At 47.6% G+C, this 71,223-nt stretch overlaps 1 protein-coding gene and 1 pseudogene across 1 annotated transcript; one reads left to right on the forward strand and one right to left on the reverse strand.

Annotated features, from left to right (window-relative positions):
- The first annotated feature begins 5,766 nt into the window (after positions 1-5,766).
- On the forward strand, positions 5,767-32,965 carry C9H17orf67 (chromosome 9 C17orf67 homolog). The gene is made up of 4 exons (XM_004669978.2): positions 5,767-5,824; positions 7,624-7,724; positions 27,085-27,212; positions 32,504-32,965. The coding sequence occupies exons 1-3, from the start codon at positions 5,767-5,769 to the stop codon at positions 27,199-27,201; spliced, it is 276 nt and encodes a 91-aa protein (XP_004670035.2). The 3' UTR covers positions 27,202-27,212; positions 32,504-32,965.
- A 6,270-nt stretch (positions 32,966-39,235) lies between these two features.
- LOC123463677 lies at positions 39,236-39,435 on the reverse strand (annotated as a pseudogene).
- Positions 39,436-71,223: the final 31,788 nt, after the last annotated feature.

The following is a 71,223-nucleotide window of genomic DNA, read 5'->3' on the forward strand; positions in this document are numbered from 1 at the left end:
CCTCTCTTTCCTGTTTGGATTGGATGGCAGGCTGGCTCTGGCCATCTAGAGCCGTTGCTGACCTTGGCTGTCCTCACCTGCTGGGCAGACACAAATTGAGGCCAAGATCCAGGACCCAGAGGAGAAATTAAAGTCCATTTGTGGAAGCATGAAGCAGGCCGGAAAGGGCCCCGTCCAAGGCCAAAACATCTTACCATTGTATTGCTGCTCCAAACAGGAAGGGTGCGGGTGTGCACAGCGCTGAGGGCGAGTAAAGGGAAACCAGGGACCAGGGAACTGGTGGTGCCCATCAAGTCACTTTAGGAGAGGGTCACAGCCGGGCATGGTGGCGCATGCCTTTAATCTCGGAGGTAGGAGGATCACTGTGAGTTTGCGGCCACCTGAGACTGAATAGTGAATTCTAGATCAATCTAGGCTCCAGTGAGACCCTACTGTGAACACTCTCCCTCCCCACAAAAAAGAGGGTCACGGTTTCTTTTCTAAGAAAGATGTATGTTTAGTTTCAATATCTACAGTTCTGTATCTTTTTTTTTTTTTTTGACGTAGGGACTCAGTCTAGTCCAGATTGACGTGGAGCTCACTCTGTAGCCCCGGGAGGCTGGCCTCCATCTCACAGTGATCCTTCTACATCTGCCTCCGGAGTGCTGGAATTAGAGATGTGAGCCACCATCCCTGCCTTCCATGCTATTATTTAGATCCATTTGCACATTGATCCTAGAGCTAGCTCACTGATTCAGCTAGACTAGCTAGCTGGCAAGAGGTAGGGACACTTCTGTCATTGCCACTGCAGCACTGGGATTACTGGTGGGTGCTGGGGTCTGACCTTAGATCCTCATGCTTATGAAGCAGGCTCTTTACCCACTGAGCCACCTCTCCCAAGTCCTTTTTTATTCTTTTATTTTAAAAATATTTTATTTTATTTTTTTAAATTGGAGACAGAGATGGGGGAGAGGGAGAGAAAGAAGTGGTTAGAGAGAGAATGGGTGCACCAGGGCCTCCAGCATCTGCAAACAAACTCCAGACGCATGCGCCACCTTGTGCATCTGGCTTACGTGGGTGCTGGGGAATTGAACCTGGGTCCTTAGGCTTCACAGGCAAGTACCTTAGCCACTAAGCCATCTCTTCAGCCCCAGTTTTATTTATTTATTTATTTTTAAAGATAAGTTCTCATGTTGTCCAGGATGACCTGGAACTTGCTATGTAGCCAACAATGACTTTGAACTGCTGATCCTTCTGTTCCCTAGTAGTGGGATGGCAGGTTTGGCCCACTATATCTGGCTTGTTTTATGGGCTTCCTATCAGGTTTCTGATAATGGGGTGAAACACACAGAAGGGTAACTTCACATGGAGAAGAGGAGGACAATGACAATGGTAGTTACAGTTCCTCCCTCCCTCCTCATTCTCCCTTTCACAAAATTTATTTATTTGTTTGTTTTACCGACAACATCCATACATATAGGCAATATATCATGGTCATACTATCCTTCCACCACCCTTTCTTTTTCCTGTCTCCCATTTACCCTCCATTGCATCCCTTCTTTTAAAATATATTTTATTTTTATTTATTTATTTGACACAAAGAAAGAGGGAAAGACACAGAAAGAGAGAGAATGGGCATGCCAGGGCCTCCAGCCACTGCAAACAAACTCCATACGCATGTGCTACCTTGTGCAGCTGGCTTACGTGGGTCCTGGGGAATTGATCCTGGGTCCTTTGGCTTTGTAGGCAAGCACTTTAATTGCTAAGCCATCCCTCCAGCCCTGGATCCCTTTTGTATCTCTTTTGTTTTTAAAAATATTTTATTTATTTATTTACTTGAGAGAAAGAGGTAAGGAAAGAGAGAAAAAAAAAATTGTGTGTGGGCCTGTAGCCCTGAAAATGAACTCCAGATGCATGCTCCACCTTGTGCATCTGGCTTACACAGGTACTGGGGAATCAAACCTGGGTTCTTAGGCTTTGCAGGCAAGTGCATTAATTGCTAAGCCATCTCTTCAGCCCATCTCTTCTATTTTGATGTCATCGTTTTTTCCTCCTATTATGCAGGTCTTGTTTAAGTAGCATCAGCCACTGTGAAGTCATGAATATCAAGGCCACTTTGTGTTTGGAGGACAGCATTGTAAGTGGTCTGCCCCTTCCTTTGGCTCTTTCATCCTTTCCACCACCTCTTCCACAATAAATGTCCCTGAGCCTTGGAGGGTGTGATAGAGGTGTCTCAGTACTGAACACTCCACTGTCACTTCCTCTCAGCACTTTTGTGAGTTTTGAGTCTTCCCATGGGTCGCGGCCATCTGGAAAGATGAGCTTCTCTAACCAAAAGTGAGAGTAGCATTAATATATGGGCACAAAATCTAAGTCATATAGTTAATATATGCCCTCTAAATATCAGTATTTAGAGAGCACTTTGGTGGGCTAAAATTTGTTTTGTGTTCATTCTGGAGACAAGGTCTCCACCTGGCCTTAACCTCGTGGCCTCCACCCCCACCCTCCAGGGCTGGGCGTACCTGTAGGCGTGCGCCAGCACACCTGGCTGAAACCGAAGCTGAGGTGACTCCACCGCCCGCAATTGCAGCCGGTACACCGCGCCGCCTCCGCAGTAGACGCTCATTTGCATTGAGTGCATACTGTGGCAGGAAGTATCCTATTAATAACCTAACTCCACACGGGGCCTGTCCGGTCGGGCAGGTTGGCTGAACTAGGTTGGGCTAATATCGCAACCACATGGTGTAGTCCAGTGTGTGTCGTGTGTGTCCGCTGTCATCCCATTGTCCGCAGCAAACCGCTTCCTTGGTCCAGTCCCCCAGCTTCCTAAGCAGGTTGCATAACTGTCTGTGGGAGGTATGAAAAATCTGGCAAGAGTAAAAGGTTTCCAAATGCACAAGGACCAAAAATGAACTCAAAGTCAAATGTGTTTGAATGTGACATGTTTCTGGCGGTGCCCGTTCATGGTGTACTGCCCGGCCGCACTGCACCTCGGTGTAGCTCCGTCATGACTTCACAGAAGTCACCAAAGAATTCTTTGTCCATTGCAAAAGTATAGAGTTTTCGGCCTGGTTGGAAAGATGATAAAAAGAGACAAAAGCATCCTGGCGTGGTTGGTGGTGCACGCTTTCAGTCCCGGCACTCTGAGGAGGATCACTGTGAGTTCAAGACCAGCCTGGACTACATAGTTCAAGGTAAGCCTGGGCTAGAGTGAGACCCTGCCTCAGAAACAAACACCCCTCCCAAGATACCCCTCAAGAGATTGCCATCGTGTGTGCCTCCGTGCCTGCTGGTGGCATTCTTCTTCTGCCCTTCAATGCCAGGTTGGCGAAGCCCTTCAGGTCACTGGGTTGTAGCTCTGTAATAGAACATTTATTTGCCCAGCATGCTTAAGGCCCTGTGTGCCATCCCTACTGTTGGAAAAAAAAGAAAAAAGATCTCAAGTAGTACACAAAGTAAAGCATTACGCAGGAGACTTAGGCACTGGGAGCTCCATCTTTTTTCACACCCAGTGATTTCTTGGGACCCCTGGTAACTTCTTGAGTAGGTAACCTTGGTGGCCTTGCATTCCTTTCTCCTGACCTGGTTGTCCCTGGTTCTGCTCTCTACTCTGCCACCTTGTGGATATATTGGGAATCACATCCTCTACTGTGAGCCAGACTCTTGATAATCCTGTGGCTGCTCTCCCTGGGAAGAGGGAAAGGGAAAAATTACCCCTACCTGCACAATACTGAACCTGCCAACATTTAGACTCGGATGACGGAGGAGGGCAAAAGGACATCAAAGTATAAGGGGAACTAGTTGGAAAGAAGAGAAGGTCGAGAGCATTTCAGGTTCATATCAGTTACATAATATTAGCCTAATCTCCAGTAACTACAGACCGGGCTTTGCTGTCTTTTGAGTCTGAAAAGTGAGTACAGGAACATCAGCTTGTTTTTCTAAATGAAGAATTTTCTACCAATAAATGCCACATTCTTCTCTTCTTAGACATATTTTATAATTACAGCTAATAAGTTGTTCTTTGTGTGTGTGTGTGAATGGACATGCACGTGCCACAGTGTGTGTGTAAATTAGAGGACAACCTTAGAGTGTTGGTTCTTGCCTTCCACCTTATTTAAAACATGTTCTCTCTCTTTCTTAAAAATATTTTATTTGACATAGTGAATTCCAGGTCAGCCTGAGCTAGAGTGAGACCCTACCTAAGAAAACAAACAAACAAATTTATTTGAGAGAGGGAAAGAGGTGGAGAGAGAAAGAGAGAGAGAGAGAGGGAGGGAGGGAGGGAGGGAGGGAGAGAATGGGTCGTCAGGGCTTTCAGCCACTGCAAATGAACTCCAGATGCATGTGCCACCTTGTTCATCTGGTTTACATGGGTCCTGGGGAATCGAACCAGGGGCCTTTGGTTTTGCAGGCAAGTGCCTTAACAACTAAGCCATATCTCTAGCCCTTTTCTCTTTTAAAAATGTTTTTATTGAGTCGTGATGGTGCATGCCTTTAATCCCAGCACCGGGGAAGCTGAGGTAGGCCTGAGACTACATAGTGAATTTCATGTCAGCCAGGGCCACAGTGAAACTTTACCTTGAAAAAAAAAATCATTTACATCATGAGCTAGAGAGCCAAAAAAGAGAGAACAAGAAAGTGGTCAGGGGCCCACAGTTTCGTTCAAGGTTATGTCCCCAGTGATATTAGGACCTCTTACATCTAAAAGGTTAGAACCACCCTTCAATACCGCCATTCTGGGAATCAATTGGGGAGCAGTCAACATCTAAATTATAGACCAGAAGAGCACATTAAAAATTTATTTGTTGGGCTGGGGAGATAGATTAGAGGTTAAGGTGCTTGCCTGTAAAGCCAAAGGACCCAGGTTCGCATTCCCTAGGACCCACGTAAGCCAGATGTACAAGGTGGTGCATGCATCTGGAGTTCATTTGCTGAAGGTCCTGGTGTGCCCATTCTCTCTTTATCTGCCCCCCCAAACAATTTTTTTACAAAATTATTTAATTATTTATTCTTTGCAGAAAAGAAAACAAGAGTTGAGAGAGGCTAAGAGACTTATCTAAAGTTACAGTGCTATAGAGAGGTAAAGGCAAGATTTGAATTCTGTCGTCTTTCTGGTTTCAGTCAGCTGAAAAATCTTTTTTTTTTCCCCCTTCTCTTCTCATGCCTCTTCCTTGGTTCCCTGCATACTTCTAAAATTATTGTGTGCGTGAGAAATTAGATTAGTGAATGGGTTTTAGAAAAATGTCCTAAAACCAGGCGTGGTGGTGCATACCTTTAATCCCAGCATTTGGGAGGAGGATTACTGTGAGTTTGAGGCTAGCCTGGGGCTAATGAGTGAGAATTCCAGGTCAGCTTGGTTATACTTCGAAAAAAACAAGACAAAAAAAAAAAAAAAGAAAAATGTTATAAAATACCTAAATGTAAGAGGTAATTAATATTCAGTGGAGCAGGAACAACACTAAAGTTGCAGAGAAATGGTCAGAAGGGACTAGAGAACTGGTCTGTTTACACGACATGAATATCACACATAGCTTTCTCAAAACCAAGCTCAGGAAGTCCTATTCAGAGGGATCATTTCCTGCCTCAGGATGAAAACTCACAGGAATTCAGAGGGAAAGATTTTAATGGTCATTAGTACAAGCTCAGCGTCAGATACACTTAGCATCATGCTGTGAGCGCTGGGACTCCAAGCCTGCACAGCGCTGGCCTGGCCGGGCTCCCTTCAAAAGGAGGCTGGCTGGGCCGGGACAGTTCAGTTGGTGGTGGGTGGGCAGAGGGGAGCCAGGCATGATGGAGAAGCTGCTGGGACTGCTCCTAGCTCTCACCTTGCTGGCTTTCTCCTCAGGTAGGCCCTCCACTCCCCAAACAGCCCATTTCCACACTAACATGAGACTCTGCAATAATAGTGCATTTGGTACTTAAATATTTTTTTCATTTCAGATAATATATAGTGTCTTTTATCTAGATATTTTAATGTCTTCTCCTCTTCTTTTCTGTAAGAGCAAGCTTCATTTCTGTCGTGAGGCAGAAGTTAGTGCTTTTAAAAAAGATATTTTAAATGTGTTTGGATGCTAACTCTTAAGAATGTTGATAACCCTTCAATTATACCTTCTTTTAGAGGCCATGTGAGGTCACCAAAATTTGATATGCGTTTATTATGTTAATGCTGTGTAACATTTGCAGGGATTGTCCAAATAATGTAATTTTGTTATCATAATGTCTTCTCTGGGAGGAATGAGCCGTTGATCAAATTTAATAGAATATTACTGTCACTGGGGATCTTCCCCGAAGAAGTTTAAACTTGGTTTTGTCTATGGAAGACTTAAGAAGCAATCCACTAAAGCAGAGCTAAGGGAAGAGAAATACAGATAAGAGAACGGAATAAAAAATTAAAACGTTTTTATTCACTTAATTGTGAGCAGAGAGGAGAGAGAGGGAGGAAGGGAGGGAGGGAGAAAGAGAGGGGGAGGGGTGGGGAGGGAGAGAGAGAGAGGGATTGGAAGAGTATGGGTGTACCAGGGCAGCTGCAAACAAATTTCAGGTGCACGGCCCATTTGGTGCGTCTGGCTTTATACTGGGCTTTGGAAGGTAGTGACTAACTACTGAGCAACCTTTCCAGTCCATGAAGAATATCCTTTAAAAAAAAAAAATCCCATATTCAGGCTGGAGGGATGGCTTAGCAGTTAAGGCGTTTGCCTGCAAAGCCAAAGGACCCAGGTTTGATTCCCCAGGACCCACGTTAGCCAGATGCACAAGGGGGTGCACGCATCTGGAGTTCATTTGCAGTGGCTAGAGGCCCTGGCACGTCCATTCTCTCTCTCTTTCTCTGTCAAATAAATAAATAAATAAAAATATTAAAAAACTCCCATATTCATATTCACTCACTTTTAAAGGAATGGGACATTGCAGAAGGTATAGTTTGTTTTTTTTTTTTTTTTCCTCATTTCCTTCCTTCTTCCCCCTCCGTCATTTTCTTTCTTTGGCAGGCTGGCCTGGAACCTTGAGTTTCCGATTCTCTTGCCTTCTCCACTTTTCAAGTGCTGGGATCCCAGGCTCAGGCCCCACCCCTGGTCTGTCCGTGTCAGGGATCGAACCCAGGGCTTCAGAGTGCTGGGCAAGCGTTCTGCCAACTGAGCCACGTCTCCAGCTCAATACAGTTCTTAAGAATTTAATTTAATTTCTCTCTCTCTTTCTTTCTTTTTGTTTTTTCGAGGTGGGGTCTCACTGTAGCCCAGGCTGACCTGGCACTCGCTCTGTAGTCCCAGGCTGGCCTCAAACTCACAGTGACCCTGTGACCTCTGCCTCCCGAGCGTTGGGATTAAAGGTGTGCGCCGCCACGCTTGGCGCTCTTCCCTTCCCTTGCCTTCCTTTTCCTTCCTTCCCTCCCATCCCCCGGCCAATTTCAGACATGTACATAACCAGCAAATAGTTCTAAATCATGCAGCTTTTGCAGTGAGTTAACCGAAGTAGAAACAATAAAAAAATCCCCGAGCCTCCTGGAACGCCACATACTTTGGGACAGGTCCCTGGGAAAGAACTCCTGGGCTTTAACCAAGACCGAGCTTGACTATCCTTTGCTTTGGAGTGTGGAGATGGAGTGGGGGCCACCGGAGGTCCTTCAGGCCCCTTCCTGGCTTTTTGCAGAAGCCTCCCCGATTCTGACAGAAAAGGAGGCCAAACAGCTGCTGAGGTCCCGGCGTCAGGACAGGCCCCGCAAACCGGGGTTCCCGGACGAGCCAATGCGGGTGAGTGCTCGGGTGTGGGCGCTGCGCCTTCGGGGGCGGGTGTGGACGCAGGGGTGAGGTGTGGCCATCGCAGTCTTTGCCCTGGGCCTCTTCTCCCCCGGGGGTGCCAGCCCTCCCTGCCCACTGCGAACATAGAAATCGTGGGGTTTTCGGTGGGGGGTGGCCCTGGCATCCTGAGGGGCCCGCTGAGCGTCCCTCCCGTCTGGCTGGAGAAGGCCCTCATGGTCTCCCGGGGACTTGGGCGAGCCGGAGCAGCGTCTTTGGCCAGCGGTGGCATCTCTGGACAGCTGGCATCTGGGTGCCGGCCGCCTCTGTGTCCCTCTGTCTCAGTGCCTGCCCGGTGGGTGATGACGCCCACCTGCCTGGCCTTTCTGAACCAGGGCGCCGGGGATGGTTAATCCCGACGGCCGATTTAACAAGATCTGGAGGAGGCAAACCTCTGGGCGTGTCTGTGCGGGGGTGTCCAGGCCGGGCTGAGGTGGGACCCCACCCTCCATGTGCGCTGCGGCTGGGCTGGGGGTCCAGACTGATGAAGAGGGAGAAAGGGAGCCGCGCACCAGCGCCCCTCTCTCTCTCTCTCTCCTCGCTGAGAGAGGACGCACGGTGACTGGTCACCTCAGGCTCCTGTTGTCAGGCTTTCCCCACCAAAGCTCTCCTTTGTCCTTCAAGTTACTTTTTTTTTTTTTTAAATTTTTATTTATTTATTTGACAGTGACAGACAGAGAAAGAGGCAGAGAGTGAGAGAGAGAGAATGGGCATGCGGGGCCTCCAGCCACTGCAAACGAACTCCAGACGCGTGCGCCCCCTTGTGTATCTGGCTAATGTGGGTCCTGGGGAACCGAGCCTCAAACCAGGGTCCTTAGGCTTCACAGGCAAGCGCTTAACTGCTAAGCCATCTCTCCAGCACCCCCCCTTAAAATTTTTGTTTTAGGTTCATCTCAGCCTTTTCTATTGAGTCTCTATGTTGAGGCTCAGAGGAACCTGACGCCACATTTGTCTTCTCTCACTGCAGATGCACCTGCATCATTCAACAGTTTCACTGAAAAGCCTTTTACTGGGCTGGAGATATAGCTCTGAATGCTTGCTTAGTTCTGAGCTTGATCCTTAGCACTATAATACACACACACACACACAATGAGACAATAAAAACAGGGCTGGAGAGATGGCTCAGCAGTTAAAGGCACTTGCTTGCAAAGCCTAACAAGCAGAGTTCGATTCCCCAGTGCCCACATAAAGCCAGATGCAAAGTGGTGCATGAGTCTGTGAACCCAACAGTGCTTACTATAACGGGGGGATGGAGCCAGGAGACCTCTAAGCTGGAAGGCTCGCTAATCTGGCTTTCTGTTTGCGGCAGCAAGAGACCCTGTCTCAAAGAAGGCAGGAGAAGAGTGCAGACACCTCAAAGTTGTCCTCTGACCTTCACATGTGTGCTGTGACACACAGGTACCCATAGTCACATGTACAAACAAGTGCATGTATGTGCATGCAAAAGATAAAAACAAAGGTTGGAGAGATGGCTTAGCAGTTAAGCGCTTGCCTGTGAAGCTTAAGGACCCTGGTTCGAGGCTCGATTCTCCAGGACCCATGTTAGCCAGATGCACAAGGGGGCGCACGCATCTGGAGTTTGTTTGCAGTGGCTGGAGGCCCTGGCGCACCCATTCTGTCTCTATCTGCTTCTTTCTCTCTATATGTCACTCTCAAATAAGTAAATAAAAATTAAAAAAAGCAATAAAGCTCTTTTGAAGAAATAGTATCAGAGTACAAAACTAATAAAAAAAATTAGGGCTGGAGAGATGGCTTAGTGGTGAAGGTGTTTGCCTGCAAAGCCAAAGGACCTGGGTTCGATTCCTCAGGACCCACATAAGCCAGATGCACAAGGGATACATGAATCTGGAGTTTGTTTGCAGTGGCTACAGGCCCTGGTGCACCCATTCTCTCTTCTCTCTATCTCTTTTGCTCTGTGCTTGCAAATAAATAAATAAAGATTAAAATAAAAAAGAAATAGTATCATAGGGAGCTGAAGAGATGGCTCAGTGATTAGGGTTGCTTGCTTGCAAGACTTGATGGCCCCAGGTTCTGTTCCCCAGTACCCACATAAAGCCAGATTCATAGAGTGCCACATGCATCTGGAGTTCTGTTTGCAGTGGCAGGATGCCTTGGCATGTCCTTCCCACCCCAACTTGCAATTAAAAAATTTTTTTTTCTAAGAAAAGAAATGATATCATGTTCTGGAGAAATGGCTCTTGCAAAGCTTGAAGGCCAGGGTTTGATTCCTCAGCACCCACAAAAAGCCAGATGTGTAGATGGTGCATATGTCTGGAGTTCATTCAGAGGTAAGAGGCCCACACTTTCTGTCTGTGTTTGTTTCTTTGTCACACACACACACACACACACACACACACAGAGAAAACAATTGGGTATTGAGAGTACATAGTGAATTGAATTTCAGGTCAGCCTGGGCTAGAGCAAAACCCTGCTTTGAAACCTCCCCCCCACCCAAAGAGAGAGAGAGGTAGAGAGAGAACGTACATTAAAGAAAGAAAGAAAGAGGGCTGGAGAGATGGCTTAGTGGTTAAGTGCTTGCCTGTGAAGCCTAAGGACCCCGGTTCGAGGCTCGGTTCCCCAGGTCCCACGTTAGCCAGATGCACAAGGGGGCGCACGCGTCTGGAGTTCGTTTGCAGAGGCTGGAAGCCCTGGCGCACCCATTCTCTCTCTTTTCCTCTATCTGTCTTTCTCTCTGTGTCTGTCGCTCTCAAATAAATAAATAAATAAATAAATAAATAAATAAATAAAAAAACTACTCTTGCATACATACTTGGGGCTGTTTAAAAAAAAAAAAAAAGAAAGAAAGAAAGGAACAAAGTCAGATGTGGTGGCGCATGCCTTTAATCCCCAGCACTCAGGAGGAAGAGGTAGGAGAATCACTGTGAGTTTGAGGCCACTCGGAGACTACATAGTGAATTCCAGGTCAGCCTGAGCTAGATTGATACCCTACCTCAAAAAACAAAAACAGAAACAAAAACAAAAAAAGATATCACATTGTAAGTGCAGGTCAGACTGGATTTGAATCCCCCCCCCCCACTTTTTTTTTTCCAAGTAGGATTTCCACTCTAGCTTAGACCTAGAATTCATTATGTACTCTCAGGGTGGCCTTGAACTCATGGTATCTTCCTACCCGGATTAAAGGCATGTACTACCACACCTGGAGAATCTCCCATTTTCTAACCATGAGAAAGTTCCTCCCATTTTCTCCATATCTTTTCACTGTCATCTCCTGCAGTGAGAGTCACTGACCTGCCCAGGCCAGAGTGGACTGATGGGTGTCCAGCTCCATGTCTTGTCTGCCTGCTGGGAGTTCTGGATCTCTTCTCCCCTGCAGGACCGGATTACAAGTGTGTGTGCTATGTCTGGCTGACATACATGGGATCTGAAAATTTGAACTGGGCTGTTTCAGGCCTCCTCAGGCCCTTGTCCTTGAGCAGGAAGCTCACTTAACATCCGAGCCATCTCTCCAGCCCATGTTTTCATTCATTTATTTTTTTGGTGTGTATATAGTATGTGTCATATATGTGTGTGTGCGCAGATGCAACTGCCCTGTGTGCCCACATGTGGCGGGCACAGGAGGGTATTGGGTGTCCTCTGTCACTCTTCTGCCTTCAGGGCTGTCGGTTTGGGTCAGACTGGCTGACCAGTGAGCTCCAGTGATCCCTCTGTCTCTGCCTCCTCCAGTGCTGGGGTAACAGACGTACTTGGCTGCAACTGGCTTTTTTCCTTTAAAAATATTTTATTTATTTACTTATGAGAGAGAGAGAGAGAGAGAGAGAGAGAGAGAGAGAGAGAGAGACAGTAGAGAGAGAGAAAGAGAATGGGATTGCCATGGCCTTTAGCCACTGCAAACCAACTCTGGATACACACACCACCTTGTGCATTTGGCTTATGTAGGGTCTGGGGAATTGAACCTGGGTTCTTAGGCTTTGCAGGCAAGTGCCTTAATCACTAAGCCATCTCTGCAGCCATACAACTGGCTTTTTATGTGGGTGTTAGGGATTGAACTTAGGTCCTTTACCTCCTGAACCATCTCTCCAGACTCCTCTTTTCCTTCCTTCCTTCCTTTTCTCTGGTCCCTCCCTCCATCCCTTATTTTTTCTTTCTTTTTTTCTGGGACAGGATTTCATACTGTATCCTAAGCTAGACTAAGACTTACTGTGTAGTCCAAGCTAGCCCCAAACTTGAGGCCATCTTCCTGTTTCTGCCTCCTAAGTGCTGGCACCACAGGCGTGTACCACCATGCCTGGCTTGTGGAAGCCATTCTGAAAGGCTTTTCAGGGCACTAGAGGCTGGGGAAAAGGGTCAAAAGAACTCAGAAAAAAATCGTTCCAGGTGCTTAGGAGACAGGCTGTGATGGACTCCAAAGTCTGCACTTGAGTTTTTCTTTTTTCTTTTTCCTCTCTCCCTTCCTTCCCTCACTTCCTTTGTTCCTTCTGTTTACTTCCCTCTCTCCCTCTTTCCCCTCTTTCTTCCCCTTTCTCTTTCTCTCCTTTGTTTCTTTTTCCTCTCTTCCCTCTCTTCCCCTCCCTCCTTCCCTCTCTTTCTCTTTCCCTCTCTCCTTTCCCTCCCTTCCTCCTTCCCTCCTTCCCTCCCTCCCTCCTTCCCTCCCTCCCTCCCTCCCTTCCTTCCTTTCTCTCTTCTCAGAGTCATGCAGTCAAGGCTGGCCTCAAATTTGATGTGTAGCCAAGGCTGGCTTTGAATTCTCGATTCTCATGCCTCCATCTCCTAGTGCTGCTGGGGGTGCAGACCTGCGCCACATGCCTACCAAGTGAGTAATAAGTGTAGCTTTTTTTTTTTTTTTTCTGTACTAGGGACTGAACTAAGTTTTATATGTTCTAGTCCACATATGCCAGTCCTGGACAGTTTCCCTAGCAGCATCTGCTGAGCTCCGTGGAGTGACGGCCTTGGCGCCGATCGCAGGCCTCCCTGAACAGGTGCTCAGACTAGATCCGGCTGATGCTCAGCTTCCTGCCTCCTGTGACCTAGCTGCATTCCTTTCCCGCCTTGTACGGTGCTCAGCTCAGAAACTTCTGAGAGCTCCTTTGTCCACATTGTGTCTTGTTTTGGCTTGGGGTCATCACCTGCTTTAACCTCTGAGAACACACACAATTGAACGGAGAGGAAGTAGGGTGGCCTCATGCTTGCTGCAGGCCACTGAGCTTGCACCTTCATCCAGGGAGGGTGGGGGGGGGTTGCTGAGGTCAGCCCTGTGGGCTCACATAACCAACCCAAGGGCTTCTCACTGCTTCAGAACCCGCCCGCCTGTTCATGACTGCTAGCAAAGACCACTTCCATCTGTGTGTAAACTGAGAACCATGTGCTTACCGATGTCCCCTTGCTAGGGAACAGGGCACAATGTTTGCACCAGTCTGTGTATTTGAGATTGCCAGTGGCGCACACACAGGTGTCTTTGAGTGTGTGTAAATGAGGAGTGTGTGTGTGTGTGTGTATGTGTGAGGGAGGTGTGTTTTGAAAAGCCTTTGCAGCACATCTTGTTTTCATTGCATCTTTATGCCAGTCCTCCACGCTCTACATTTCTTTCCCAAGGTAGAGTGTCGCTCTAGCCCCAGGCTGACCTGGAATTCACTATGTAGTCTCAGAGTGGCCTCGAACTCACAGCTATGATCCTCCCACCTCGGCCTACCGAGTGCTGGGATTAAAGGCGTGCGCCACCACGCCTGGCTCACACTCCCTGAGCACCTGGGCTGTCATCTGAGTGATGGGAGACGGCCGGGAAGGTCGTCGCAGGTCAGGTTGGAAAGGCCCTGGTGTCGGGCGGCAGGGTTGGGTTTTGTGCTGCCGGGCACAGCTGGGATTAGGTGTGGCTTACAGGGGGCACGTGGAGGTGCTGGGCACAGAGCCGCTTACACGCTCGCTGGCCTGCCGGGCACGGGAACCGGGCAGCGCCAGTGTTGGGAATGCCGCGGCTCCTTGGCGGCCGTGGGGCCCAGAACACGGACAGATGGACTTGGGCAGGTGAGGACAGGTGGTGACCCTTGGGAAGGCTCGTGCCTTTGGGAACAGAGCTCAGCGACTCACGTGCTCACTCGTGACTCTTAAGTTACCCAGAGATGTGCCAGAGGGACTGCTTTATTTTGTCTCTGCCCTAAGGGACTGCAGAAAAGGAAACCAGTCCAGACCAGGGAGAGGCCAGGGAAGAGGGCTGAGGCTGGTGCTTCGGGGCGGGGAGGCGGTAAGACAAAGTGAACACACGCGCCGAGGTTTGCAACCGCTCGGGCAAAGGGCTGCCGCGCGCTCCCGGCGCTTGGCTTCCGGGGATTACCGGGCTCAGGCCGGCTGCACGCGTGCGCACAGGACCTCGCGCCCGGGACACGGGGCTCTGGGCGGGGCGGGCGCGGTTTCCAGTGCGTGGAGACCGCCGGGGAGGACGATCGACGTGGTAGGTGTGGGGGTAGAAAAGCGGTCAGAGAGCAAGGAGAAGATCAGGCCTAAGGAAGGAATACCGCTGAAATTTCCTGTTTAAGGAGATAGCAGATAGGCTTAAAAAAATAACTTATTCATTTATTTAAGAGAGAGAGAGAGAGAGAGAGAGAGAGAGAGAGAGAGAGCGAGCGAGCATATGCAGATGACATAGATGTGCCAGAGCCCTCTGCCTCTACAAATGAACCCAGACATACGTGTCACTTTGTATGTCGGGTTTCATGTGTGTACTAGGGGATTGAACCAAGGCCAGCAGGCTTTGCAAGCAGACACCTTTAGCCACAGAGGGCAGCTCCGCAGACCTGTTGGCAATTTCTTACTGGGCTCAGTTGGTAAATTAAACTTTATCATAAGACTGTATGTATACGAAAAAGCCCTATTATATCTAGAGTGCAGCGCTAGCTGTGGTTTCGGGCATCCAGTAGGGGGCTTCGAAGGTGTACCCTACTCTGCTCTCTCAGAAAACAATACTACATATTACTTATATAGGCACATTCATATGAATGTAAATTTTCATGAAAATGTCAAGAGAGATAACTCAGTGACCTTAACTTGACCTTCTCATTGAGGATTGCAGGTAGTGTTCTAGTGAATTTTATAATTAATGTTTAAATTAAAAAAAATTTATTATTTGCAAGGAGAAAGGGAGAGAGAGGGACAGAGAAAGAGAGAGAGAGCGAGAGCGAGAGCGAGAGCGAGAGAGAGAAAGAGAGAGAGAGAGGGAGAGAGAGAATGAGAATCTAGGGCTTCTTGCCACTGCAAATGAACTCCAATGCATGTACCATTTTCTAAAATTGGTACTAAGTAATTAAATCCAGGCCATCAAGCTTTGCAAGCAAGTGCCTTAACCGCCGAGGCATATTTCCAGCTCTAATGTTTGATGATGATGATGAAGATTATTTTGTTTTTTTTCGAGGTAGGGTCTCATTCTAGCCCAGGCTGATTGGAATTCACTATGGAGTCTCAGGGTGGCCTCAAACTCATGGCAATCCTCCTACCTCTGCCTCCAGAGTGCTGGGATTAAAGGAGTGTGCTACCATGCCCGGCTAATGTTTGAATTTTTAACAACATGTTTATGTATTCTTGTGTAATTAAAAATGAGAACATTTGGGCTGGAGAGATGGCTTAGTGGTTAAAGCATTTGCCTGAGTAGCCTAAGGACCCAGGCTCGATTCTCCAGGTCCCACATAAGCCAGTTGTACATGGTGCACATGCATCTGGAGTTTGTTTGCAGTGGCTAGAGGCCCTGGCGCGCCCATTCTCATTCTCTCTTTCTGTGTCTCTAATAAATAAGTAAACAAAAATAAATATTAAAAAATAAAGTCATTCACATGTATTATTGAAAAATTAGAAAACAAGAATCAAAAGAGGAAACAAAAATCAGCTGTAGTCCTATTTCTTTTTTTTTTTTTTGTAGTCCTATTTCTTCTCTCCAAAGACAGTATTGACATTTCTAGTCTTTTGGTGTATATTTTTATTTATTTAGTTTTTACTTCAGCACCTTTATTGAGAATAAATTGGCCATGCCATGTGTGTGAGTCCAGTTTTTGATTACCTATTATTTATTTATTTATTTTTGTTTTTTTGAGGTGGGGTCTCACTCTAGTCTAGGCTGACCTGGAACTCACTATGTAGTCTCAGGGTAGCCTCAAACTCATAGTGATTCACCTATCTCTGCCTTCTGAGTGCTGGGATTAAAGGCGTGCGCCACCATGCCTGGTACTTCTTTTTTTTAATATATATATTTTTTATTGACAACTTCTATACTTACAGACAACAAACCATGGTATTTCCCTCCCTTCCCCCACATTCCCCTTCATAACTCTGCTCTCTGTCATATCCCCTCCCTCTCCCCATTAGTCTCTCTTTTAATGTGATGTCTTCATCTTTTTCTCCTATTATGAGGGTCTTAAGTAGGTACTGCTGGGCATTGCGAAGTCTTGGATATCGAGGCCAAATTCTGTCCGGACAGTTGTATGTAAGGAGTGGTACCCTTCCTTTGGCTCTTACATTCTTTCCGCCACCTCTTCTGCAATGGACCCTGAGCCTTGGAGAATGTAAGATATTTCAGTGCTGGACACTCCTCCGTCCCTTCTTCTCAGTACTATGGTGCCTTTTGGGTCATCCCAGTGGTCATCACCATCTGAAAAGAGAGCATCTACAACTTTGTTTCTGGCTTGTTTTTTGTTTATTTTAATATTATAATACACATTTACTCCTACTTTATTAATCATTCTTTGAGGTTCTGGGATCAAATCCAGAGCCTTCACAGGCTAGGCAAGCATTCCATCATTGAGCGATATCCCTAGCCTTTTCTCATATTACTATAATCTACTTATAACTGTAATGTTACTAAATTATTCTCTTTTGTTAGTTGGCTCACTTCCAATTTTTAAAATTATAAACACCACTCTGCACTTTCAAAAAATATTTTATTTTTATTTATGAGAGAAAGAGAGAGATAGAGAACAAGAGAAAGGGAGAGGGAGAGAGGGAGGGAGAGAATGGGTACATCAGGGCCTCTAGCCACTGCAAATGAACTCCAGATGCGTGTGTCACCATATGCATCTGGCTTACATAGGACCTGGAGAATCGAACCTGGGTCCTTAGGCTTCACAGGCATGTGCCTTAACTGCTAAGCCATCTCTCCAGCCCTATTCAATTGTTTTTGCAAAAGCACTTTGACAATTTATGTTCCTGTCTTCCAAGAGAGGATTCTAGCAGAGTTTTTTTCTTTTTTAATTTTTTTTGTTTATTTAATTAATTTATTTATTTGAGAGCGACAGACAGAGAAAGAGGCAGATAGAGATAGAGAGAGCGAGAATGGGCGCGCCAGGGCCTCCAGCCTCTGCAAACGAACTCCAGACGCGTGCGCCCCCTTGTGCATCTGGCTAACGTGGGACCTGGGGAACTGAGCCTCGAACCGGGGTCCTTAGGCTTCACAGGCAAGCGCTTAACCGCTAAGCCATCTCTCCAGCCCTCTAGCAGAGTTTTTAAGGAACACTAGATTCTGGTGTTCAAACTGGAGACCAGCTGGCTTTTTGTTGGGCTAGCAAGGGAGGAGCAGGAGTGAACAATGCTGTGTGGTGGTTCTATATAGACACCAAAGTATTTACTGTCATTGGACATCTGGGAGGATAAACTGCAGGGGCTGATGGAGTGGTTCACGTTCTTCTCCCGTAGCACCTGTCTTGTATCTTCTGTTACTTATTTACCAGGATTACTCTTGCATATCCTGATGGACTCGCTTCAGGTAGTGTCTTTCTTGAGAGCTCGTTTGGAGGTTCTAGCAGGGGAGCGTAGCTACTCATGTACCCTTGACCGAAGATGGGTCCTCCTCTATTTGGGGAAGGTCGTCCTCTTCAGTGGAGCATGCAGCTTCGGGAGGGACACACATGGAGCGGTGAGGGAGGAAGGGGACACCCGCCTAGCCAGCCAGACCAGCTGAATCAACCCTGGCGATCAGTGGGACGACAAATGTCGCAGCCAGATCGCCCTCCTGTCTTAGGCAGCGTCTTTCTTCAGAGGCCATCCAACGTCCCTCTTCAGCATGGCACTCTCAGAAATAAGATGGCTACTTTTACCTTATGTCTCTCTCACCGGATGGTTCTCGATTGAGGAGATGGACGTTCTGTTTCACTTCCAGGTCCCGGGCACCAAACCCTCCAGTGACATTTATGAGTGGACCGGGCTCAGTTGCTTTCTGAGGGATATAACTTTAGATTCTGGAGATTATTTCAAAGAAGTGTTTTTTTTTTTTTTTTCCTTCTTCTTTCTGTTGCCTCATTAAAACTCATTGAAGTTCTCTTAATTTTAGGGAAGAAGTTATTTGCCAATTGCCAGGGAGAACCATGGCAATTCTTTAAAAAGCTGACATTTAAGCCTCAGTGTTGTCTTTTGTGATTGTGTTCATAAGCATCTGTGTGCCCTGGGAATTCGCCTTCCCAGGAAGCTGGCCATTTTGGCTTGTGCTCCTTTCAGGAATGTTCTCATTGGGCATGTGTAAATCATATTAGCTTTATGGTAAGTGGCCTTTGAAAAACTATGCTTTCATGTTTAGCCCCTTGACAAATGTACTAGTCAGTTCATTACCCTTTTGTTCCCCATGATCTCAAAGAAGGTTCAGAGAAACTGAGATGTAAATTGCACCCAGCACACATCTGCCTTCCTGTGGTGTGGAGCCTTCGAGTCCCAGGGTGGTTAGCTTCTGAGCCCTCCGCTAGCCCACGTGATTACCTTGCTTGCACTAATGAGCGAAATAATTCTTCCAAATGTTGATGGCCCCGTAATCCTGTCCAAATGTCACAGAGAGGATATTGGCATCTTGGAAAAAGTTCTTGCATGGACACATGATAGATTACCTGTCTGTTTCATGACTGTCCATCAGTCTCTGGTGGGCAGTTTTGTTTCATTGTCACACAAGCTGAGTGCTATAGTAAGGGTCTTCTTGCAATTTCCAGTCCAGTGACTGGGAAGAGATTGACTTCAACCATTACAATGGGCACTGGGTGTGGGACACAAACATCGGCTTTTGTTTTGCTTTAATTTCTTCCCCCTTGGAGAGAAGAATCTTACAGAAATTAAAACCTGCTTTCCATCTCCCCTTGCTTTCTCAGTCCAGGAACATTTGAGATGATCATTAATGCTGGGTCATTGCTAACTTAGCCAGTGCAATTGTTGAATTTGTGGTTTTTAGCAGATTGGCCGTTTGGCTTTTCAACTTTGACTAACGATCATTTCTAGGCCTTTGTGGCATATTCATTTCCCTAACATTTAAAACAAATAGTGAAGTGTCATGGAAACCAGCACTGGCTTTTTTCTTGTTCTCTGTGTGTGTCTATTTTGGTTGTTTTTCTCCATGATGATTTCAGCTGCTGTTTAGGAGTGTGAAATAGATACTACACTTTGATTTTATGCACATTTGGCCTGCGTTGTTATAATGAGCAGATAGACACAGACATTGAGGAACCTTCCAAGGAGGTTTTAGTAGGATGATGGAGAAAAAACAGTTCTTGAATGTATTTATTTATCCATTTCTTTATGGCGCTGTACTGGGGTTCTACTGTGTGCCAGGCACTAAGCCATACATTCAATATGCCTTGATTACTGCCATCCAAAAGCTAAATGGGGCCTGGGGAGATGGCTCTGAGGCTAAAGGCATTTGCTTGCAAAGCTGGCTGGTACAGGTTCAATTATTCAGTACCCATGTAAACCAGATGAAAAAAAAAAAAGGCAGAAACGCCTTGTGTCATTTGTAGTGGTAAGAGACTCTGGTGTTTTTTTTTTTTCCTTTCTCTCTCTGTCTCACAAATAATTAAAAAAAAAAAACAAAAAAAACCTAACTGGGCTGGGAGGGGTGGCTCATGTCATAGTCTCAGCTCCTTAGGAGGTTAAGGTAGAAAGATCACTAAATCCCCAGAGTTTGAGACCAGCCTGCTAGTGTATCTAGATTCATTCTCTCTCTCTCTCTTCTTCTTTCTTTTGTTTTTGATTTTCGAGGTAGGGTCTTGCTCTAGCTGAAGCTGACCTAGAATTCATTATGTACTTTCAGGGTGGCCTTGAACTCACGGAGATCCTCCTACCTCTGCCTCCCAAGTGCTGGGATTAAAGGCGTACACCTCCATGCCTGGCTTTCTCTCTCTCTTTCTCTCTTTTGAGGCTTGGTCTCACTTCAGCCCAAGCTGACCTGGAACTTACTCTGTAGCCTAGGCTGTCCTTAAACTCATGGTGATCTTTCTACCTTAACCTTCCAAGTGTTGGGATTAAAGGCATGCACCACCATACCTGGACGAGACCCCATCTCTTTAAAAACAAAACAAAACACAAGACAGTCATAGCGGCTGGTGCCTAAATTCCAGCACTCAGGGAGGTTGAGGTAGCAGGATAACTGTGAGTTCAAGGTTCAAAGCCAGCCCGGACTACATAATGAATATCAGGTCAGTTTGGACTAGAGTGAGACTCTGCTTCAAACTACAACCACAAAACAAAATGCAAAACACAACATAAAACAAAACTGGCTTGATATTTGGCTGAGAGGGAAAGGGATTCAATGAGTCAGGATGCAAATAAATGTTCAGTCTCAAAAGATTCTAAATCTGTACACCACAGAGGTGCTTATACATCCATGTTTATTACAGGTCAGCTCACAGTAGCCAGTTGCAAAAAGTGTTGTCTATCACAAGTGATATTTGTTCTTATCACCAGTGACCTCATCAGCTCCATTTGTAAGTATGGGGACACTGCCAAGTTCACAGTAGTACATGCAGCTTTTCCCATTTCTAATTTCTTCCTGATAACTCAGATCATCATGTAGAACAGCAAATACTATCCATTATTTTCCTGGAGTGGTGGACTTCCTTGGCTCATTTTTAACATGTCCCACACAGTGAAGAGACAGCTTACCAAATGGGAGAAAATATTTGTCAACTATCTTTCTGACAAGAGATAAATGCTAGGATTATTTATTTATTTATTTATTTACTGTTTTTTCGAGGGAGGGTCTCACTCTAGCCCAGGCTGACCTGAAATTCACTATGTATTCTCAGGGTGGCCTCGAACTCATGGCGATCCACCTACCTCTGCCTCCTGAGTGCTGGGATTAAAGGCGTGCGCCACCACACCCGGCATATTTGTATTTACTTATTTAAGAAAGAGGGAGAGAGAAAGAGGCAGATGGGGGAGGGGAGAGAGAATGGGCACACCAGAGCCTTTAGCCACTGCAAACGAACTCCAGACACATGTGTCACTGTTGTAGTAAGGTTCATATTGCTGGCAGAAATCACCCAACCAAGAGCAGCTTTTGGAAAAAAAAAAAAAAAAGGTTTATTTTGGCTTACAGACTTGAGAAGAAGCTCCATAATGGCAGGGAAAACACTGGCATGAGCAGAGGGTGGACATCACCCCTTGGCCAACATAAGGTGGACAGTAACAACAGGAGAGTGTGCCAAACACTGGCAAGGGGACACTGGCTATAGCATTCAGAACACCTAAGTTTGTGGGTGACACCTGAATCAAACCACCACAGCCACCTTGTGCACCTGGCTTATGTGGGTCCTGGGGAATCGAACCTGCGTCTTTTGGCTTTGCAGGCCAGCACCTTGACTGCTGAGCCATCTCTCCAGCCCTAAATAATAGATTATAATGTACTCCAAAAATGAAACACTAAAACTCAAATCATCCCATCAATGAATGATACAATATCTTGAGTAGACAGTTCTCAAGGAAGAAATATAAATGACCAGTAAATGTTCAACATTCTCAGCCATCAGGGATATGAAGATTAAAACTATATTGAGGGCTGGAGAGATGGCTCAGTGGCTAAGGCACTTACCTGCAAAGCCTAGCAACCTGGGTTTGATTCCCTAGTACTCACGTAGAGTCAGATGCACAAAGTGGTGCATGCATTCGAAGTTTGTTTGCAGTGGCAAGAGACCCTGGTGTCCTCATTCTCTCTTTACTTTCTTTTCTTTCTCTCCTTGGATAAAGAAAAAAAACTATATTGAGATTCCATCTCTTCTCAGTCAGGATGACAATCATTTAAAAATCAGGTGACAAGTGTTGGTGAAGATGTGGGGAAAGAGGAACCCTTCTTCACTACTCATGGAATGTGAATGTGTGCAACTACTGTGGAAATCAGTGTGAAGTTCCCTAAAATAAACCAAAAGTAGAACTACCATATTAACCATCGATACTACTCCTTGGCATATACCTGAAGGATTCTGAGTCAACACACTACAGAGATCTGTGCATGTCCATGTTTCTTGAGTTCTATTCACAATCGCCAAGGCATGGAGTCAGCCTTAGTGTCCACCAACAGGTGAAAGAAATCATGGAATGTGGCACATTTACACAATGGAGTTTTATTAAGCTGTAGCAGTGAATGAAATTATGACATTTACAGCAAAATGGATGGAACTAGAGATCAATATGTTTAAGTAAATTAAGCCAGACTAAGAATGACAAATATTTTTTTCTTCTCTCTCTTTTTTCGAGGTAGGGTCTCACTCTGGCCCAGGCTGATCTGGAATTAACTATTGTAGTCTCAGGGTGGCCTTGAACTCACGGTGATCCTCCTACCTCTGCCTCCCGACTGCTGGGATTAAAAGCATGTGCCACCATGCCCAGCTTTTGTTTTCTCTTATATACAGAATTTAGATTTACATTTAGGACTGGAGAGATGGCTTAGCAGTTAAGGCACTTGCCTGCGAAGCCTAAGAATGCATGTTTGAATCTCCAGATCCCACATAAGCCAGACGCAGTGACACACAATCTCACACATGCCCCACAAAGGGGCACATGCATCTGGAGTTTGTTCACAGTGGCTGAAAGGCCCTGGCACACCCACTCTCTCTCTCTGCCCCCTTCTCTCTTTCACTGTCTCTTTTTCAAAAATAAAACAATAAAAAATAAAAATAAAAGATAGATTTACATTTATATACATAGATATGTGTGTGTGTGTGTGTGTTTGTGTGTGACATGAAAGTAGAAAGGGGACTAGGAAAAGAGAAAGTTCTAAAGGGAGTCTGGAGGGGGAATGAGAGGGCAATGGAATATGCATGACATAAAGCATAAAGAAGGGGCCTAGCAGTTAAGGCACTTGCCTGTGAAGCCTAAGGATCTAAGTTCGACCCCCCAGGTCCCATGTAAGCCAGATGCACGAGGTGACACATGCACAAGGTCGCATATGTGCACAAGGTGGCACGCATGTCTGGAATTTGATTATAGTGGCTGGAGGCCCTGGCACACCGATTCTCTTTCTCTCTCTCTCTCTCTCTTTCATATACGCACATAGACACACACACACACACACACACACACACACACACACACACACACACAGAGGCCAGTCTGTTGGGCTTGCCTAAAAAAAAAAAAAGCATTTGGAGGGAGGAAGAAGAGCAGCAAGATGAGGAGAGCCGGGACGGGGAGTCAGTGTATGGAGGTAGAGAAGAACAAAATATAATGATATATGTGTATGAAAACGTCACCAGGAACCCACTACTTTATATGCTAGCTAAGAAATCAATAATAAAAAGTAATTACAATGGAGACTACAAGATGGCCCAGCAGTTGAAGACTCTTGCTTGTAAAGCCTGATGGCCTAGATCCGACTACCAAGCTGCCCCGTGTAATCTGGATGTAAAAAGTGGAACAAGCAGCTGGTGTGCATTTGCAGCAGCAGGAAACCCTGGCATGTGCCCCCTCCTGCCTGCCTGCCCCGTGAAATACATAATTAAATAATTTAAAATAAATAAATATGCTGGGTGTGGTAGCACATGCCTTTAATCCCTTGGGAGGAAGAGGTAGGTGGATCGCCGTGAGTTTGAGGTCACCCTGAGACTACATAGCGAATTCCAGGTCAGCCTGGGCTAGAGCAAGACCCTACCTCGAAAAACAAAACAAAACAAAAAAAATCCAGTGGAAAAAAATGTCAGCCATACACTCACAAAACACACCTAATCTGTCCTTGGTAGTTGGTCATGCAGCCTGGGGTCACCTGCACACTCCCTATGGGCCACACTCTGTACTGCTTCTCCACAGCCTGATATAGGGAGACTGGCACTTTCAGAATGGTTTGTTTTATGTTTGTCACTGCAAGTGTGCGAGAGTGGAGTAATATCCACTAGCACAGTGGGTGTGACTGCCTAGATTCCAGAGAAGGAGCTGGCCATTTTGCCCAACATCGCCTTGGCATTTCAGTACAAATGGCAACGCAGGGAGGAAGTGAATAATGTCTGAGTGGTATTCTTTAGATCAGCTTTGACCTCACAGACCCATGAGGGAATGCAGAGCATTCTTGGAGAAATGCTGCTTGGGCCTTTTACTCCACAGTCCTTTATTGAACGTTGTCTGGGTACCTGACCCATAGCAAGATGTTCCACTTCACCTCATCTTGTTTATGAGACAGCGTGATACCTAGCAGCTAATATTTACTCGCTTCCTATCACATTGCAGGAATGGGGTGCCAGTGTGTCCATGAGGAGACTGGGCATGATGGTTTGAATGCCCCCTATAGCCTAATGTGTTTGTGACTAAGCCTCATTCATATCTGATCTTAGCTGGTTGACCGTTGGCAGGTGGAGCCTTGTTGGAGGAGGTGTGTCACTTGGGGGGGAACTTGAGGTTTGTTAGTCCAGCCCACTGGGTGCACAGAGCTAACTCGCTCTTGCTGCTCTCTTCCAGCTGATATGACAAGATGTGATGCCCAGCCCCTGCTCTGCCATGCTTTTCCCACCATGATGAAACCCTTTCCTCTCATAGGCTGCTTCTGATAGTTTTGTCTCAGCAATGAGAAGATAACTGCTACACTGAACAACAGGAAAATTTAACAAAGAGATTTGTTGTGGGGCTAGAGATCTGGCTTAGTGGTTAAGGCACTTGCCCGTGAAGCCTAAGGACCCATGCTTAACTCTCCAGATCCCACCTAAGCCAGACACACAAAGGTGAGGTAAGCACAAGGCTGCACATGCCCACTAGGTGGCGCAAGCATCTGAAGTTCCATTTCAGTGGCCGAGGCCCTGGTGTGCCAATTCTCTCTCTCTCTCTAAAATAAAAGTAAAAAAAAAAAAATCTTAAAAAAAGAGACTTGCTATAGAGATGTGGATCCAGGGCTTAGAACCCCTTACCCAGGATGAGCAATGGGCAGGGCAGTTCCTAGAATTAGAGAGGACAGTCCCCAGGAGCTGTGACCTCTGGAGAAGGTTGCCTCAGCCTGTTGTAACTCCTCCAGGGACTAAGACCCCCAGCGGCACTCCCCCCCTCCCTGCCGTCTCCCAGTGAGTGCACCTCAGCCGGAAGGTGTGGGACAAGGGTGTCCTCTTTGCTGACGGCTCATGCGCGTCACGCGCCAGGCGGAAAGGGCGAGCACAGATCTGGAGGGTGGGGGATGCAGGCCACTTACTGGACACGAACTTCATCTGTGTCCTGTGGTATTGCAAATTGGGGCTGGAGAGCCGATGGCACACGGCTGGGGGCTGCAATGCAGGAGCCTCAGAGCTCATGGCCTCGACGGCACACAGCCCAGCAAACAGGTGGCAGAGCAGGTTTCCTCCGGGTTTCTCTCCTGGGCACAGCTGAACACCTAAAGCTGCATGCCAGGGAGCTGCTAGCATCCCGCCCCGCCTTCCTGCTCCTCCCAAGTTCCGCTCTTCCTCCGGTCCGAGGCTCCCTGGACAGGGCGGGAACTCAGACCCCGCCTCACAAACATGGCTCACAAACAGCTGGGGAGGCATTACTGGGTCTCACAAGGAGTGCCCTCACCACCCACCCTCCACCCCCGCTGAGCCCGAGACTCCCTGCCAGGACTCCAAGTGCATTCTGACGAGAAAGCAGCAATGGTCCCCAAGCAAACCAGGCTGCACGGGGAAAGAAAAGAAGTGTGGCCCAGTTGGATACTTCTAATTTATTCGGTGGCATTTCTTTTCCTTCTTTTCTTCTCCCTCTCCCTTCTTCTTCTTCCCTCCCCTCCCCTCCCCTCCCCTCCCCTCCCCTCCCCTCCCCTCCCCTCCCCTCCCTCCTTTCCTCTCCTTTCTTTTTTGCATATCTACGTGTGTATAGTATGTGATGAGTGGGATATGTGTGAGCACACGTGTGCCAGTGTACGTGTGTGTGTGCGTGTGCATGTGTGTGAATCTTCCTCAGCAGCTCTCCACCTTATTTATTTACTTGACTCACTGATTCACTAGACAAGCAGGCTAACAAGCCTAAGGATTCTGTGTCTGTCCTTAGCACTGGGGTCACGGCGATGCGCGCCCATGCCTGGCTTCTTCTGGTGGGTGTTGGGGATCCAAACTCAGGCCCTCATGCTGCGGGGCAAGCCCTTTACCCACTCACCGTCTGGCTAGCTCCTCAAGTCCCTTCTGTAAAACAGTGGCTCCACTTCGGGCCAGTTCGAGGTCGCTCACGGCGCCCCGCGGTGTAGGGTTGTGCGGCGGCGGCGGCGGCGTTGACAGTGAGGGAATGAACGCGTCCAGTACACCTGCAGCCGTGTGGGCCCCGCTGCAGCATGTGAGCTGAGGCTGCTGGAATCCACCGACGCAGGAGGCCACGCTGCAGACAAACCAGAAGGGAGGTAGTTGTCCTCTGCTGTCCTTGCCGGCAGACTGTGCTGCGACAACCCCTGCGGACAGCAGTGGCCCCCTGGGTCACTTTAAAATGTTTTATTTATTTATGTGTGTGTGTGTGCGCACATGTTCATGGGTGAGTGTGGATATGTGTGTGCCACAGGGTGTGTGCATGTGGAGGGCAGAGGGCAAGTTTTGGTTTGGTCCTAGCCTGGGCATTTCTTTTAGGCAGGGTTTCTCCCTCTGGATTTTTTTTCTTTTTAATGTTTTATTTATTTGAAAGGGAGGGAGGGAGGGAGAAATTGAGAGAGATAATGAATGTGTGTGCCGGGTCCCCTAGCCACTGCAAACGAATTCCAGACACATGCACCACCTGTGCATCTGGTTTACATGGGTACTGGAGAATCGAACCTTGGTTCTCAGGCTTTGCAGGCAAGTGCCTTAACTGCTAAGCCATCTCTCCAGCCCTCTTTTTTTTTTTTTTTTTTTTTTTTTTGAGGTAGGGTCTCAACTGTAGCCCAGGATGACCTGGAATTCACTATGTAACCTCAGGCTGGCCTCAAACTCATAGCACTGCTCCTACCTCTGCCTCCTGAGTGCTGGGATTAAAGGCATGCGCCACCACGCCTGGTTTGTCAAATTTATTTATTGTTCCCTCTCATGGGTGGGCCTGACCGATTTTCTCATCAGAGACATGGGCATGACGGAAGCCTTCCCTTCCTCTCTCTTGGCCTGGCTTTGCCCTGTCCCAGCAAGCAGCTCTGCCGCCCTATTGACAGTCTCCCTTCACCGTGGGTTTGTCTCACCAGGAGTACATGCACTACCTGCTGGCCCTGGAGCACCGCGCAGAGGAGCAGTTCCTGGAGCACTGGCTGAACCCCCACTGCAAACCCCATTGCGACAGGAACAGGGTCCACCCCGTGTAAGGGCCAGCTCGGTATGCTCCAGGCTTTCTGTTGGAGGGGGGTGGCTGTGGGCAGTGCACAGGCTGGGAGGGGAAGCCAGTGATTAGCTGCTTATGGATCAGAGAGGAAAGAATAAGATAAGAGAGGGCTGGGGAGACGGCTCAGAGGTTAAAGACACTTGCTTGCAAAGCCCACTGGCCTGGGTTCAATTCCCCAGTGCCTACATTAAGCTAGATGCACATAGTGATGCAGTGTCTGGAGTTCATTTGCAGCAGCAAGAGGCCCTGGGGCGCCCATACTCTCCCTTTCAAATAAAAACAAGAATGAGATAGGAGAGTCAGATGGGAAGGATCCTTGGGGAACATGGGGTAGACTGCAGGTCACCAGAAGATAACAGGTGGGGAAGGGGGACGGGCCCTTGCCTGCCATCCAGAAAAGATAAATGTGGGGCTAGGAGATAGCTCAGTTGGTAAAGTGCGTGCCTTGCAAGTTTGATGACCTGAGTTTGATCCTCAGAACCCATGTAAAAATTCTACATGTGGTGGCATGTGCTTGCTACCCAGGCTTGGGGAGGTGGAGACAAGCAGGTCCCTGGGTTCCCTGGCCAGCTGGTCTAGCTTACTTGGCCGGTGAGAGACCCCCCCTTTTTTTAAAAGTGGGGACTGGAGAGATGACTTGGTGGTTAAGGCACTTGCCTGCAAAGCCAAAGGACCCTGGTTCAATTCCCCAGGGCCCATGTAAGCCAGATACACAAGGTGGCACATGCATCTGGAGTTCATTTGCAGTGGCTGGAGGCCCTGGCGCACCAATTCTTTCTCTCTCTCCCTCTTTCTCTCTCAAATAAATAAATAAATAAATAAAATATTGTTAATAAAAACAAAAAAGGTGGATGGGTTGCTGGAGAGATGGCTCAGCCATTAAAGACACTTGCTTGCAATGTCTCATGGCCAGGGTCCTATTCCTCATACCCATGGAAACCAGACGCATCAAATGGCACATGTGCCCGGAGTTTGTTTGCAATGTCAGGAGGCCTTGGCGTGCCCATATTTTTTCTCTCTCTCTGTTTGCCTTTCTCTCTGTTTCTTTTATATATATATGTTTCGAGGTAGGATCTCACTGTAGCCCAGGCCGACCTGACACTCACTCTGTCCCAGTCTGGTCTCAAACTCACAATGATTCTCTTACTTTTGCTGCCCGAGTGCTGGGATTAAAGGTGTGTGCCAGTATACCTGACCAAAAAGATAATTTACTTTTAAAGGTGGATGGCTCCTGAGGAGACACTGGAGGTGTCCCCTGGCCTCCATGTACACGTGCACACATGTGCATATGTAAACCCAGGAACTTGCCTCCACATGAAAACACACACACACACACACACACACACACACACACACACACACACACGTAAAAACAATCCTTCAGAACTCTGAATCTCTGTTGTTAAGATCCGCGTCTCTCCAGGTGGGGTCAGCGTTGGTGGGTTTGACCTGTGACACCCACCACAGTCACCAGCATGGTGACAGTACCAGGCTCGGCACCTCTTCCCCGGGTCTGGCTCCCAGTGACCCTGCTAACCCCTCCCTGCAGCCTTCTCACAGCAGTCTACACAGCCCTCCCCCGGCCCCTCTCTTCCACTGGACCTACAGCAGGCTACTTGAGGTGCCCAATGCACCCCATACCCCAACTCTGCTCCCTGGATAGTCATACTGTCTTCTCCCACCCTTTTTATTTTATTTTAGTTTTTTGGTTTTTTTGAGGTAGGGCCTCACTCTAGCTCAGGCTGACCTGGAATTCACTATATAGTCTCAGGGTGGCCTCGAACTCATGGCGATCCTCCTACCTCTGCCTCCCGAGTGCTGGGATTAAAGGTGTGTGCAACCATGCCCAGCTATTTTTTATTTATTTATTTTAAATTTATTTTTATTTGAGACGGAGAGAGAGGGAGAAAGAGAGAGAGATAGAATGGACATAACAGGGCCTCTAGCCACTCCTGGTGAACTCCAGACGCATGCACCCCCTTGTGGGATCTGGCTTATGTGGGACCTGGAGAATTGCATCTGGGTCCTTAGGCTTTGCAGGCAAGCGCTTTAACCAGCAAACCATCTCTCCAGCCCCTTCCACTCCTTTAAAAATCCTATTAGATAAAGTAGCAAAATCCCATCAGTGGTTAAGTCCAGTGGATTTCATCCCTCCTCTGCAGTTTTTTTTTTTTTTTCCCAAACTCACAGCAATACTCCTACCTCTGCCACTTGAGAACTGGGATGCAAGGCGTGCATCACCATGCCTGGTTGCCCCTGCAGTTTTAATGGGCCAAGAAGGACAGGACATAGTGGCATGGTTTATTATGTGTGGTTAAGTGTAGTCTTATAACTTTACTGCTGTTTATTTTGTGCTACTGTGACTTGTTGCATGAAGAAACAGGGCACCTCCTCCTGAGGGTCACTGTGTAATCTGCAGGGTGTAGTCACCTACGTTCTCTCCTCTGATCCTCTGCACACCCTGGTGTCATTGGCGGTGTGCACTTTAACCCCATTTTATGAAGGACCTGACTGGGACCTCCTAACTAACCCATGCCTGGGAGGGACCCATGGGTCCATCTTTTTTGTTGTTGTTTTGTTTTTTTGGTTTTCGAGGTAGGGTCTCACTCTGGTCCAGGCTGACCTGGAATTCACTATGTAGTGAACTCATGGTGATCCTTAAACCTCTGCCTCCCGAGTGCTGGGATTAAAGGCGTGCACCACCACGCCCAGCTTGCCTTTTTTTTTTTTTTTTTTAATGTGAGAGTGAGAGAGTAAGAGTGAGAGTGAGAGTGAGAGAGAGAGAGAGAGAGAGAGAGAGAGAGACAGAAAGAGTTGGTATGCCAGGGCCTCCAGCCAGTGCAATCAAACTCCAGATGCCTGTGCCCCCTTGTTCACATGTGCAACCTTGCATGCTCATGTCACTGTGCATCTGGCTTAGGTGGGACCTGAAGAGTCAAAAGTGAGTCCTTAGTCTTCACTGGCAAGCACCTTAACCACTAAGCAATCTCTCCAGCCCTTTTCTCTGAATATTTATTTATTTATGACAGAGAGAGTGACAGAGAGAGAGAGAATGGGCATGCCAGGGCCTCTCGCCACTGCAAACAAACTCCAGACACATGTGTCACCTTGTGCATCCGGCTTGCATAGGACCTGGAAAATCAAACCTCAATCCTTAGGCTTCACAGGCAAGCATCTTAACTGCTAAGCAACCTCTCCAGACCTTTTTTTAAAATTTATTTTTATTTATTTATTTATTTGAGAGAGGCAGAAAGAGGGAGGGGAGAGAGAGAGAGAGAGAGAGAGAGAGAGAGAGAGAGAGAGAGAGAGAGAGAGAGGATGGGCATGGGCCCACCAGGGCCTCTGGCCACAGCAAATTAACTCCAGGCACTTGTGCCACCTTGTGCATCTGGCTTACGCGGGTCCTAGGGAATCAACTGTGGTCTTTTTTTGGCTGTGCAGGCAAGCACCTTAACCACTAAGCCATCTCTCCAGCCCACCATCTTTTTGGGTGTTCAAGATAGGGACTGCTCTCACCCAGGCTGACCTGGAATTCCCTATGTAGTCTCAGGGTGGCGCCTGTACTCATGGTGATCCTCCTGCCTCTGCCTGGGATTAAAGAGTGCTGGGATCAAAGGCATGCACCACGACGCCTGGCTTTCATTTTCATTCATTTATTTATTTTTTTTTGAGGAAGGGTCTCACTTTAGCTCAGGCTGACCTGGAATTCACTATGTAGTCTCAGGCTGGCCTCAAACTCACAGCGACCCTCCTACCTCTGTCTCCCAAGTGCTGGGATTAAGGCGTGAACCACCACACCTGGCATGTCGCTCTTCTGATGACTTCAGGTCCTACAAGTTGCACACGGACTGTCCCTGGGCAGGGGCATGTGTGGTGATTCTCAAAGAGTGAAAGAAAAATTCTATTTTTGAGGAATAAAGTTTTGGGATGACTTCCCTCTTTTGGTCCCACCGACCTCTGAGCCTGTTCTGGGCCAGCACTCTGGTGTGCCTCATATTGGTTCCTGACTCCAGGCTGCCATCTCCCTCTGCACCAGGGACCTTTTATCTCCCAGCACCAGAAACTCTTGCTTGGTTGCTTCCAGAAAACAGAACTGGGGAGTTGTTGCAAGTGTTAACTCTGGAATTGGCAAGGGTAGGCTGGCCTCTCTGCGTCTCAGCTCCGTGACAGCCATGGACAGCTGACTCACTTCTCTGAGGCTCTGGTTCTGCATCTACCAGTCAGCGTGTGGTGGTATCTCTGTCATTCAGAGCTCAGCAAACGACCCATAAGCAGAAGTGCCTCTTACCACTGCGCGAGGCTGGTGAAAGGAGAGGTTTCTGGGTGTGTGGCCCTTGAAGCTTAGCTCTCCAGGGGTGAATGAGGCTTCTGTTCCACTGGACAGGCCCTGCTGGGAGCCAGGAACCAGAATCCTGCAAATATGGGGCTCCACCAACGTATCATTCCAGACATTTCCCACTTGCAGGCCAAGGAAGCAATGGCTAGAGGGTAGAGTCTGCCTGGAATTTGGAGTGAGACACCTTTTAGATTCTAAGGCCACTAGACACTGGCTAAATGGGAAAAAAAAGTTGCCTGCCTTCTCTGTTTTGTTGGTAAATGGAGATAGGAAGAGCTCTTTCTGTGGGCTGGGGAGATGGCTTAGTGGATAAAAGGCTTCTGCATGGCACGAGTTTGGGTCTCCAGTGCTCATATGTAATATTGGCATGCCGGGCATGGTGGCGCACGCCTTTAACCCCAGCACTCGGGAGGCAGAGGTGGGAGGATTGCCGTGAGTTCAAGGCCACCCTGAGACTCCATAGTGAATTCCAGGTCAGCCTGAGCTAGAGTGAGACCCTACCTCGAAAAAACAAAAAAGCAACAAAAAAAGAAATACTGGCACAGTGGTACACACACATCTGTAAACCCAGTGTTGGGGAGGCAGAGACAGGGGTGTCCCTGGGACTTGCTAGTTAGTCTAGCAGAATCAGTGGGTACCAGGTACAGTGAGAGGCCCTGTCTTAAAAAAAATTAGAGTGATTGAGGAAGACACCTGATATCAACCATGGCTTCCCCACACATGTGCACATACACACGAACATGAATATACACATATATCCCCCCCTCACACACACAAAGGCTCCTTTCTTGTGGCTATCCTGAGGATTCAAAAAGCCAGGACATGGAACTCAGAACTACTCTGTCACACAGGAATTGGTCAGGAAATGACAGGTAGCCGTTTCCCCCTCCCAAGTGTCCTTCCGCATCATCACCTGCCATCCTGACATTGTTTTTTCCTTCTTTTCCAGCAAGCATCTTGATAGGCAGTGACCTGGAAAATGCTGAAACAGGGCGAGGCTCTGCCTTCCATTTAACCTTAAACTGCGGAAATGGATGTCTTCAGACCTGAGGGGCTTGCGACTTTTGTGAGCAAGCCACAGGCAGGGTGCCTTGGGGATGGATGACAAATATAGATTCAGCTTCATTTTACTAACCTGCATGCTATCATGATGACTAATTGCTTAGAGTGGAAAGCCTAAGGCCCTCCTGCCAGTCTGTGAGTGTGGACAGAACCCAAGTCCTCTCTGGAAGGAGGGAGCCGGGAGCCTGCTGATCAGGCACTGGACAGGCTGCCTGCCCTGGGGACCCTGGGGACATCTTGCTGAGATGGGGCTGCTGAGTTTTTGGTCATCTCTTTTTTCCTGCTTTGCCACACTAATAAACACTGGTGTTTAATCTGCTGTCTACGCGTCTCTCTCCTTACAAGAAGAGCAGGGAAGTCCCTCCTTGTTTACTTTTACAAGTCCAGTATCAGAAAATGTTCTGTTCTCTAAATAAAGAATGGACTATTTAAAGCAGTAATTTTACACAAGGACTGCTGCTATTTTATTTTATTTTTCCCTGAGGTAGGATCTCACTCTAGCTCAGGATGACCTGGAAATCACTCTGTAGTCTCAGGTGGCAATCCTCCTACCTCTGTCTCCTGAATTCTGGATTAAAGGAGTGCACCACCATGCCTGGCAGGACTGCTGTTTTTATATTTTATTCGAGAGAGGCAAATAGAGAGAGAGAAAAAAATGGGTGTGCCAAGGCCTCTAGCCATTGCAAATGAACTCCAGCCTCACATGCCTCCTTGTGAATCTGGCTTAATGTGGGTACTGGGGAATCGAACCTGGGTCCTTTGGCTTTGCCAGCAAGCACCTTAACCACTAAGCCATCTCTCCAGCCGAGGACTGCCTTCTTTTGTCCCCCAAACACTATATTTGAGTCTGGGAAGACAGCTAGGTTGGTAAATTGAAGACCTGAGTTTGATGAATGAATGAACCCACGTAAGAATGCTGGATGTGGTAGCATGAACCTGTAATCCCAGTGCTGGGGAGGCAGTGACAGGTGGATCTCTGGGGCTTGCTGGTCAGTCAGTCAAGCCTAATTGGTGAACTCCAGGCCAGTAAGAGCCTGCCTCAAAAACAGTAGACTACATTCCTGAGGAATGACACTTAAGTTTATGGGGGACACCTGAATCAATCTACCACATTCCAACCCTGGCCCCCATAAACTGATAACCATACATGATGTAAAATGCAATGCATTCATCCAACTTTAAAAGACTCCATAGTTTTTTTTTAAATCAATTTTAATGTTGTTTGTACATCCCCATAGTCTAAGATCTTTTAACTGAGCCATAATACCAAAAAGTAACCTAAAAAAAAAAAAACTCATAATGACACAGAATAAATATTCACACTGCAAAAGATGGCATTGGGCATAGCAAAGAAATATTCAGCCAATACAAGATTTAAAACAACCAAGGCAAACATCAAACTCTGTAGCTTCAAGTCCAACAACTCTAGTCAGTGACAAATCTCCATGTCTGATAATTCTAACCAGCAACAAGTCTTTGGAGTTCCAATTCCACCCCTCCAGCTAGGCTACTCTCAGTCCTGGAAAACTTCATCTAGGGCTGGCAACTTTCCTTAGCAGCCATCTTGTGGTCCCGGTATCTCCACTGGGTCTCCACTGCCACCCATGGTTCATCCTCGTGGCTCCATCAGGTCACCATGCAGGCAGCCAGCAAACGTGCTTCACACTGCCCATGGCCATTTCCAAAACATAAGATCGCATTGCAAACTCAATGACCCTCTCTTTCCTGCATTTCTTATATGACACAATACAGGTAGGTTAACAATTTGTTAATCCAGGGGGGAATAAGTAGACTTTGAAGAACAGGACACTCCTTGAGCACTCAGTTCTCTTTAAAAGAGTTTATGTTCTTTCTTTGCCCCAGTGTAGGTCAGCTGGCCCAATCTCAATGGTTGTACTCTCTCAAACAATTGCAGGTGAACGGGAAGCAATTTAGGCCCAAAGATTTAATTTTTTCTGTGCCATATCCCTCCATTCACACCAGTCTGTTTCTATGCAAAGCAACCCTGCACAATTTCTCAGGACACAGGCATAACAGAAAGCCTCTCACGTAAACTGCTTCTACCCCCAGTCCAGACAAAGCTCCTTCCCACCCTCATAAGCCAAACCTCACAGTCCATAGATCTTATTAAATTCAGGTCTTTCAACTCTGACCAGAATAGTCCATCAAGCTGTATTTATAGCACTCCAAGGCGTCTCTCAGGCCAAGGTTTCAAATCCTTCCACATTCCTCTTGAAAATCATCTCCAAAAGGCCAAAAGCCATACAGTCAGGTGTCTAGCAGCAAATGACACAGCTTCTGAGTACCAACATTACTGTTGCAGTCAGGTTTGGTAGAAATCACCCAACCAAGAGCAGCTGATGGGAAAAAAGAGGTTTATTTGGCTTACAGGCTCGAGGGGGAAGCTCCAGGATGGCAGGGGGAAATGACAGTATGAACAGAGGGTGGACATCACCCCGTGGCCAACATCAGGTGGACAACAGGAACACAAGAGTGTGCCAATACTAGAAAGGGGGATCTGGCTATAATACCCATAAGTTCACCCCCAATAATACACTGCTTTCAGGAGGTGTTAATCCCCAAATCTCTATCAGCTGGGAACCTAGCATTCAGAGCACATAAGTTTATGGGGGACACCTGAATCAAACTACCACATTGTGCTACTAGTCTTTATCCAAGGAGATACTTTTTGTGGAAAGTGGATGGGACACAGAATCCCATCACCCTTACCTGCTCTTCAGTCCCAGGATTACAAACCAAAGACCAGCAAAAGCAGATATTGGGAAGTGTGGTGGTGTGGATGTCCCCCATAGCCTCAAGTGTACGTGATTAAGCCCTGTAGTCAGTCACCAGCTGGTGGAGCCTTTGGGAGGTGGAGCCTTGCTGGAGGAGGTGTGTCACTGGGGGCGGACCTTGAGGTTCATTAGTCCAGCCCTAGTGGGTGTTCACTAGCTAGCTCATTCTGCTGGTTCTGTCCTGGTACTGATGGATGAAGATGTCAGCCACTTGCCTGCTCTGTCATGGTTTCTATATCATGATAAAACTGTCCCTTGAAACCACAAGCCTGAAATAAACCCTCCCCCAACATAAGCTGCATCTGGTTGGTTGTTTTGTCCCAGTAATAAGAAGGTAACTACTATAGGAAGACAGGGGAGATGCCCTGACAGGAAAGGGGGAACTGACATCCTCCAAAAAGGGTCATGCAGATACCCCATACAGCACCCAGGGAAAGAGAGGTCCTGCTTCAAGGGAGGCTGGGTAGGTTTGTCTAGGGAGAAGGTTACTGTATCTCTCTGTAATAATATGAAAGAAAGCTGATGGAATAACAATAGAGTCCATTAGGGCTGGAAATGTGCCTCAGTAGGTGGAGTGCTTGCCTAGCATTCATGAAGCCCTGGGTTCAATCCCCAGCAATGCATAAACCTGGCATGGTGGTGCATGACTATAGTCCCAATACCCAGGAGGCAGGACTGCCAGAAGTAAAAGGTCATCCTCAGCTGCCCCAGGAGTTTGAGGCCTGGTCTACATGAGACCCTATCTAAAAAGGAAAAAGAAATGAGGCTGGTAGGTTATTGTAGCAGTCAGCTTCAGGGTCATTGAGATGAACTTGCAAACCAGGTACAAGTTAGGGGAGGAAGGGAATTTATTTGAAGCTCACAGATCCAGGGGAAGTTGCACAATGGCAGAAGAAGCTGGCCCGTATCCACAGGTCCAAGCAGAGAGAGGAAGAGCCACAAGCCACGCCAGCACTACAAGCAAGCACACTTAGGAACTCCAGGCAAAGCTCAGGCACTTTGCATATCTTTAGACTGGAATTCCAAATCCACCCCATACCTTAGGGCTGGACCCTAGGATCCACCCTCAGTGACACCTCCTCCGGCCAGGTGCCTGCTGATCTAAATTACAAACTTTAATAAAGTCCTGAATATATTGGGGACCATCCATTCAAACTACCACAGTCATGAAGGAAGAGTTCTTATACAATTGCCTCATAGTAACCATCACAAAACCTCTACTAGACTTCAAGCCTGAACAAAGGCCATTGAACTCTTACACAGATAGTATCATATGGACGTCTGCCCAGCAATGGTCTTGTCAACCTAGGACTTACTACTCTTCTTATTAACCATTTTGGCCAAGGATTACTGACTCAACACATCTGATATACTCGTTCTTTTATCCTTGGAAACTTTCCTTCCTCCTCATCTTTGAATACATTGTTTACTATGACAGCTGTCTACATTTCTCTATTTATCTAGGTCCTCCCTTTTTAATTTTCTTTTGAGGAAGAGTCTTACTCTAGCATAGGCTGGCCCCAAACTTACAACGATCCCTTTACCTTGGCCTCTCTTGTTCTGGGATTATAGATGCAAGCCACCATGCCTGGTTTTTGTGTTCCCCCTTTCTTTTTCTGACAGTTTGGTTATTGCGGTGGTGCAAAGCTGTCTCCTTGCTTCCTCTGTCTGCCTGTCTCAGTCTCTCTTTTATGTATTTGGGGGCCTTTTTCTTCCTCCATACTTCTCTCCATGAATTCCTCTTCTTTTGTGACTTTTTGGAAGATATGCCACGTTCTTGTGGTTCTGGGGTGGTGCATTACATTTCTGTGAACAGAATTTACCTGTCACAGGTGGTCAGTCAGGCAACATGTGAGCCTCCTCTGTGCCAGCAGCTCTGCACTGATACCCAGTGGTCCTTCTGAGAGCTAACAAGCCCTCCTGGGGTTCATGTGGAGTTTGGGAACCTGGAACCTCATGATACTGGGAAGGACTCTGAGACTGAGACCTGCATTTCCTAGGAGCCTTGGGATCTTGTTACCTTTACTTATGCTGCCAATGAATATGTTCCACTCTAGGCAGTAGTGAAGCTGAGAGACAAATCTGAGTTTTAAAATATTTTATTTTATTTTTTATTTATGAGAGATAGAGATAGAGATAGAGATAGAGAGAGAGAGAGAGAGAGAGGAGAGAGAATGGGCATGCCCGGGCCTCTAGCCACTGCAAATGAACTCCAGATGCATGCACCTCCATGTGCATGGGTTCTGGGGAATCAAACCTGGGTCTTCAGGTTTCGCAAGCAAGTGCCTTAACTGCTAAGCCATCTCTCCAGCCCAAGATATTATTTATTTATATGCAAAGGACACACACACAAACACATATATATATATGGAGAGCGGGGGGGGGGGAGAGAATGGGCACATCAGGGCCTCTAGTCACTGCAAACTCCATATGCATGTGCTACTTTGTGCATCTGGCTTTATGTGGGTACTGGGGAATTGAACCTGCATGGTTACACTTTTCAGGCAAGTGCCTTACCTGCTGGGCCATTTCTCCAGCACACATTCTGCCTTTTTTAAAATCTATGAGTTGGCCTGTTCTGGATATTGCATATAAATTCAGCATGCAGTATGGTTTTATTTTTTTAATTTGCCTCTGGCTTTTCCCCAGTATCATGTGTTTAAGGGGATTGATGTTGTAGCATGTGTCAGTATTGCATTCCTTTATGAGGCCAAATGTTTTGTGTGGATCTAACACTTTCGTTCACATGCTTATCAGGTGATGGGCATTTGGGTTCCTGTCGTGTTTTAGCACTCGTGAGTGTTACAACATTCAGGTATGTGTTGTTGTTTAACTGTTTTCAATTGCTTTGACTCTATACCTAGAGTACAATTGCTGGGGCATGTGTAATCTCCATTGAACTTTAAAAAGTGTGTGTGTGTGTAAGGGGGCGCTTGTGTCTGGAGTTCATCTGCAGTGGCTGGAGGCCCTGGCGTGCCCATTCTCTCTCTCTCCCTCCCTCCCTCTCTCTCTCCCTCTGCCTTTTTCCCTGTTACTCTCAAATAAATAAATAAAAATAAACAAAAAATGTGTGTGTGTGTGTGGTATGTATGCATATATATGTCTGCAGGTGTGCATGCTCTGTATGTATGTGTGTGGGGGCCAGAGAAAAATGTTGGGAATCCCTTCTATCCCCCTTCTGCTTTATTTGACCAAGATGGAACCTTTCACTCATTTGAAGCTGCAGTTGTTGTCAGACGGGCTGACCTGCAAGCCCCCGTGATTCTCCTGTCGCTGTCTCCCTAGAGTTACAGGCATGTCTGGCTGTGCCCAGATTTTTGTGTGCTGGGGCTCAAACTCAGGTCTCCATGTTTGTTTCCTTTCTTTTCTTTTCCTTTCCTTTCCTTTCCTTTCCTTTCCTTTCCTTTCCTTTCCTTTCCTTTCCTTTCCTTTCCTTTCCTTTCCTTTCCTTTCCTTTCCTTTCCTTTCCTTTCCTTTCCTTTCCTTTCCTTTCGTTTCCTTCTCTTCCCTCCCCTCTCCTCCCCTTTTCCTTCCTTCCTTCCTTCCTTCCTTCCTTCCTTCCTTCCTTCCTTTCTTTTGCCACTTAGACTGCATTCTCTCCCTCTAACCCTCTCTCTCTACCTGGGTTCCCTCAAATGCTCCCCAAGGCCTAGAAGTCCACAAGAAAGACAAGCCTGAGGGAGACCAGTTTGCTGCGAGCTCACTTCTCATCAACTTCTTACTTATTTTCTTTCTCCCCAGCATTTTCTTCCAAGTCTATCTTTCTGCACTCCATCAACACACTTTCAGGGTCCTTTAGAATAGTTCCCCTCTCCGGCTCTCTGACCACTTGGGAACTTGCAGCTGTTGGTGAGTTTTTCCCCCCAAGAGGAGAGAAGCAACGGTCATCGATGGCGATGGGCAGTTGCATAAAGCAACACGGAGGGCCGGCTTCACGCTCAGGAGAGAACGCTACACCTCCTCATAGTGGTTACCGGGGCTCTACACAGTCAGAGAAACTTCTCTAGGGCTGGAGAGATGGCTTAGCGGTTAAGGTGTTTGCCTGCAAAGCCAAAGGACCTCGGTTTGATTCCCCAGTACCCAAGTAAGCCAGATGCACAAGGTGGCGCATGCATCTGGAGTTTGTTTGCAGTGGCTGGAGGTCCTGGTGCGCCCATTCTCTCTCTCTGTCTGCCTCTCACTCTCTCAAATAAATAAATAAATAAAAAGTTAAAAAAGAGAAACTTCTCCAGTAACAAACTATAGAAATGATCCCTGAAAGTAGTCTTTCAGGTCCCCATGTTTGTGCAGCGAGTCCTCTGACCACTGAGCCGTCTTCCAGCCCCTCCTTGGAACTTGCTGAGGCGCTGCCTGGTTCCGTGTTCTCACGATCGCTCCGCCTCTTTGCCAGCAGCTTTGTATTGTCCACATAGAATAAATCAAGCAGTTCTAAGTGCTTTGTTTGCTTTGTTTTTGTTTTCTTGTTTGTTTTGTTTTTCAAGGTAGGGTCTTGCTCTAGCCCAGGCTGACCTGGAATTCACTATGTACTCTTAGGGTGACCTTGAACTCAAGGTGATCCTCCTTCCTCTGCCTCCTGAGTGCTGGGATTAAAGGTGTGCGCCACCGCGCCTGGCTCTGATTCGAATTTCTCTAGTGACTAATAATACTGAACATTTTTTTTTTCATGTGCTTATTGGCTACTTCTCTATCTCTTTTGGAGAAATATCTAAGCCTATCTCATTCATTTAAAATTCCATCTGTCAAGGGCTGGAGTGATGGCTTAGTGGTTAAGGTGCTTGCCTGAGAAGCCTAAGCCCCCCAGGTTTGATTCCCCAGTACCCACCTAAGCCAGCTAAACAAGGTGGCACATGTGTCTGGATTTTGTTTGCAGTGGCTGGAGGTCCTGGTGTGCCCATTCTCTCTCTCAAGTAAATAAATAAATATAATAAAAATTCTATTTGTCTTTTGCTGTTGAAGGGCTCACATTTTTGTAGAGCCAAGAGTGTAGCTTCTTAAGGGTGGAATCTTGGAGAAACCAATGAACCTATCCTCCTGCCTCAGCTTCTTCTTCTGCACAGGTAGTTGTGAAGATTAAATGACTTCCAGTGCGTGAAGCTTTTGGACCCTTGCCTGGCCATGATAGGTTTGTGTTGTGTAATTAATGTCCTTGTTACACATGAGATGAAACTAACAAGGGTAACTAAACAAGTCATTACCGGAGATTAATAACTGCTGGGAAGTAAATAAAACAGTGATGCAAGAGAGAGTAACTGGAAGGCTATTTTAGGCTGGGTGGACAGGGAAGGCTTTTCGGAGGAGGTGATACTCGAGCTGACACCAGAATGACAGGAAGGAGCCAACTGTGTGAAGATCCGTGAACAGGAAGGGCACTCCTGGCCCGGGGAACGGCTGGCACAACCGGGTGCAGGCAGGAACAAGCCTGGCAGCTCACTGAACTGCTACAGGGGAGTTGGGGGCTGGGCTGTCTGGGTGTGAGGGTCCTGGCTGACCGTGACAGTGGGGGAAGGCAGCAGCTTTGGAGTCAGGAAGCCTGGGTGTTATGGGGTCTCTGTTGATGACTTTGGAAACTTGAGACAGCGGCTGAGCCCATTTGGCAAAGGCTTCGGGTTTCTCATGTTAAAAATCAAGTCTGGCTCATTGTCCTCCTTTCCCCCACGATGACTGACTATTGCTCTCACAACTCATAACTCACAGCACCATGGTGAATACCAGCAGTCTCGGGCTGTCAGTGGCATGGGGGCCGGTGGGAGGGAAATGATGGTACCACACCTGACATGTCCATGCAGTTTCTACTTAAAAAAAAAAACAAAACACAAAACAAAACCAAGGCTGCCTAAATTGACTTCATGTGGCTACCATGAAAGTCAAGTGAAATAAACTAAGGAGGGGGGCACACGTTTCAGGTGGTGTGGATTGTATGAATCTGCAAGGCGGAACTGGGAATGCTCAGCTGAGGTTCCGCCATCCCCCTTGGACTGGCCCTGAAGGGAACAGCGTGGATCTGTCCAGCTGAACTGATGGACATCCCTTTTCTCAGGAGAACCTTGGGCAACATATCATGTTTCCACCTCAGCAGCCTGGCTTGTGCAGCTGTAACGCCCCCACCCCTGCTTTCCCATCTTTCTAGAACCTTCCTTCAGGGACTGTCTAGTTGAAGCGATGGAGCACCCCTGCATGCCAGGCACCAGACTCTGGAAGTGAAGAGGCTCACAGTACCGCCCCCGCCCTCATTTTGCTGCTTCTTGTATTGCTCTAGCTCTTCATCCTTAGAATCAAGGAGGGACAGACAGAAGGACGTGGGGTGTACAGTCCACCGAGCAGAGCGGCGTCTTGGTCTCCTCTTTGCAGTCACCCTGGTGTGTGGCGCTCAGCGCAGGGGCTGACAGCCCTCGGGCCACACGCTGAGCTCATGCTCATTCATCACCCCTCCCCCCAGTGCCCTCTGCTGTGAGATGGAGGACACAGTTGGAACTGCAAACCACTGTGATGGGACTGCACATGGATTTTTTTGTTGTTGCTTTTTTTTTTTTTCCGAGGTAAGTCTCTCTCTAGCCCAAGCTGACCTGGAATTCACTATGTAGTCTCAGGCTGGACTCTTAACTCACAGTGTTCCTCCACCTCTGCCACCTGAGTGCTAGGATTAAAGAAAAATATTATTATTATTTATTTATTTGCAAGCAGAGGGAGAGAAAGAGAGGGGAGGGGGAATGGGGAGCCAGGGTTCCTAGCCACTGCAAATAAAGGCCAGATGTATGCACCATTTTGTAAGTCTGGCTTTCTGTGGGTGCTGGGGAATCGAACCCAAGGTTGTTAGGCTTTGCAGGCAAGCACCTTAACCACTGAGCCATCTCTCCAGTCCCACATGGGTAATTTTAGCATAGATAAAGTACTAGAAGGATGTCTGGAACGCCCGTGCTATGTAACTCATTACAAATCAATTAAAAAAAACACATTATCTTGGCAAGTGGCATAGCCTTAGTCTCCAAATCTGTGCATTGGGTTATTGCTAGGGCTGCTGTGGGGTTTTGTGTGCACAGTGCCTGGCTCAGGCAGGTGATTCGTCTGCGTTTCCGTCCCACCAAACGCCTCAAGAGTTAGCGGAGCTGAGCTCAGGGGCGCCCCAGCGTTCTTGGGAAACTGTTTTCTAGAATTAGAGAAGTTGCTTTTCTGGTCTGGAAGGAACAAGGGACATGATGTGTTTGTGTATGTTTGCATGCGCGTGCCTGGGCAAGGCGGTGGAGACATGGTGTGTGTATGTGTGTGTGTGCGCCAGGGCAAGGCGGTGAAGACATGGGGCGCGTGTGTGTGTGCGTGTGTGTTTGCATGCGCGTGCCAGAGCAAGGCGGCAAAGACACCCCTCGGGCCACACCCCCGGGGGTGCACACAGAGCTGCTCTGTGGCGGGAGTTTCCAGGGGCCAGGGTCTCAGAGCTGCGAGCACCCGGACGGCCACTAGGGGTCAGTGTGTCTCCGCCGCTGGCGCCCGCGGGCGTCTCACCTGATGCTGCCCGCAGGCGCCCGCTGACCGTCTGCAACATCTCCTGCCAGGCATTAAAAAAAAAAAAAAAAAAAAAAAAAAAATCTATCTTTCTCCATAGCAGAAAAGAGTAATGATGAGTGCCCAGACAACCGAAATAACAAGCCGACTCTCTCGGCAGGAAAACGCGGAAGGTGGTTAAACCGTCCCGTCCTTCGCATTCCTGGGCGGAGGGAATAAGGATCCAATTGTGGTTTGGGCGCTGGTTATCTTGGTGCCGCCGAGGGTGGCACGGGGGGGGGGGGGGCGGGGAGCTGCTGAATTCTTCCTTTTCTATTTTCTGCCTCGGCGAGGAGGAGGAGGAGGAGGGCGTTAATGCCGGCTGGCAGTTACTTGAAACTGAGATGGAGGGTGACGGGGTGTGTTCACAAACAAGGGCAGGAAGTGAAGTGTCATATTTTCTGGAGCGACAACCGCTCCCAGGAGGCAGATCTGCAGGATCCGACCGAGGAGACACTTGGAAGGGGATGGGGGTGGGTGGGGAATCTTGCATAATTGCATCTTTCTCCCTTCACTTTCTGGAGTCTCTCTGGTGACACATCAATTTAGCCCCCCCCCCCGCCGCCACCCAGTGTGGCTAACTATTCAAATAACTAAGCATAAAAAGAAAATAACCTACATCAATCCTAGTCTCACTTGAGTGCTTTTCCCTTTCTTTCCTTCTTCCTTCCTTTTCTTTTTTTTTTCTTCTCTCAGAGGATTCTGGAAATGAGGAGGCTTTAGGACCTGAGCTATCTGTTTGGAACCTTGTCTGCAGATGACCATCCTCAAGTCCTGGGCATAGGGGACACCCTGGCTATTTCTGCAGTGGCGCTTCACAAGCGCAGTCGCCCCTCATCCCAGCATCCGGGCCATGCTCCTCCACAACACCTTCTCCAAGTCCTTCTACAAGGACCCAAGACTCCCATCTGCCCGCCCTTCCTCTGAACCCGTTCCACGAGAGCCCGCTGCCTCCTTCTTTGTATTCCTAAGACCTGGCGCAGTGCCTGTGGTTTTGTTAGTTGAGGCTTGGTATATGTGTTCAAAGGAATAAAGGACACTGACTCTAACCCTCTGCTAGAAATAACGGTGGTCAGGGGCCAGGGGACAGAGCTGTTGCTGTGTAAGTATAGGATCCGTGTTTGGAGCCCCAGAACTGCTATAGCTGGACGTGGTGGCTCACGCCTGTAATCTCAGAGCAGGGGATTCAGAGGCAGGAGGATTCTTGGGGTTCACTGGCTAGACAAATTGGTGAGCTCTGGGGTTCAGTGAGAGACCATGTCTCCAAAAAACATAAGGAAGATGTGTGATATTGACCTCTGGCCTCCACATGCATGTGCACACACAGGAGCACGCATACACCCGTGCACACACAGCACACACCTATGACCATGCCGAGAAAAAGTGGACAGTGGGCACTGAACACATTCTTCGTTGTAAGGGCCCTGCGTGCTTCCTCTCCTTTTCATCCTGACACCATTCCTCTGAGATGGGGCTGAGTGTATCATCCTCATCATCTTCATCACCATGCTCACATTTAGACAGGGAAGTTGAGTCTCCATGGGATGTGCCTCAGTGGCATGGCAAGCACAGGGCAGATATGCAGATCCAGACCTTGATGCGTCACGTCTCCCCCTTCTGGGACAGCCAGCTGCCCCCATCTAGTTCTCTTGCATTGTACACTTGCTCACCGTGTGGCTGAAAATCAGGTGTACTTTAAAAAAATTATTTGTTTGAGAAAGAGAAAGAGGCAGAGAAACAGGGAGGGGAAGGGAGAGAAAAATGAGAGCTCCAGGGCCTCTAGCCACTGCACTGAACAAACTCCAGACGCATGCGCCACCTTTTAGCATCTGGCTTTACTCGGGTACCAGGGAATTGAACCAGGGTCCTTAGGCTTCTCAGGCAAGTGCCTTAATGGTTCCAACCCTCAGGCATACTTCTGTTTGATCTCCCTGCAAACTTTAAGCACCTTGAAGCCAGGGTAGCAGCAGTAGCTTCTCCCTAAGACTCAAGAGAGAAAGGACAAATCAAGTTTGGTGGCTCCTTGGGCTTGAATTCCAGATTGGTCACTCAGTGCCTGGCTCAGTCACTGGCCCTCTCTGTGCCTCGCTTTCCTTATTTGCACAGTGTGGATGACAGCAGCATACTTCACTGACAGCTGTCGTGAGAAGCAAGCACGTTCGTGCCCTTGCTCTGGAGGGTGCCTGGCACGATCAGCTGAGGAGCGGCTCTTGTCCCCAGACGCTGTACGCGCACCCTGCACGCGCTGCGGCCGCTTCTGAACTGTTTGTCCCTTAGTAGTGTGTCAGGTGTCTGAGAGCCCTGAACCTCCCCGTTTTCACTTGAAAAGTAGTCATTCTAGCAAAAAACAAAAACAGAAGCCGGGGGGCTGGAGAGATGGCTTCGTGGTTAAGGAGCTTGCCTGCAAAACCAAAGGGCCTAGGTTCGATTCCCCAGGACCCACATAAGCCAGTTATACAAGGTGGCGCAGGCATCTGTAGTTCATTTGTGGTGGTTGGGTGCTCTGGTATGCCCATTCTTTCTTTCTCTTCTTTTGCCTCATTCTCTCTCTCTCTCTCAAATAAGTAAAAAAATAAAAATATTAAAAAAAATAGAAGTCAGGCCTGGTGGCACAGGCCTGTCATCTCAGCTTCTCAGAAAGCTGAGGCAGGAAGATCACAAGTTCAAGGCCAGTGTGGGCTACAGAGTGGCTACAAGGCCAACCTGGGCAATTTAGTGAGACGCCAAATCAAAATAAAAGCAATGGAAAAAAAAAAGGCTGGGGATAGAGTTGTGTGGTATAACCTTAGCCTAGCCTGTGTGAGGCTCTAGGTCCAATCTGGTTTGTTGCACAACAAACCAGATCAAACCAGCCCAAAGTAAGACACCAAACCAAGAAGCTTGTGCCTCTGAGATAGGGGAAAGAGGCTTTAGACACCCCATGAGCCCTTCCCTTCCTGAGCCAGATGCAAGGCAGCAGGGGATGCCCATCTAAGGACTGGTATTCGATGCATTCAGGGCATGGCGTCTTTGGGTAGACACACGGTCACAATGAACGAAGACAGCCGGCCTCTCCGGATGGATATAAATACCTTAGGAAGAGAAACCCAAGACCGAAGGCTCAGGCCATCCTGCGCCCGCAGCACCAGCTTGTGCTCTTCCTGTGCGCGCTGCAGTGTGACCGACACCCAGTCCTTCCTGAGAGCTGGGTGAACCTCCTACGGCCACATTTTTGTCAGTGTTCCCAGGGGTGTCACCAGACACCACGCTCTCTGTGGCCAGACCGTGCGCTATCGCGCTTTGGGAGAACATGCCGCTCTGCGGGGGTGTGGTGGGGGGCCTGCGGCTTGGAAGTGTTCCCTTCAGGCGCCCAACATTTATGAAGCCCATATTATACTCTTGGGTATGTGAGGTGTGAGGATGTTGGCGGATCCCCGTCTCCATGGAGCCTCATGGGGACCGGCTAGAGGACACGAGGAAGTAGTTATGTCAAGTGTTGGGAGGGACGAGGTCAGAAGCTCAGGCTTTGGTAGAGGTTATTTTATTTTATTTTATTTGAGGGCGACAGAGAGAGAGAGAGAGAGAGAGAGAGAGAGAGAGAGAGAGAGAGAGAGAGAGAGAGAGAGAATGGGATTGCCAGGGCCTCCAGCCACTGCAAATGAACTCCAGACACGTGCGCCCCCTTGTGCGTCTGGCTAACGTGGGTCCTGGGGAATCGAGCCTTGAACCGGGGTGCTTAGGCTTCACAGGCAAGCGCTTAACCGCCAAACCATCTCTCCAGCCCTGGTAGAGGTTTTTGAAAGGATTTTAAAAATTTTACTTTATTTATTAGAGAGAAAGATAGGGAGAGGCAGATATATATATGTATGTATATAGATAAATATATGTATCTATCCATATCCATATCATATCCTTATCTATCTATCTATCTATCTATCTATCTATCTATCTATCTATCTATCTATCTAAGAGAATGGGTGCGCCAGGGCCTCCAGCCACTGTAAACAAACTCCAGACTCTTGCTCCACTTTGTGCATCTGGCTTACATGAGCACTGGGGAATCCAACCTGGGTGCTTAGGTTTCTCACGCAAGTGCCTTAACCACTAAGCCATGTCTCCAGCCCTCAGTAGAGTTTATTTTTATTTTTATTTTTTTGAGGCAAGCTCAATAGACTGTTCCCTTTTTTTAGGGGGGGGGAGGGAGAGGGAGAGAGATTGAGATTGAGAAGAGACTAGTGTATAAGGGTGTCCAGCCACTACAATCAAACTCTAGACACCTGCGTCACCTACTGGGCATGTGCAACCTTGCACTTGCCTCACCTTTGTATGCCTGGTTTACCTGGGACTTGGAGAGTCAAACATGGGTCCTCAGGCTTCTCAGGCAAGTGCCTGAGCTGCTCAGCCATCTCTGCAGCCCCCTTAGTAGGGGTTATATGGGGGAGAGGAGGACCTAAGCAGAATGGTGAGGGATGGACAGGGGTGGTCAGCCAAGGAGAGGAGGCAGGTTGTTCTAGGCTCGTGTTGCATAATTCAGCTGTTTTATGGGGATACTTGTCTCCTCAGCTGATCTGGCTTATGCTCACTACTGGTGTAGTGATGGAGAATTATTCCTTGAAAGCGGATGCAGTTGAGTGAATGTTACACTTCTAGACAGCTATGGAAAAATATATGAAGGAGGTGCATGAGTGGTGAAGTTTAGACAATGACTATAGATTAAAGTTACTTTTTTAGCCAGGTATGGTGGCACATGTCTTTAATCCCAGCACTCAAGAGGCAGAGGATTGCCCTGAGTTTCAGGCTAGCCTGAGACTACATACTGAATTCCAGGTCGGCCTGGGCTACAGTGAGATCCGAGCTAGAGAAACCAAAAAGAAAAAAAAAAATCTTATTTTTTATTTATTTGCTGTTTTTTTTTTCTCATGTGCTGCATGTGGTGTATGGTTGGTACACGCTGGGTTTTTTTGCATGTGTAGTATGTGGTGTGTGTAGGTGGTGCATGCACATGCATGTGTTGCATGTGGTGTGTGTGTGTGGTGCACATGCATGTGCAGATGTGTCTGTAGGCACATGGAAACATCAGGTGTACTTCTTCTGTCACTCACCCTTGCATTTCCCTGAGACAAAGTCTCTGTGAGTGCAGAGCTACAGTTTTCTTGAGGCCCCAGGGATTCTCTGGTCCCTGCTCCCCACAGGACTGGGGGGGGGGGTGGTGCTACAGTCCTGTCTGGCCATGTCCAGCTGTTCATATGGGTCCTAGGGAAGTAACTGAGCTGGTCTTAGGTCCTCTCAGGCCCTCATGATTGCAGCCCATTATAGTTCTTTCTATTTTTTATTTTTTAGGAGTTGACCATCAGGGTGGTCCACCATCTTGGTTTTCCTGTCTCTGTGATCCTGGGATGTAGCACTTCCAGTGTTAGATGGGAAAGCCCCAGCCACTGGGGGAGTTGGTCAGTCTGGTTCTAAGGAAAACTGACGGGTCATCTTTACCAGTTGCTCTTAGTCCAAGTGGCTAGGTGCAACTCCCAGAGTCTCCATGAGCACTGGGACGCATGAGGGGTCAGTAGCTCTTTTCCAAGCCACCCCCTCCCCGCCACCTTGTCATCTGACTGATGAGGAAAGCAACGAACAGGAAAGAGATGGAGATATTCAAGGTTGCACAGAGAGAAAACGGCAGAGTGGGAGATGGCTCCCTCTCTGTTTCTCTCAGTTTTGGTTCATTTTCTCTGACCTGGATCCCCGGTTAACGATATTTGCATTTCCCTGTTCTTCCTTACTTAGCCTCTGTTTGCTTTCAGGGTCTCTATAATAATGCTAATGCAACTGACAAACTGATGATATTTACTAAGTTGGTCACTATTCTGAGAGTTTTGTATATATTATCCACTGATCTTCCCAACAACAGTAGGCACTATTATTACTTTTTCTTGTGTGTATGTGTGTTCATACATGTGCATACATGTTTGTGTGTGTGATGCCAGAGGATGACCTCAGGTGTCATCCTCAGGAATGCTGTCCATCTCCTTTGGGACAAATTCTCTCACTGTCCTGGAGCTCAACAGTTTTGCTAGTCTGGCTGGCCAGCAAGCCCAGGGTCCTCCTGCCTCCGTCTCCCCGGTGCTTGGATTACAAGTGTGTGCTGCACACTCAAGATTTTTACATGGGTATGAAATCTGGCTCCACCATTCACTTAAAATGCCCGAGTCTCTCTTCAGCATGGTGCAAAACTGGCAAAATCATCACCCTCATCATAATTAATAACCTCTGCTTCACTTTTCCTTGTTGGATTGTTGTGGGATCACACTGAAGTGTGTGTAAAGTAACCTGTGAGCTGCCAACTGCAGAACAGGTAACAATTAGCTTTTGTCAGGCAGCCTGGGGTACAAGGAGATGCTGGCTCAAGGCATGTGAACGAAATGTCCATTGTGAAAAGGCAGGGAGCTGGCTGATTAAAGAGGTTTTAAAGGACTGGAGAGATGGCTCAGTAGTTAAGGCACTTATCTATAAAACCCAACCACCCGGGTTTGATTCCCCAGCACCTGTGTAAAGCCAGATGTACAGTGGCACATGCATCTGGAATTCATTTGCAGAGGCTGGAGATGCTGGTGTGCCCATTCTTAGTCTTTTTCTTTCTTTCTCTCTATCTCTCTGCTTACAAATAAATAAAAAATTATTTTTAGCTATGTGTGGTGTGGCATGCCTTTAATCCCGCCACTTGGGTGGCAGAGGTAGGAGGATCGCTGTGAGTTCAAAGCTATTCTGAGACTACAGAGTGAATACCAAGTCAGCGTAGGCTAGCGCAAGACCCTACCTTGAAAGACCAAAAAAAAAAAAAAATTTTTTTTAAGGCAAATTCCAGGTCAGTCAGGGCTTCAGTGAGACCATACCTTAAGGCTCCCTTCTCCTGCCTCCAAAAGGTTATGAAAATGGCTCAATTGGTCAAGTGCTTGAAATAAAAAATTTGGATTGCCAGCACCCACATAGAAAGCCAGGCTGATCTGTAGGGTTGGCTGGCTAGCTAGTCTAGCTGAATCTGTGAGCTCTGGGTTCATTGAGAGATCCTGTCTTCAAAATGGAGTAGGAAGTGATTGAGGAAGACAACCAACACTAACCTCTGGTTTCCCCATGCATATACACACATGTGTACACTCACCTCCACACATGTGTATGCTCACCTCCACACATGTGTACGCTCACCTCCACACGTGTATGCTCACCTCCGCATGTGTGTACGCTCACCACCACACATGTGTATGCTCACCTCCACACGTGTATGCTTACCTCCACACACATGTGTGCTCACCTCCACACATGTGACCACACACCCACGTCCTGATTCAAAGTCTAGACAGCAGTGGCATAAACTGCAAATGTTTAGTTACACATGTTGAATGGACAGATAAGTGATGTGAGTTGGAAATGCTGATGGAAAACAGGCAGGCCCAGGGCTGGAGAGATGGCTTAGTGGTTAAGGCACTTGCCTGTGAAGCTTAAGGACCCAGGTTCGATTCCTCAGTACCCATGTAAGCCAAATGGACAATGTGGCACATGCATCTGGAGTTTGTTTGCAGTGGCTAGAGGCCCTGGTGTGACCATTCTCTCTCTCTCTCTATCTGCCCCTCAAAGTAAATAAATAAAACATATAAAAAAAGAAATTGTCAACCCCTAAAAAACCAAAAAAGTCAGGGGAAGAGGTTGAGTAAAGAAAGGGTCGGTGGAGGGTTAGTCAAAATCTAAGAGGGGATGATTAAGTCATATGGAAACCTACTTTTTTTGGACAAGGCTGCACCCAGAAGCCATAGATTGTTACTAGAAACATTTCAGTGCCAGAGATGGGATACCTTCCAGTGAGTTGTTGGCTAGGGAGGTCCCTGATGCCCCCAAAGCATTATAGGCCATTGCCAAGGCTCTTGGTTTCCCACCAGGAATAGATGGTAAGACCCTATTGTTGAAGACTCCACATACTTGGGCTGCAAGGCCACAGAAATTTTGCTGGAGCTGAGCTGAAAACTCCTCCCTGTAGACCAGCTGACTAAAAGCTTGAAAAAGTTACACTGCATGCAGCTCTATGGGAGAGAGACAGAAGTCTTTAGCAGAGATAAACAAGAGTGGATACTGCAAGCTTTAAGTTTGGCCAGCCTGGACAAATGAGCCAATGGGTGCAACAGTGGCACATCTGTTATTAGGGAAATCACACACTCTCTAATTGGACAGGAGGCCTGCTCCATGGGAGGGAATACATGCCTGGTACTGAAAACCTATGATGGGGGAAGTCATGAGCCTTAGGGGTGTAACACCTGCTGCTGTCTGGCTAAATGTATATACTATGTTCACCAAACTACCCGATAAGCACTTCTCTTAATGTTCATACTCATATATTAATGCTACTCTCACTCTTGGTTAGAGAAGCTTCTCTTTTCAGATGACTGGGACCTTGGGATAACTCAGAAGCCACCATGGTGTTGAGAAGATGTGACAGAGGAGTGCTCAGCACTGAAATTTCTCCATCACACTCTTCAAGGCTCAGGGGCCAATGTGGAAGAGATTGTGGAAAGAATGTAAGAGTCAAAAGTAGGGCAGGACTCTTTCCAAAGTGCTCTTCCAGATACATTATGGCCTGGAGATCCATGACCTTGCAGTCCCTGACACTACCTACACAAGACTCTAATAATAGGAGGAAAAGATGATGTTATCAAAAATCAAAGAGAGACTAATTGAGGGGGGGATATGATGGAGAGTGGAGTTTCAAAGGGGAAAGTGAGGGGAGGGAGGGAATTACCATGGGTTATTGTCTACAATTATGAAAGTTGTCAATAAAAATTAAAGTAAAACCCACAGGCCTATTAAAAAATCACCAAATCCCTCATATTACACACACACACACACACACACTCTCACACCATTCCACTGTTCTTAGATCCTTAGATGAGATGACTGAGGCACAGAGAACCCAGGAAGTTCACACCAGACCACGCCCCTGCTTCCCAGTAGCTCCTCTGGGTAAGGTTTGGAGCTTGCTGAATTAAGTCTCACTTTCCCCTTTTGACAGTCCAGATTGGTGAAGATTAAATGATGTGTCTGTCAAGCACTCAGGACCGGGCCCCTGGGAATCCTTTAGTTTTTGTTAGCTGTTATTATTAGTGAACCGATAGTAACCACCTCAAATACGCTGGTTTATATTATATTCCTCCATCTCTACTGGGAGGGTGGGAAGGTTGCTAAGGGGGCTGGTGATGCAGTTCTGCCAGCACATTTGCCTAGCATGCAGAAGCTCCTGTGTTCCAACCCTAGGAGTGGGGGGGGGGGGCAGGAAGATTGCTCAGTGGATAAAGCAGCTAACCTGAGTTTGGAACCTCAGAGCTCACATAAAAGCCCAAAGTTGCCCAGCATGGTGGTGTACGTCTTTAATCCCAGCCCTCTGGGATGCAGAGGTAGGAGAATCACTGTGAGTTGGAGGCCACCCTGAGACTACAGAGTGAGAACCAGGTCAGCCTGAGCTAGAGTGAGACCTTACCTCGAAAGAAGACTAAAAATAAAAACACCCAAAGCTGCGGTGGGCTTCAGTAATCCCAGTGCCTCTGGGGGCAGAAGGGTGGCAGAGACAGGCGAACTTTCAGGAAGCTCATGAATGGAGCTATGAACAAGAGATCCTGCTTCAAACAAGGTAGAAGGCAAAAAAACTGACCTGGAAAGGTTGTCCTTTGACTTCCCCATGTGTGACATGGCCTGTGTGTTGCCACACTCACAAACACACCAAATGAATGAGTGAACGAGTAAGCTGAGGGTTGTCAAAGGTAGCTATGAAATCTTCCTCTGGCTTCAAAACTTCTCCCAGCCACTCCGTAGGCAGAGGGAGACCCCTTGTAACCTGCCTGTGATTTATCCGCATCTAGGTGTGACCTCTTTTCAGCCAATCCTGTAAAATCTTGGCACATCAGTGAAAGGCCACCCCATGGAGATGTGGGCGTTCATCCAGTCTCCCAGCTCGGCTTCCTCCCTCCTCCAGCCAGCAGATGCTCAGGGCTCACAAAGTGTCTTTCAGAAGTTCTGGGAGCGGTGGTCAGCTGCCTTGCCCTACCCCCTCTCCCTCCATCCCAGCACCTTATCTTTGGGAATGGGAAAAACTCTATCAAAACAGACCCCATCTGTTGTTGAAGTCATGGAAGAATACTCTTGTGATGAATTTACGGGGTCACTGGGAGACCCTTTAATTTTCTGGGAAGTGACAAGGCGTGTGTGGCCACATTGTATAAAATTTCCTCTTTTTATACCTGAGTTACATGCCGTGGACTGTTTACTTGGAGTCTGAGGGTATATTTACCTTCTAGGCAACATCACAAGCTGTCAAAGAAATCTACTCAGAGTAGGATGTGTTGGGTGTCTCGCCTTTCTAAAAATGACACTTGCCTTTTTTTAAAATTTAAATAAATCTTTTTAGGCTCTATGTTCACAGTGCAAATAGCTCAGAAAAGGACACTGGTAAGGAGTCAATGTTTCAGTCAGGGCAGTCATGTCGCGTAGACCCAAGACTCTATGCACAGTTTCACCAAGAAAGGAAGCTGCCTGTCTCTTGGCTTCCCTTGCCGTGAGCCACCAATGCAGATGACTGGCGAGGTTGCAGTATTGATTTGCTAAGCAAGCGTCCCACATATCCCAAAGTTCCGTGTGTCATTCCCAGCAAATAAGGGACAGCCACCAGGCGCAGCGAAGTTACTTCCAAAGTCAATAGCTGAAGGAATGCTCTGGGGGAAGAGATTGGAGAACATGTTTTTTCCCCCAATTTAGAACCCACTCCCATTTTGTGGGTTCCGACATTCATATTGAACTTGAACATAAAGTTCTGACAAAGTACAATTTCCCGATTGAAAACAAGGCGTTATTTAGGGGAATCTGTGAGGGTGTCTTGCAAACCCATGGTTTATTAAAAACCAGCCTTCTTCTTGAGGATTCGGGGGTGGGGTGGGGGGAGGACCCAGGGCAGCCTGGTTGAATTGCCTTTGAAATTTGGGGGGCATTTAGAATAAAGCAGCACAGGGTGTGGCAGGTGTGAAGGAAGGGGAGGGACGGCTGCTGGTGAAAGTGTGCTTGATGTTTCACTGACCTGGGGCCATTTGAAGATAAGTAGGAATTCCACCAGACACCCATACTCATGAGTCAGGTAGTCTTAGTTTTCATCGTGGGATGCACGGTGGATGTTAGGCCACCTCCTAGGGACACAAAGGTGGTCATCCTGGCACTCTATCTATGCTTATCCCCGGGCTCCAGTCTCTTGCCTGCTGTCTTGCAATGATTTGAGTCTTATACTTGAGGTCCCACAGCCTGGAGTGACCTCATATCCCAGCCCCTGAAATCTTTCTAAAATCCTCTGATCATGTCCTCTCTGGACTTGTGACTCTGCAACAGTTAGGCGGTTATAGTTTAAAGCCCCCAGTCCTTGGTCTGGCCTGGCCTGCTAGATCTTGCATGGGTCTGTCCTGTCCTCTTCTCAAAGCTTGTCTCTCTCTTTCTCTCTATTTAAAAAAAAAATTATTTATTTAAAAGGAGAGAAAGAGTGAGAGAATGAATGAATGAATGAATATGGGCATGCCGGGGTCTCTAGCCACTGCCAATGAACTCTAGATGAATATGCCACTTCGTGCATCTAGATTTATGTGTGTACTGGGAAGTCGAACCTGGGTCTTTAGGCTTTGCAAGCAAGTGCCTTAACCACTAATCTATCCCTCCAGCCTTGTCTCTCTTTTAAAAACTTATTTATTTATTTGTGATTTATTTGTAAGCAATGAGAGAGGAGAGAGAGGGTGAGTATGTGCCACTTTGTTCATCTGGCTTTCTGTGGGTAGTGGGGAATTGAACCCTGGGCTGTCAGGCTTTGTAAGCAAGTGACTTTAACCACTAAACTATTTCCCCAGCCCCTAGAGTTTGGTCTTAAAAAACTTTAAAAAAAATTATTATTTATTTTCAAGGAAAGAGAGAGAGAGGGTGGTGGGGCGGGGGGGGGCGTTCAAGGAATGTATGCAACAGGGCCTCTGGCTACTGCAACTGAATTCCAGATGTATGCACTACCCTGTGCATCTGGTTTTACATGGGTACTGGGGAATTGAACCCAGGCTGGCAGGCCTTGCAAGCAAGTACCTTTAGCCAGTGTGCCATCTCTATATTCCAAGATTCTGGTCTTTTAACACTACTTACTTTCACCAACCTCAGTCTCTCACCAAAGAGCCATGTTGGCCTCTGCAGACTCCAAGGTGCAGGCACCTGTTTCGGGGCCTACGCTGCACACGTGCGTGAGCCATGACAGTGGCTTCAACACTGGGCAAGAGGCTTAGCAGCCACAGGCACGGGCCCAGGCCCAGGCCCAGGCCCAGGCATCCCTTTGGGCTCTTCTCTCTGTTGGTTGCTGGTGTGCTCTGTGGGCCTCTGGTTTTCTCACATCCAGTCTGGGACTTGAACCCCAGGAAGGATTTGTGCATTGACCCCTGGTGTAACTTCTGGGTTAGGTCACCGACGGAGCTGTGTGGTTCTTCACCTCCCTGCCTCTCTGCGCCCCAGCTGCACCACCCATCCTCTGTCCTTTGAACATACCAAACCCCTTCATGTTCCATGGCCTTGGTACCTGGCAGACCCTCACCTTGAGCACCCTCCTCTAGTTTTAGGGGATTGGGCTGGTTCCTGCTTGTGCAAATATTACAGAGATGACTACTCATGGCAGCCAGTGCTGGGCCCCACCCTAGTCTCTCTTCATTACCCGGGCCTGATTTACTTTGTTCATGTACTTACCAACTTTTGAAATTATATACGTGTGTGTGCATATAATTTTTGATTTTTTTTTGAGGTAGGGTCTCACTCTAGCTCAGGCTGACCTGGATCTCACTATGTAGTCTCAGGGTGGTCTCCAACTCACAGTGATCCTCCTACCTCTGCCTCCTGAGTGCTGGGATTAAAGGCATCTGCCACCATGTCCTGCTAAATACATAAATGTTGTAATCCACGTAATAAATCTAAAAAATTTATCATCTACCTACCAATCACCTCCATTGTATGCCGTTGTCTCTTGCTATGGGACTCCCCTCACTAGAATATGGAGCTGGAGTAGCATTAAGACAGCAGCTGTCCTGGGCGCTGCTGCAATGTTAGCTCTTGGTAAGAGTTCAAGAGTATTTTCCTAATGCATTGAATGAGTCATTCAATGAATGAATGAAGGGAGTGAGTAAATGAAGCACTAAAGATAAGGGGCTGGTGAGATGGCTCAGTTGGTAAAGTGCTTGAATGAAAGAATGAAGATCTGAGTTTGATCCCTGGAATCCCCTAAAAATGCCAGGTACTGTGGTGTGAACCTGTAATACCAGCACTGGGGAGGTGGAGACAGGAGGGTCCCTGGGGTTCACTGGCCAGCCAGTCTTGCCTAATTGGTGAGCTCTAGGTCAATGAGCGCTCCTGTCTCATAGGCAGTGGATGCATTTTTAAGTATGACATGCAGAGTCGTCATCTGGCCTGCACACGCTTGTGCAAACACACACACACACACACACACACACACACACACACACACACACACCCCGGCTAAGAATCCAGCAGCCGGGGAAGGTCAAGTGGAGTCGGGGTCATTATCCAAGCCTGGCATCAACATCACAGCTCCCTGCCCAAGGCAGTGCGAGTGCCCGCCGAACGGGCATTCGATCCGCGCACTCTTCCGCAAGCAGGCGGTGGCAGTGGCTTGGTGTGTCTCTCCCTATGCTTGCAAGCCCGGTCCTGGAGAAAGCTCACACACCCAGGCAGCCCAGAAGTTCCCTCCTACTGCACCCCGCTCTGCCCCACCCCTTCTCTGGGAATGCTGGGAGCCTTTTCACATCTGACCAAGTCACCCAGGAAGTTTGTATTCGAATGTTAGGGGCATTTCCAAAGTTCTTCGGCTTTCTGCAGGACAGAAAATTGACAGCTCCCTGGGGTCACTGATGTTTCAGGTTTGATATTGTTTTCATTTTTCAAAAATGTGGCACACACATTTAATCTCAGACTTGGGAGGCAGAGGTAGGAGGATTGCTGTGAGTTTCATGCTAGCCTGAGACTACATAGTGAATTCCAGGTCAGCCTGGGCTAGAGAAAGAGCCTACATCAGAAAACAGAAACAAAACAAAACAAAAAGTTTTCCAAAGTTGAGCATGGTGGCACATACCTTTAACCCCAGCATTCAGGAGGCAGACGCAGGAGGACCGCCATGACTTCAAGGCTATTCTGAGACTATATAATGAATTCCAGGTCAGCTTGGGCTATGGCGAGACCCTACCTTGAAAAACTAAAAATGAAAATGCTCCCCAAATGTATGGAGGTTGACAAAAAGTTTTTAAAAACTGTTCTCCAACTTTAAGGAAACATACTTTCCACTCCCATCCTTGCTTGCCACATCCTCTCCCAGCTCTCACTTCTACCTCCACCACCCTGAGTCCCCACTTGACACTGCAGAGTCACGAATTTGATTTTACATCCCACAGCTGTCACGAAGCTAGTGAAATCCCACATAGTTGACATCTTAAAATGGTGCCCTGGTGGAGACAGAATATTTTCAATGTGGGTTTTGAAGACCTGCTGCCCGCTAAGTAGCCAACTCCTCCTTGGAAAAGAGAAAATATAACCCGTGGCTGGTCCCCGTTCCCCCGCTGCTGGCTTGGGGTTGCCTGGACCCTGAGAGTTTGCTGTGGAAGCGGGCATCTTGCCCCACCTTCCTGATTGAGTAGCCCATAGGTCCCCAACTCCTGGATCCTCTACTCTGGAAGGTGTAAGGTAACGAGATAACGAGACAGACCCCAGGAGATAAACTGCCCCTCATTTCAGCCAAGCCACAGCTGAATCCACAGAGGAACTGGGGAGACGAGCAGGAGCGCTGCTTCCATGCTGAACCTGATAGTCAGCGCCAGGGTGTAGGAGACAGACCCTGAGGATACCCAACACCTACCAAGCAGAGATGCAGTGAATTTGGCAGAAGAGAGGGCAGAAAGATTGTAAGAGCCACAGGTTGAGACATCTGCCCAGAGGTATTACTTTCCCCCTTCAAACAAAACAAAACAAAACAACAACAACAACAACAAAACCCTGGCTACTACTCCCACAATGCATAACCATGGGGAATACCTGAAGCTCCACCAAGGAGGGTCCCCAGCAGAATTGGGGCAGGGATGAGGCAAAAGAGGGTAACAACACATGATGTATCCATACAAAATATGTTGTTAATAATAATTTGAAGGGGCTGGAGAGATGGCTTAGCAGTTAAGTCTCTTGCCTGCAAAGTCAAAGGACCTAGGTTCGATTCCCCAGGACCCACGTAAGCCAGATGCACTAGGTGGCACATGTGTTTGGAGTTCCTTTGCAGCAGCTGGAGGCCCTGGCCTGCACATTCTCTATCTGCCTCTTTCTTCCTCTACTTCTCTCTCTCTCTCAAGTGAATAAATAAATGAAAAAAAATTTTAAAAATCCCCCCCAAAGAGAAAAATATAATCCATGAAGCCTTTTTCCTCCTCCCACTGAGAGCAATTTAGGTGGAACTGGGTATTTGATGCAATGAGTGGATGGATGAATTACTGAGTGGGGAGAGTGAATACTGAGGCCCCCTCTTAAAGCACCAAGGATCATGCCATGGTCTAGTCTTGATTTTCTACCTCAAAAGCAGGAACCTCAGTTGTTAGCCTGGAAGTCCCTGCAGGGGTAAGAGGCAGGGGCTTCGGAAGTAATCAGATGTCCCTACCTGCCCCTGGGCTGCCGGGCAAGCCACTGCCCTGCAGAAGCAAGTCCTAGCGCCGAAAGCGATTTCACAGTCTCCCTGGGAGCCTGCTTTCATGGCTCAATAAGCCCTTAGAGTCAGGAAGTTGTTTCTGGGTCTTATGCTGCATTAAACCCTTGTTGATCTTAAAGTGTCCCCGTTTCCTGGATGGCACCTAGCCCGTGGAGTCTGGCTTTAGAGGGAGTCTGTCTTCTCTGTGTCGGGCTGAGCATCCCTGCTGCCTCATGAGCCTTTGATGATCTCCTTGCTTGCTAAGGATGCTCTGGCCTCAGCAGGAAGGTGGCTCCAGGGCTCTTAGGCCAGGTTGAGAGGAGATTTAATATACTATATCCTAAACCGTAACCTTCCTCGGGGGCCAGTGCTAAGCGCCGTCTTAATTCTGTTTGGTAATTGCTTTACTAACTCTCTGGCTCCATCCCATTCTTCACGCCTCTCTTCAGGACATCTCTGCTGGAAAAGGGTCTCAAATTAGTGACCCTGCCTCCTGCTAAGTCACAACATCATGGCAGACTGGAGGCATTTCCTCCTGTTCTAAGCATCCGTGCCCTCTACTGCCTTCCCAGTGTGAACAATCCTTTTTGCCCTGAAGGCCCTCACGCCGTGCAGACTGGCAATGCGTCTTATGATTGGGAGAGATGCACCAGGGAGTGGGAGACTGAGGGCACCACGTGGATCCGAGCAGGCACGATGGCATTTAGCTCCCCTGTTTAGCAGTTGTGTTTCCGCCTGCCACTAACCAAGATCACAAAGCACATTTAGTCACCTGGGTCACAGAGACCCAGCTGGGAATCCGGGAAAGAGTCTGACCAAATTTTGGCTTCAGCACTGGGCCGTGAACCGGGAAGGACACAGGCAAGGAGGCCGCAGTGCCTCTTGTACTGGTGGCAACAGCTCCGAGATGCTTTTCTAACTTTACCTTTGGGATCCAGTAAACCCTCCCACTTCCCTTCATTTGAACCCCAACTTCCACCTTTCAGAGCTGAACTCAGCTGAGGGGTGCTGGATCCAAGGGGCTCGGAACTAGAGGACAGTTCACTCTCCTAATGAGGGAAATAGGCTGTCTGCATTTCCCTGCCCTCCCCTGACAGCAGTCCCGCCATGGGCTGGAGAGACGGCTCAGTGCTTGCAAACTCTGAGAGCCCAGGCTCGACTCCCCAGTACCTATGTAAAGCCAGATGCATAAAGTGACACATCTGCATCTGAAATTTGTTTGTAGCAAGTGGCAAGAGGCGCTGGGGTTCCCTTAAAACTCTTTCTCTCCCTCCCTGTCTTTCTGCTTGCAAATAAATAAAGAAATAAAATACCGAAAACAAAAAACAAAAAACTAAAACATACTGTCTGATGCCAGATTTTAGGTTCAGGGAGGGATTAAATTCCATAAAGATGCAGGAGATCCGAAGCCCATCGACTCCAACTTTTGGATTCTTACTTGGTTTAGCAAAGAATTGAAAACATGGGCTCTGAGAAGGGTGAAAGGATCTAGAGGGAGGCCTAGCAGGAAGCCCAACCCATGCTGGGTAGGGGGATGGGAGACAGAGCAAGTCTCTTGCATAGAGAAAATTCTGGACACACACACACACACACACACACACACACACACACACACACACGAAAAGCAAACTATGAGAGCCCAAGCCAAATGATGGGGTCAGAGATAGTAAGGGGCTCAGAGTGCAAAGAGAAGTCACACATGTAGCCAGACAGGAAAGCACCCCTAAACGAGGCAGGGAAGCATACAGACAGTTTGAAGTTCTCCTCTTTGAACTTTGTGGAAGAGGGGCAGAAAGACTGTAAGAGCCACAGAGCAGGAGGAACTACTGACAGTGGAGGAGGAAAAGGAACAAGAAAACTCACTCTATCTATCTGTCTGTCTGTCTGTCTGTCTGTCTATCTATCTGTCTCTCTATGATCTATCTGTGTGTGTGTATGCAGTCAGCCAGGGGCCAGAAGCCCTAGGTGAGCATGCGCTTCTCCCCGCACCCAGTAACTGACGGCTGCCCTCACAACTCCTGACCCACAACCCGGAGGTGAACACCAGCAAGCCCAGTGAGGAGGACCACAGTGGAGTGGGGACAGGAGGAGGGAGTTGACATGATGGTACCAACACATGATGTGCCCATACAAAGTTTCTACTTAATTAAAAAAGTAATAAAAAAGTCAATAATTTGGAAAAAAAATTCCTCTCCCCTTCTTCCCAGTCAGCCTGGGAAGGGAGAAACCCACTTATACACTTGTGTTCAGATGGGTCCAGAGGAAAATGGGGGGGGGGCAAGAAGAGATTTACACACGTGGTTAGGATCCTTTATATAATCCAACACCCCATTAGGATGAGCCTTGTCATCAGCTCCAGATGCCTAAGGGAGAGACCTGATTGGTAGGTAGACTCACTAGGCTGATGGAGGAGGGAGGCCATCTTGCACGAGGCTGGGTCAGACATGAGTTTGAGTTCTGTTAGGGCAGGCAAAGTGACATCCACGTTCTCCTTGGGCCTCTGACTCCTGGAAGACTGCTTACACACACACACACAGATAGAGAGGAGAAAGAGAGAGTGAGTTTCTTGTTGCTGTTCCTCCTCTACTGTCAGTGCTGGGCATGATGGTGTGTACCTGTAATTCTAGCTCTTGGGAAACAGAGGCAGGAGGCTTGTAGCACTTTGAAGTCAGTCTGGTTGACATCGGAAGTTTTAGTGATTACACAGTGAGACCCTGTCTCAAACAAACAGAACTGCTGGATTCATAAGTTATGAACTTGGAAACAGATTGTCCCAGTCACCAAATCCCACTCCATATGGTAAAAAGAAATTTCTTTTCTTTTCTTTTTTGGTTTTTCGAGGTAGAGTCTCACTCTAACCCAGGCTGACCTGGAATTCACTAGGTAATCTCAGGGTGGCCTCGAACTCACGGCAATCCTTTTACCTCTGCCTCCTGAGTGCTGGAATTAAAGGCGTGCGCCACCACACCTGGCTTCTTTTCTTCTTCTTCTTCTTCTTTTTTTTTTTTAGAGATAGCAAGAGAGAGAGAGAGAGAGAGAGAGAGAGGGAGAGAAATGACACACCAGGGCCTCAGCCACTGAAATGGAACTCCAGATGCTTGTGCAACCTAGTGGGCATGTGTGACCTTGTGCTTGCCTTACCTTTGTGTGTCTGGCTTACATGGGGTCTGGAGAGTCAAACAAGTGTCCTTAGGCTTCAACAGGCAAGTGCCTTAACCACTAAGCAATCTCTCCAGCCCATCCTTCCATCATTTTTGAGACAGGGTCTTTCTTGGTTTTGCTTCTGGCCAGGCCAGTCTAGCTGATCCCCGAGCTTCAGGATTCTCCTGGTTCGGCCTCCCATTGCCATAGGCGCATTAGGATTCCAGACTTGTGAGCCACTCTGTGTCTGGTTTTACATGGGCACTGGGAATTTGAACTTGGGGTCAGTAGGAGTATACAGCAAGTGCCTTTAACCATTGAGTCATCTTTTCAGCCCTGTCAAGAGGACTTTCAACTCAAAGAGTTTCTCTTTAATGTTGTCTATTACTAGCATCACCCTTCTCAGGAACGCACCTGTCCCACCCTGCAGAGACCACAAGACGGCCTCTTGCTCATCCAGCCCAGTGACTGGAGTAAATGACTCTCCCACACATCCTGTGTGTCCCCAACACACTCAGAAAAGAGGGAAAGAAGGCTTGCATGAGCTTTCAGCTATCAGACCAGACGTCACCACCCCAAAGTCCCCAGAACACAGACAGCAAAACCAGCAAGTCAACAGGCCGAGGGATTACTGGATCTGCTCACCAGCGTTCTGAACCGTGACAAAATAAAACACAGCTGGGTCAATACCTCTCCTCTCCTCCCCTCTCCCCTCCTCTCCCCTCCTCCCCTCTCTCCTCCCCTCCCCTCCCCTCCCCTCCCCTTCTCTCTCTCTCTCTCTCTCTCTCTCTCTCTCTCTCTCTCTCGTTTTCTTTCTTTTCTTTCTATGTGGCTTTACACACCTCTTCCCCCCCCCCCATCCCGTTCCAACTTCTTCTCTGTACTAGGAAGCTGGAAGTTGCTTTTAGGATAGGATATCTTCTTGCTTGAGGTTCACATGAGCTCTGGCAGGCACCCCCTCCCCCCTTTTTAACTCCAAGGATGGTCTTACGTTCTCAGGCCTGTGGGAAGCTGTCTTTGCTGCAGGAAGTAATATTTTTTTCCATTTAAATTCTACTCTGTATTTGAGGTACCTGGATGGGGGGTGGTGTTGGGGGCTATCTTGCCTAACAAAGTAGCATGCATCTTATAATTCTGCACTTATTACAGTTTTAACATGGCCACTATGAAACTCACTGAGACTTTTGGGCTTGGTTGCACTAGTTTCCTGAGTTTCAGACTGCTGGTTCTGATCTCCACTAAGTGGCTCCTCTGTGGCCACACTATGGTGTGCCCTTTCATGTTGGGCGAAAAGACTCCTAGACAAAATTAAGGGCGTGAGTCTTCAGAGAAAGAGAGAGGAGTGTCTCCAAAAGAATTGTGGATGTGGCGTTTGATGCTTAGAGTTAAATGGAATCAAATTCACAGAAAACCAACAAAGTCTCAATGCCTTATTGTTAGAACTCCACCAGACAGAGTCATTAGAAAAGACTTTTAGAGATGTAATCAATTTCTGGATACCTTTTTTTCTTTTCTCTTCTCTTCTTTTCTCTTCTCTTCTCTTCTCTTCTCTTCTCTTCTCTTCTCTTCTCTTCTCTTCTCTTCTCTTCTCTTCTCTTCTTTCCTTTCCTTTTTTCTCTTCTCTTCTTTTGTTTTTTCTTTTAGAAATATTTATTTGTTTATGGCCAAGTGTGGTAGCACACGCCTATAATCTTGGGAGGCAGAGGTCGTAGGTAGTAGAATCCCTGTGAGTTTGAGGCCATCCTGGAACTACAGAGTGAGTGCCAGGTCAGCCTGGGCTATAGTGAGACCCTACCTTGAAAAAAATAAAACAAAAATTTATTTATTTATGGGGGGGTGGGCATGCCAGGGCCTCTTGCTGTTGCAAAGGAACTTCAGCCACATGGGCCACTTTGTGCATCTGTCTTTATGTGGGTGCTGGGGAATTGAAACCAGGCCAGCAGACTCTGCAAGCAAGTGCCTTTAACCACTGAGCCTTCTTCCCATCCCTGGATCCCCACTTTCGTACAGGCAGGAATCAGATGGTGGGGTTGTCACTGCCATATTCCTCATGTGCTTTTCCAAAGGGGCCGAGGCTGATGGGGAGGGGGGGAAGTAGGATCACCCTTGGGCAGAGCCGAGAGTCTAGCAAGAAAAAATGACTGGCTACAGAGCAGGGGCTAGGTCAGAGAACAGTCTCTGATCCAGTTTAGGGAGACTGGTAAACCATTCCCAGCAGAGTATCAAAACTGCTGCAGATGAGTGAGGGCTTGTGCCTGCCGTTCTTTCTCTGCCCAGATGGAAGTGTTCCTGTGACACTTCTGCTCACTGTGCTCCATTGTATGTTAGATGTGTGTGAGAAAACGCCTTGTCTTTGTATGTGTGTGTATGCACGCAGGTGTGTGGGTACACGTGTACGTGCCTGGGTGTGGAGGCCAAGTTGACTTTGGGTCTCTTCCTCCACCCTTTCTGCCTTATTATTATTATTATTATTTTATTTTATTTGGTTTTTCGAGGTAGTGTCTCACTCTGGCCCAGGCTGACCTGGAATTCACTATGTAGTCTCAGGGTGGCCTTGAACTCACAGTAATCTTCCTACCTGTGCTTCTTGAGTTCTGGGATTAAAGGTGTGTGCCACCTTGCCTGGCTATTATTATTATTTTTAAGAATATTTTATTTTATTTATTTGACAGAGAAAGAAGGAGAGAGAATGGGTGTGCCAGGGCCTTCAGCCACTGCAAATGAACTCCAGATGCATGCACCCCCTTGTGCATCTGGCTAACGTGGGTCCTGGGGATTCAAACCTGGGTCCTTTGGCTTCGCAGACAAATGCTTTAACTGCTAAACCATCCCTCCAGCTATTATTATTATTATTATTATTATTATTATTGTTGTTGTTGTTGTTGTTGTTTTTTGAGGTAGTGTTCACTCTAGCCCAGGCTGACCTGGAATTCACTATGTAGTTTCAGGGTGGCCTTAAATTCACACCAGTCCTCCTACCTCTGTTTCCTGAGTACTGGGATTAAAGATGTGTGCCACCACACCTGGCTATTTTAAAAACATATTTTATTTATTTATTTGAGAGAAAGAAAGAGGGAAAGGGAGAGGTGAGAGAGCTAGAGAGAGAGAATGGGCTTGCCAGGGCCTCCAACCACTACAAACAAACTCCAGATGCATGTGCCCCCTTGTGCATCTGACTTATATGGGTTCTGGAGAATCGAACCAGGATCCTTTGGCTTTGCAGGAAATGCCTTAAATGCTAACCATCTCTCCAAACCTTACTATTATTTTTTGAGGCAAGCCCAACAGACTGCCTTTTTTAATGCGAGAGAGAGAGAGAGAATGAATTGGCACACCAGGGCCTCCAGCCACTGCAGTTGAACTCTAGATGCATGCGCCACCTTGTGTGCATGTGCACCCTTGCATGCTTGCTTCACTGTGTGTCTGGCTTACATGGGTCCTGGAGAGTCCTTAGGCTTCACAGGCAAGCACTTTAACTGCTAAGCCATCTCTCCAGCCCTGTTTTATTTTTTGAGACAAGGTCTTACCCAACCTAGAACTCACCAGTTCCAACAGAAAAGACAGCCAGCAAGTCCTTCTGTGAACCCTCCTGGGATGACAAGCTTATGCCGCCATACCTGACTTTTGTGCAGATGCTGGGGATCCGAACTCAGATCCCCGAGCTTGCCGCCATGTTTGCACAGCAAGTACTTCATCTGCTGAGCCGTCTCCCTGACCCCCAATGGGTCTTCTTGACTTTCAGATCCCAACTAAATCAGGCTTCTCAGCGAGCTCTGACGCAGACCCTGAGCATCTGGACTTGCACTTCAGTAGTTCAATGCTAGGGTTGGATGAGACTTCGGATGTGTCTTAGGGTGGCGGTAAGTGTACTCCGCTTTGGGAAAGGAGTGGATATTTGTGATAAAAGGGAAGACAAGTGGGCAAGGCCTATAGTCTCTTTCCTTCCCATTCATTTCCTCGGGGCACATACACTGCCCCGCCTTTGACTTTGGACATTTTACTTTATGTTTACGGATGTGACCAGACAGAGGCTGACATGTGACTGTGTTGCAGAACTTGCCATTTTGGTAGCAATCAAATTCTAGTGGCTGGGACAAAACACGTGACCGGAAGCAGTTTATGGAAGGAAAGGGTTTACTTCAGCTTATGGCTTCCAGAGGAGGTGTCCTCATGGCAAGGAAGGCTTGGCAGAGCAGGCAGTCAGGACAACACATCCTGGCATGGAGAATGCTCACACTGGGCTGGAAGGATGCTCAGTGGTTAAGGCACTTGCCTGTAAAGGCTAACGATCCAAGTTCAGCTCCTCAGTGTCCACGTCAAGGCAGATGCACAGGGTGGTGTATGTGTCTGGAGTTCATTTGCAGTGGCTGGAGGCCCTGGTGCACCCATTCTCTCTCTCTCTTTCTGTTGTGTGTAGTGGCGCACACCTTTAATCCCAGCACTCAGGAGACTGAGGAAGGAGGTTCGCTGTGAGTTTGAGGTAAGCCTGAGACTACACAGTGAATTCCAGGTCAGCCTGGGCTAGAGCAAGTGAGATCCTACCTTGAAAAAAAAAAAAAAAAGAGCGAGCTCATGAGCACTCCACAGGCCGGGGATTAAGTATGAGGCCCAATCACAAACACATGAAGCAATGGGGGTCATTTTACATTCAATCCACAACACTATTAGATACTACAGCCATCGTCATGAGTTCAATAGGACATGTGCCTAGCAGCATGAGGGCTGTGTGGAGCCCAGAGACCTATAGCCTGAAGCCAAGCTGCCTTACAGAGCCCTCTGACCTACAGGTAAGAACCATTTCTTGCAGCAGACCACCGCGATGTTGGTGGGTGGTTGTCACACAGTACTAGCTGACTGAGAAAAATCTATGAAAACAGCCTGGAGCACTATGCCTTCCTAAAGGGGAGGGTGTGGATGGCTAAACCCCTCACAAGCTGGGGATGGGCCAGTGAACAGGAAGGAGGAGGAGACAGTCTTTGGGATGAGCTGAGGAGGTTGGGGCACACGAGGGGATCCCGGGGAAGGTGGCGGCTGGGCAGCAGCAAGTGTGCCTCCACGTCTTTCAGAGCAGCGAAGCCAAGGCATAAAGAGTTGGTTGAGTTTGTGGATGAGGTGAATAGGTTTATAGACTGAGGTTGCCCAGGAATTCTCAGTGTATATATACAGTGCACATACTCAATGTTTGATATGTTTATGAGAGCAATTTTCTGATAATTAAACTTCTTAATATAACTTTGTGGTAAGAATGCTCTCCCCACATTCCAGAGATTACCAGGAGTTGAACTTAATTTTTTTTTTTTTTTTTGCTGCATTGTATGTATTTTTAGAAGGAGGTAGAGTAAAAATAAATAGATTAACCAGGAGTGCTGGGAAGGGGGGGGTTGGGTGGGAAAGAAAAATGCCATTCAGAAATAAACTACGACATGATTACCTCGATAGACCAATGTAAAAGAAAAAAAAAAGTATTGTTTAAGACAAGGGTTATACACCTGCACACCGTAGGGGTCACGTGGGTGGCGTAAACAAGCGGAGCAGGCCAGGTGGAGAGCGCGGTGACATAGTGTGTGCAGGGCCCAAGGAGGCCGTGTGTCTTGGTTGCCATCGGTAACGGGGTCTCGTGTTCTTCATACCATTTCAGAGGACCGGGCTGCTGCGGGTCCTTGGGCAGCACCGGTGCTCAGGTAGGAGGACCCCGAGCCAGGGCACAGGACCTTGGAACGGAAGTGGGCTGGGTTCGGCTTCTCACTGACAAGGCTTGCCTGCTTGGCCAGAGAGCTCCGGGTGTCTTCCTGTTACTACCTCCCCCGTGTTGAGATCATAGGTGCGCACCAACATGACTGGCTTTTACACAGGTACTGGCGCTGGGAGCTAGGCCCTAATGCCTAATGCTAGGCAAAGCATCTCACTGAGTGCACTAGTCCACCAGCCTCTGATTCCTTTTAGACTGCTGGATAAAAGGCTTTGGGATCCATCGTCTTTCCTGGATGCCTACATCCATGCTGCAGACTCCTATCTTCCTACGATAATGAATATTTATTTTTTGTTTAAGAGAGGGAGAGAAGGATGGGTGTGCCAGGGCCTCCAGCCACTGCAAATGAACTCCAGATGCACGTGCCACCTTGTGCTTCTGGCTAACATGCTTCCTAGGGGAATCGAACCTGGGTCCTTTGGTTTTGCAGGCAAGTGCCTTAATTGCTAAGCCATTCCTGCAGCATGATAATGGATATTTTTATTGGACATCAACACAATTTCATTTGACCTTGATAACAGTGCCACGGAGTAGGGATTGTTGTTCCCATGTGCCGATTAGGAAACTGAGCTGAGGCCCAGGGATCCTGAGTCACGCAGCCGCAAGGAGCAGAGCTCAAGAGTGTGCCCGCCCGTCTGCTTCTAGTCCACTGGCTGCTCTAGACAGTCTCCTGGGACCATGAGCTGTCAACGTGAGGCCCAGCAGCACTACTGACAATGGCCAGGGCACTCCCATCAAGGGCTCAGGGGTGTAGGCAGGGATCAGTTAATGTGGGTGAATGGGAGAAGCCCAGCCCAGGCCCGCTGCTCATAGCAGTCTCCTCCTCTAACCCCAGGGACACAGCCTTGCTGCCTATTTCACATAGTTCTGTGGAGAGGTGCTTCCTCTCTCATGCCAGAGAGGATCATGGGATCCATTCCTGACTCTGGGTCCTTGAATCTTGAGGTACCACACTGAGGGCTGGGAGGAGGCTGTTGCTGGGCTGTTGTAAGGCTGGCCTCCAAGGCAGTGGTTCTCAAGCCAGAGTGGCAAATGTCAGTGAAAACATGGAGAGCTGGGCCCACCCCAGACCATCAGATGCAGCAGCTGTGGGGTGCTGTCTAAGAGGTGCACTTTTATTTAGCAAGATCTCAGGTGTTGTTGTAAAGAGGTTAATTTCAGAGGTTCTCAGCCATGGATGATTTATCCCCTTCAGATGGGCAAAGGTCCTAGGGAACATTTGGCTGTGATGAGACATATTTGACTGTCGTGAGTGGAGGGCTGCCACTGTGCCTAGTGGGCGGAGGGTAGAGATGCTGCTAAACATTCTGTGATGCAAAGGACAGCCCACAGCAGGAAATCATCTTTAAAATCTCAACAGGGCTGGAGAGATGGCTTAGCGGTTAAGCGCTTGCCTCTGAAGCCTAAGGACCCCGGTTCGAGGCTCGGTTCCCCAGGTCCCACGTTAGCCAGATGCACAAGCGGGCGCACGCGTCTGGAGTTCGTTTGCAGAGGCTGGAAGCCCTGGCGTGCCCATTCTCTCTCTTTCCCTCTATCTGTCTTTCTCTCTGTGTCTGTCGCTCTCAAATAAATAAATAAAAAAAATTAAAAAAAAAATCTCAACAGTGCCATTTGAGACGTTGTATTCTAAAGTAGGGCTTCTACTCCCAGCCTCTTGTCCTTTGAGAAATGTTTCTTTTTTAAAAGGTATTTTTATTATTTATTTAGGATACAGGAAGAGATAAAGAGAGGGAGTGAGGGAGGGAAAGAGAGAAAGAGAAAATGAATATTATCCTTTCAGCCAGAACATCTTTTTAAAAAAATTATGAATTATGAGGTTTATTTTAGGGAGAATTAGGATCCAGGCAGAAGGCTAGCTGAAAGACTCAAACCAGAAAGGAATTCTTCCCCTTGGTTTCCAGGGCCTCAGGGTAGAGGTGTAGTTTAACAAGCACAGAGTTTTGGTTTGGGATGATGAGAAAGTAAGTTCTGGAGATGTATGGTGGGGGACCACTGCACAACAGTGTGAATATGCTTTGAATAGCAATTTTAAATTTAATTTAATATGTATATATATGTATATATATGTATATGGGGGGAGAGAGAGAGAGAGAGAGAGAGAGGGAGAGAATGGGTGCGCCAGGGCTTCTAGCCATTGCAAATGAACTCCAGATGCACATGCCATCTTGTGCATCTGGCTTTCACTTGGGTACTAAGAAATCAAACCTGGGTCTTTAGGCTTCACAGGCAAGCACATTAACTGCTAAGCCATCTCTCCAGTCCCCAAAAGCATTCCCCCCGCCCCCGAGGTAGGGTTTTTATTCTAGCCCAGGCTGACCTAGAATTTACTATTAGTCTCAGGGTGGTCTCAAACTTGGGGTGATCCTCTTACCTCTGCCTCCCAAGTCTTGGGATTAAAGACATGTGCCATCACTCCTGGCTCCAAAAAGCAATTTTTAAGGTAAAAAATTTTAACACAACACAATCCATAGACATATTTCTTTTGTGGTGTATTTCTTTCCTTAACTCTGTTATTGACGACTTCCATAGTATAAACAATATACCATGATCATAATCTTCTACCACTCTCCCTTCCCCCCCTCCCAAGGCCCTCTTCCATTGGATCGCTTCTTTCCAACTAGTCCAGTGACATATTTTACAGTTAATTAAATTTGTTTGTGTATGTGTTTATGGGTATACCAGGGGCTCTTACCACTATAAATGAATGCCTGTCTGGCTTTAATGTGGGTGGCTGAGAAATTAAACCTAGGCTAGCATGCTTTTCAAGGAAGAGCCTTAACTGCTTAACCATTTCCTTAGACCCCCAATCCAGAGATATATTAAGTTAATACTTCCATGCTGGCAAATGACAGTAGGAAATAAAACCTTAAGAGGTTTTGGCAGGGTGGAGAGATGGCATAGTAGTTAAGGTACTTGCCTGTGAAGCATAAGGACCCAGGTAGGCCAGATGCATAATGTAGCACATGTATGTGGAGTTTGTTTGTAGTGACTAGAGGCTCTGGTGTGCCCATTCTCTCTCTCATAATTAAATAAATAAAATATAAAAAAGGATTTTTCTTCTCAAATGAAACCATTATTATTTTTTTTCTCAAAAAATCAGTGACTTTGCATGTATAGTGAAAACATTGCAGCCACTGAATGTGAGCAGAGGTATTTCAGGCAGCGTTTGTTGATGTGGCGTATGACGTGACAGCACGTGCCGTGAAGTGTGCATGGCCTGTATTCGGAACAAGGCTGCCATGAAATTGTGTGATTGATACGGGCAAGTGCTGCTAGAAATAGCTTGGATTAATTATACACTGGGGTTTTGAATTAATTTTTAGTCATTGCTCGTTCAAAACCTTTTTGTTGTTGCCTAATTTTTCATGACCCCCACTTTCAGTTATGCAACCCCATATGGGGTTACCATGCCCAGTTTAAGATGTTGGGCTCTTGGGGCTGGAGAGACGGCCCAGTGTTTAAAGGTGCTTTCTTGCAAAGCCAACTGGCTTGGGTGCGATTCCCCAGTACACACATGAAGCCAGATACTTCATGTGGCGTTATGTGTCTGGATTTTGTATGCAGTGGCAAGAGACCCTAGTGTGCCCATTCTCTCTCTCTCTGTGTGTGTCTCAAATAAATAAAAACATTATTATTATTATTTTTTA

The sequence above is a fragment of the Jaculus jaculus genome, chromosome 9, assembly GCF_020740685.1.
Source record: "Jaculus jaculus isolate mJacJac1 chromosome 9, mJacJac1.mat.Y.cur, whole genome shotgun sequence".
NCBI lineage: Eukaryota > Metazoa > Chordata > Mammalia > Rodentia > Dipodidae > Jaculus > Jaculus jaculus.

Bases quoted from the DNA above. Each gene is read 5' to 3' on its own strand.
- C9H17orf67 (XM_004669978.2), top strand. From the start codon at position 5,767: ATGATGGAGAAGCTGCTGGGACTGCTCCTAGCTCTCACCTTGCTGGCT. The intron at 5,825-7,623 runs GTAGGCCCTCCA...GGCTTTTTGCAG, and splicing joins CTTGCTGGCTTTCTCCTCAG to AAGCCTCCCCGATTCTGACA. The intron at 7,725-27,084 runs GTGAGTGCTCGG...TTGTCTCACCAG, and splicing joins TCCCGGACGAGCCAATGCGG to GAGTACATGCACTACCTGCT.